At 39.1% G+C, this 72,089-nt stretch overlaps 3 protein-coding genes, 1 pseudogene and 1 gene segment (V, D, J or C); 4 read left to right on the forward strand and 1 right to left on the reverse strand.

Annotated features, from left to right (window-relative positions):
- Positions 1-9,435: 9,435 nt before the first annotated feature.
- LOC120313838 lies at positions 9,436-13,829 on the forward strand (annotated as a pseudogene).
- An 8,926-nt stretch (positions 13,830-22,755) lies between these two features.
- LOC120313839 (cationic trypsin-3-like) lies at positions 22,756-26,620 on the reverse strand. The gene is made up of 5 exons (XM_039356184.1): positions 26,527-26,620; positions 24,966-25,131; positions 24,384-24,637; positions 23,886-24,022; positions 22,756-23,017 (listed from the first exon to the last, which is right to left on the reverse strand). The coding sequence occupies exons 1-5, from the start codon at positions 26,579-26,581 to the stop codon at positions 22,868-22,870; spliced, it is 762 nt and encodes a 253-aa protein (XP_039212118.1). The 5' UTR covers positions 26,582-26,620; the 3' UTR covers positions 22,756-22,867.
- A 5,602-nt stretch (positions 26,621-32,222) lies between these two features.
- On the forward strand, positions 32,223-34,056 carry LOC120313841. The segment is given in 2 exon segments: positions 32,223-32,390; positions 32,778-34,056. Coding segments are annotated over 2 exon segments (366 nt in total).
- Positions 34,057-45,546: 11,490 nt separating this feature from the next.
- Positions 45,547-52,123, forward strand: LOC120313832 (cationic trypsin-3-like). The gene is made up of 5 exons (XM_039356179.1): positions 45,547-45,687; positions 46,878-47,040; positions 49,027-49,280; positions 50,412-50,548; positions 51,886-52,123. The coding sequence occupies exons 1-5, from the start codon at positions 45,648-45,650 to the stop codon at positions 52,033-52,035; spliced, it is 744 nt and encodes a 247-aa protein (XP_039212113.1). The 5' UTR covers positions 45,547-45,647; the 3' UTR covers positions 52,036-52,123.
- A 17,110-nt stretch (positions 52,124-69,233) lies between these two features.
- Positions 69,234-72,089, forward strand: part of LOC120313831 (anionic trypsin-like) — a 7,152-nt gene continuing 4,296 nt past the window's right edge. Inside the window, exons 1-2 of the mRNA XM_039356178.1 lie at positions 69,234-69,392; positions 70,705-70,870. Coding sequence (XP_039212112.1) covers positions 69,353-69,392; positions 70,705-70,870 — 206 coding nt within the window. The 5' untranslated portion in view covers positions 69,234-69,352. The remainder of the gene's footprint in view (positions 69,393-70,704; positions 70,871-72,089) is intronic.

Genomic DNA, 72,089 nt, shown 5'->3' on the forward strand with positions numbered 1-72,089 from the left:
ATAATTTTTTGGAAGCCAGGCTTATACAAATCCAATATCTAATCCAATCTAATCCAATCTAATCCGATCTAATCCGATCCAATCCAATCCAATCCAATCTAATCTAATCTAATCTAATCTAATCTAATCTAATCTAATCTAATCTTGATTGCCAGTCTGCTTCAAAGAGCTGGCTATGACCCACATCTATGCAATGAGAGGTAATATTAGGGCTGCCTTGTCTAAAATGATCCTATCCATCTTCTAATCTAGGGAAGATCTCTTTAAGGTCTCCCCAAATGGGAACCCAACAAGAAAACAAAAGTTGTGGTCATTCAACAATCTATGTGATCCTTGCTTAATTACGGTAACCACAGACTGCCAGAACTGCCGTCAAAAAGTAGCATGGTCACGTGATATGATATTTACAACCTTATTGCTTACTGAGAGAAATTCCAGTCCCAATTAACACTGTTAAGCAAGAATGGCCTCTATTTCAGTATTAAATTAGATTACATTTCTAGCTGGCTTTAGTGTCTTGAGGTATATCTGCATTTAATATTTAAGGCTTCCCTGTCCTGTACTCAAGCTGGGTTCACTCTACACCAGTTTAATAAACTCCTGTCGACACAGAGATATTTCGGTCAAAATTTACAAGGTGTCCAGTCTGAATTGCAGGCTACAACATCTTTCTATTGGACAATTCCCTGCTTCTTTGCCCTCCCACCTTTCTCTTTTAGGAAAGCAATGACCAATCACTTTCTTTCCTGTTCATTTTTCTTTTCATTTTATCTTTTCCTTTTTATTTCTTTTATGTTTCTATGTGAGTAAATATACAGAAATAGTGTGTGTGTGTGTGTTTGTGTATCTATGTGTACATACACGTACAGATTCAAACATCAAGCATGAACATACACACGTGTGTGTGTGTATAGAACGAAGAAAGATATTGATAATCAAGAAAACAAACTGATAGATCATTATACAAATCAAACCAACATTTTCACTAGAGGCATAATTGGCCAGGCTCAAATTATCCTACTTCGAACACATTGTGTAAAGAGTGGAGTACCAGAGTGGGAAAGACTGCTTTAAACTCCTGCTATTGTATCAATGTTCCAAATAACATTTTTTTTAATGAAAATTTTATAAACTTACCTCCCCCCCCACCCCCATGACCCTCCCCCCTCCTTCCCAGAGCTGAATACAGGGTTAAAAAAAACAAAAAAACATACAAATTAAATGAACATCAATCAACTATACATACATCCAAAAAATTAAAAGTACTTTAACTCCAATACATAAAAACAACAAATCCAACCCTAGCCACATTAAACTATAAATTATTCAAAGGCTAAATAGTACTTTCTAATCCCATATTTATTCTGTACAAAATTTACCCATCTTTTCCACACAGAATTATATCTCTCTTGTGAATGGTCTTTCAGATAAGCCGAAATTTTTGCCATTTCTGATAAATAAGAAACTTTAAGAAACCATTCCTCTAGAGTAGGCAAGGAATCTTTCTTCCAATATTGGTTCCAAATAACATTTTACCATCTGTTGGAAACTTCGCATTCATAACAGTCAAAATTTTATTAGTTTGCATAGTGATTTATAAGAGTGAAACACAATCAGGTTTTCTCTTTTCCCCCCTTTAAATATTACGGTGATCGAGAAAGGTTTTTACTGCTCTATGTTCCTGTGATTTGGATGCTGTATAACTGAAGCAGTTTGGCTTATATGTCTTTGTGGCACGGACAGAGGCTGACTCAGCGCTGTAAAGTTCATGCGCAGCTGTGAAACCTACAGCTCTCACTGTGCCTGAGAAACAGCACAGAAATATACTGCTGGCTTTGCAGCCTCATCTGGAGGAATCCTGAGAGAAGAATGGGTCACATCTGTTGAAGATCCCAATTTCCATTTGAAGTTCCAATTTTCCTCTGTTTCCTTGTATGGAATAGCCGAAGAGTTGTAATTCTGTCTTTCCACTATTAAGCTCCTGCCGATACCATGGTTGACGAAATAGCTGCTGTCATCATGTTCACAAGCGATGATGTCCATCTGGGTCCCTGCTTGGATGATTTTGAAGCATTCCTTCTGGGTCACAGTGACTCCGTGGCAAAGACCTATGAAGACTGCAAGGGAGAGCAAGATCCATCCCAGGGGAGAGGCTTAATACACACAGTCACACTTGAAACCTAAAAGTGCTGTTTTCTGTAAATGTATCTTTCTCTTTCAGAATAAGATTTACTCTCCTTGTCTCACTAATGTTTCCTATAAAATCCTGCTCACATATCACCAGAAAAAGGCTTAGAAATTGCATAATGAGGGACAGGGGTGTGGGAAAGCTACTGTATGAGCTTTATGTCTTTTCAATAGCATTTTGTTTTCCCTTTTCCAAATTAAACGCATCTCCACAACAACAGCAAGAGGACGAGCCAAGCTTTCTATGGTCTTCCCATTCTTTTTCTCCCGGTCTCATTATTTTTAACATACATGTTATTAGGATCCAATCTGGGTTGGTCACACATATGATACATGAAATCATATGAGCGCCTGAAACACAAGAGACACAAGACTGATCTTCTCTTGGCCACATCAGATGAATTAAGGCCGCTCACTGTTCCTCAACCCAGCCACTCTCATGAGCTAATTCTACAGATCTATTAGAGGAGGTTCTGAAGGGCGGCACTCTTGGTACCTGGATAGGGTAGACATTTCCACTTTTTATTTTCACCTTTCCATATTAAAGAGAATGCTCAACACAGCTGAAAACAACATAAAGGCAGAAATAAACTCAAAGACAATATGCTGAAAGGCCAACAGTAGTGAAATCATTATACTAATAAATTAAGGCATAATATATCAAGTATAATTTATAATTCTATATTAATCCTATTTAAGACAGAGGACAATAATCAGACATCAAAAGCTGGATCACTTCTATTCTAGCTGAGGTTTCCCAACTCATTTAGACAAACCTCCTAATTCTCACTTCTTGATGAGTTTGTTTCCTCAGCTTTTTCTTGCTACAAAACTTCGTTCTTTTTCTTCCTGACATCATTCTCTCTGTGTGTGTTTTTAATTTTGGGAATAGCTAAAATCATCTATCCACTTGAGAAAAAGAATCCCTACCTGCCCATAACTGCACATTAAGTACTTCCCACTGCATTTCTCCTCCTGCAAGAAAAGTCACAGCTTGACAGCTGAATCCTGGCTCAGAAGAAGCTGCCTAGAACACCGCTTTGATGGGAGAAGGGCTTCTCAGCCTCTCTAAACAAGCAGGAAGTGAAGGGTGGGGGGACTTCCAATACCAGTTATGGAACTGACTTAGTAGCAATATTAATGGCAGATTATGACAGATATTATTAGCAATAATAGTGGTTTTTTTTCAATTCTTCCTTTTCATTTTTTGTACAATCACATGTGTGTTAATAGTACGGCGTCACAGTTTTCAGACATTGCAGAGTACATTCTGTGTTAGGCTGGCTCTTAGGTGCAAAGCTGCTCTTCGTTATTTATTTTCGGAAGGGATTTTGAACAGTCAAAGATTGTTATTTCCTTACCGAAAAATTCTCCGGTGATAGCATTAGACCATTTCTAGTAATCAGGAGAATTAAAAGGACAAACCTTAAATCTGAGATTTACTTTTTCTCTTTTGTATTAGATGTAATAGACAAGGAAACTGATTCCACACTGAATTAAACACAAATGTTCCAGTATAGTTGATTTTTTTCAGTTGTAAAACTGATTTAATCAGAGATATGACCAAAATCAGCTGTTAGGTTAGTATCAGTTTTGTGGTCTCTACTGATAGACACATTTCCAGTCTCTGTTTTCAGCAGAAATTTTATGACCATATTTGTTATGTCCCGAGCCTTGCAAACGGCTCGGGCGTTTGCAGGCAGTCCCGGGCAGGTGCAAAGCTGCCCGGGACTAGACAGGCTGTCGCCAGCGCCGTGTGCATGCGCGGGTGCTGGCGCGGGAAAAGTATCACATTTACCCGGGAAGCGTCTATATAAGAAGCTGGAAGGTTTTGGGAGCTGCTGAAGCCATCTACTTGTAAGCTGAACGCAGAATAAAAGAAACTGAGAACTTCAACTGCTTCTCGTGTCTGCTTCCCGCCAAGGACTCAACACTGGCGACGAAGGTGGGATGCCTTACACCGCCTGGAAAGGAAGAAGTGTAAGCTTACCCAAGTGAGTCCTGAGCGGCGGACCGGCGTCGACTCGGCAGCTACCCGCCAATCCAGTGCGCATTCGGGGGTAGGCTGGCTGATAGACCCATCTTCTGAAGATGGCGAAAATCGGAAGGCTTTCTGAATTCGACGTCTCACATCCAGAGCGGTGGGAGTCATACGTAGCCAGGGTGGAGAACTACTTCAAGGCAAACCAAGTGAGGGAAGAGAGCTTGAAGGCTGCCACCCTGCTTTGTGTTTGCGGTCAAGACGCCTTCGACATCGCAGAAAACCTTGCAGCACCTGTTCCAGTAGAGTCTGTCAGCTACGCAGATCTGAAGAAGCTACTGAAGGAGCACTTCCACCCCAAGATGTCCATCATCGCATGGTGCCACACCTTCGAGCAGAGGGATCAACGGCCCGGTGAGTCGGCCAAAGAATTCATCGCCGCATTACGGAAGGCCGCCAAGCACTGCGAGTTCAAAGACCTCGAAGAACGAGTGAGGGACCGATTCGTGTGCGGGTTAAGGCATCGAGATCTACAACAGAGACTTTTCGCTAAAGAAGAATTGTCCTACCAAGATGCCTTAAGGGAAGTCACCACAGAAGAAGCAGCAGGCGGCGCTGGCAAGAACATGCGGCCGATCAGAAACAGTCCAGAGGTTACATCCGTGCACCAGGAAGACGCCCAAAGAAACTCCGAGGAGGATCCGGACGAGGAAGTCGACCGTCTCCACCCCACGACGGAAGAAAAACAGAAGGGAAGCTCTTCAGCTCCGCTCAAGTGCATCGGCTGTGGAGGTCGCCACAGGAGAACCGACTGCAAGTTCCGCTCCGCTACCTGCCGGGCATGCGGCAAACAAGGACACATTGCAGCTGTGTGTCTGGGCCGACGAAAGGTACAACCTCAGGAAGAACTGCGCCTGAAAGGTACCAGATTCCCCAGCCAGAATAGGGTAGGTTTTTTGCGCTTCGCGAAGAAGCATCCTTAGGACAGGCACACACAAGCCCATTAAGAAAAAGCTGTCACTCAAGGTGAAGCTACAAGGGGTTCCATTATCTATGGAACTAGACACAGGGTCTGCCTTTTCAATTATCTCCTTGCATACATTTAGGAAGATTTGTTCCGGTAGTGGAACTCAGGCCAAGTTAAGGCCTTCTGACATTGTGTTAACAGATTTTCAAAATTCAAGAGTGTGTGTTAAGGGGGAGGCCACCCTTAACGTGCAATACAAGAGTTTTGAAGGTCCACTAGACTTATTAGTAGTAGGGGGTGAACGAACGAGTCTCATAGGACTCGATTGGTTTGAGGCCCTGGGGATACACGTCACAGGACTCAACAGTTTACAAACATCGACCTACAGGAAATCTGCAAAGAATTTGCAGATGTTTTCAGCCCCCAGCTGGGCACATTCAAAGGACCCCCTGTGTCCTTAAAGCTAGACCCCACTGTCACTCCCATTAGAATTAAAGCAAGAAGGGTCCCTTTTGCTTTAAAGAGTAAAATTGACACTGAGTTAGACAAACTGATTCAACAGGGAATCCTAGAACGATTCCAGTCCTTGGGAGACCCCCATTGTCACGCCTCTAAAGGCAAATGGGGACATTCGCATTTGTGCTGACTACAAATGCACTCTGAATAAGGCATTGCAGCAACATGCCTATCCTGTTCCTGTGGTCAGTCATATTCTGGCCTCCCTCAAGGGGGGGGCGCGTTTTTGCAAAGCTTGACCTAGCTCAAGCGTATCAACAGCTGCCTGTTGATGATGATGCTGCTATAGCTCAGACTATTGTGACCCACAGGGGAGCCTTTAAGGTAAAAAGGCTGCAGTTTGGAGTGAATGTCGCTCCTGGAATTTTCCAAAGCGTAATGGAAAACACACTACGGGGTATACCAGGGGTTTGCCCCTACTTTGATGATGTCTTAATTGCAGGAGACTCCACACACATTCTAGCTGAAAGGCTAAGGGCTGTTCTGTTAAGATTCAGGAAATCAGGCCTCAAGCTCAAAAAAGACAAATGCAAGATTGGGGTGCCTTCTACTGAATTTCTGGGGTTCAAAATTGATACTGCTGGGATTCACCCTGCTGAATCCAAACTAACAGCTATTTTAGAAGCACCTAGGCCAAAGTCCAAGGCCGAACTTCAGGCCTTCCTGGGCCTCCTGAATTTCTACAATTCTTTTCTTTCACATAAAGCTAGTGTAGCTGAGCCTCTTCACAGGCTACTAGACAAACAAGCAGTGTGGCAGTGGTCACAAACACATGAGGCTTGCTTTAACAAAGTCAAGGCTTTGCTCACTTCTAAAGTGTACTTGCACATTTCAACGAATCTCTTCCTGTGTGCATCGCATGTGATGCGTCCCCTTACGGGGTAGGAGCTGTCCTGAGCCACCTCAGGTCTGATGGAACTCAGATTACTGTTGCATATTACTCCAGAACATTGTCTTCCGCTGAGCGCAACTACGCTCAGATAGACAGGGAGGCTCTGGCTGTTGTTGCTGGAATTAAAAAATTCCACGATTTTCTATATGGCAGGCATTTCACGGTCTTTACTGACCCTAAGCCTCTGCTGGGACTGTTTACCACACGTAAGCAGACTCCCCAAATCATTTTCCCTAGAATGCTTAGGTGGTCTATTTTTCTGTCTGCATATGATTTTTCTTTACTCCACAAGCCTGGGAAAGAAATGGGCCATGCTGATGGCCTCAGTAGATTGCCTCTGCCAGTAGTAGAAGCTGACCCTGCGCCAGCTGTCAACATTCTATCAATCCAAGCCTTGCCCGAGCTCCCTCTTAGTGCCAGGGATGTTACCGCTGAAACGGGTACAGATCACACACTTTCACGTGTCCGTTCCTGGGTTTTGTCTGGTTGGCCTGAGCACTGCCCTAGTCCTGAGTTTCAGAGTTTCTGGTCCAAAAGGAACGAGCTGTCCCTTTCTCAGGGTTGTCTGCTTGGGGAAACAGAGTTGTCATTCCCACCTCAATGAGGACTAGGGTCTTAGAATCCCTCCACGAGGGTCATCCTGGCATTGTTCGTATGAAGGCTCTTGCACGCAGCCACTTGTGGTGGCCTGTTTTAGATAAGGATATTGAGGCTAAGGTGCATGCATGCCACCTGTGCAAACGATCTCGCCCAGAGATGCCCCAAGCTCCCGTGCATAAATGGGAGGAAACGCAGTCCCCATGGTCTAGGGTGCACATTGACTACGCTGGGCCCTTTCAGGGCCAGTTCTTCTTGGTCCTTGTTGACAGCCATTCAAAATGGCTTGAGGTTGGACCTGTCTCTTCCACCACCACTGCAAAGACTATTCAGGTACTGAGGGGGATTTTTGCTGCACACGGGCTTCCAGATGTCATCGTGTCTGACAACGGCCCTCAATTCACTTCCTCCGAATTCCAAGCTTTCTTACAGGCTAACATGATTCGTCATGCCACGTCTGCACCCTTCCACCCATCCACCAACGGTAGGGCTGAACGTATGGTGCGCATCACAAAGGACGCCTTGAAAAGACTCACCTACGGGGACTGGCATCACAGGTTGGCTGACTTTCTCCTTTCTTATCGCACCACACCGTCCACTTCTACAGGGAGAAGCCCAGCTGAACTTCGCTGGGGGCGTCAACTTACTACTAAACTTGACCGGTTGCATCCGGACAGACTGCCTTCATCTACCTCACATCCTAGGGCACCGAGACAACTACTTGTGGGTGCCCCGGTTTGGGCTCGCAATTACGGGCCTGGTCATACCTGGGTCCCCGCTTCTATTTCCAGGGTCACAGGTCCTCTCTCCTACGAGGTAGCCCTGGACAATGGTCGTGTCCTGCGTCGGCACATCGACCAACTCCGCTCTAGGCGGGACTTTTCAGATGAGACTCCTGGGTCTTTTCCAGGGGGGGAGGGGGACCCTTTGGGGCAAAGGGAAGGGCACGAGCTGCTGCCCACCTCCACTGATGGAGCCACAAACGGCCCATCCCAGGGTTCCGCGAGAGCTCCGAACAAGAATTCCATGAGCCTACCTAACTACCAGGCATCCACGCCTACTCCAGCCAGGGAGTCACCCCAGGGGCATACTCACTTTCCACACACACCACACAGCACTCCAGTCACGGAGGATACCCGGGGGCATCCCAACAAATCATTCCCCGCAAGAGAGCTGGCACACAATCCCCAAGGTTGGCCTGACCTTACCCCAAATTCTACAGGGGGTCAAACATACAGGGAGGTGGTCGAGGAACCAAGTCCCGACTACAACACCTCTAGCCCAAATCAGGGAGTAACTGAGTTTTGGGAAGGTACAGAAACCCACACAAGCCCGGACACAGAACGGGTTCAGGGAATGGACAGCCTCCTGACAGGTCTTGGACGGACCTAGGAGGTTCAACAGAGACGCCCAGCAGTGGCTATCACTTCAAGGGGCCCGAGGGTCTACAGCTAGGCAGGTCAACCAGGTCACAAAGTGACAGAAGCCCTGGCCTGATGAGCCCGGTGGGCGAGCAAGCAGGCCAGGCAGCGGGGCACAGTCCTTGGAAGGCACCAAGGCAAAATAAGGAGAACAGGCTCACATCTCCCTCCAGTCAGGGAACTCATGCTAGTAACCCAGAGCTGAGAAGGTCACAGAGAGCAAAGAAGTCTCCTAATTACTTAGAGGATTACATAACATTGATGGCTAAACAAAAGCCAGGTAACGATAGGAGCACTGAGAAGCAGAACACTGCATAAAATAATGATTATATGTTGGTAGTAGTTTTAGCCCGGGGGAAAGGGGTGTTATGTCCCGAGCCTTGCAAACGGCTCGGGCGTTTGCAGGCAGTCCCGGGCAGGTACAAAGCTGCCCGGGACCAGACAGGCTGTCGCCAGCGCCGTGCGCATGTGCGGGTGCTGGCGCGGGAAAAGTATCACATTTACCCGGGAAGCGTCTATATAAGAAGCTGGGAGGTTTTGGGAGCTGCTGAAGCCATCTACTTGTAAGCTGAACGCAGAATAAAAGAAACTGAGAACTTCAACTGCTTCTCGTGTCTGCTTCCCGCCAAGGACTCAACAATATTCAATACACTTTTTCACCCACATTCAGATCTCCATCGTTTATGCAGTGTCATCCAACAAGACCCAGGAACCTTTGAAATGATAACGATAACATTGCCATAAAGTTGTTCCACTTCGTAGAAATAATATTTATTTACCTGCAAGGAAGTCAAGAATAGAATCTATAACATTTAGAATGATAAATTTAGATTCCATAGGATTGATCTAAGAATAGCAGAATTAAATGGTTCGATACGGTAAGGGGGAAACTCATGTGAATTCCCTCTTTCTGCTCCACCTGTTATTAGTTGAGTTCCAAGTAGCAAAGTTTGTATTTTCCATTGCATATTTTTCCTTTCGGTTGAGTCTTTGGAGCAAAGATAATACTGGTCCCACAACATAAATAGGTGTAGCAACTCCTCTGGTCTTCCCCATTGATAGAGGAAGGCAATAGGAAGTTCATTTGGCTGCTAGCATTCTTGGGAGCAACTGGTAAGTCAATCATTTCCTCAGAACAAGAACTGAGAAGTCTTATCTTCAGATTGATAAGAGACCTTGTAGATTTTCAAATAGAATTTAAACAGCAAACTAGCCTGAGAAATTTTTCCTTACAATTCAGGACTGAATTTGTAAAGATGGGACTCCTAACCCACCAAGATTAAATTATAGATTTTTTTCCCAGGGATTTCTAGTGGTCCATATATTGAAAAGCTGTCAAAGTTCAGAAACACTGGATTACAGTATTATATTAGACAAATATCATTAATTTTGTCTTTGTGAATGAAATAGCCAAGGAAAGTTGGTGTTTCAGCAGAAGCTGCTAAATTAGTCTACACAGTGTGTGGGCTAGCATAATTTATTTCCAATAATAACACCAAGTGAAAAATATATTGTACACAAGAATAGCTGAGTACAGGCAAGCTCTTCTTTGAGGCAATGGCGAGAGACAAACCATAGGCTCTTTAAAACTAAACCCAACCACTCAAGTATTCTTAAAGATTATCCATAACTTGAAACTCAGAAATGTGTATCAATTCCATGCTCTTGCAGGAGATAAATGATTCCATACAGGAGGAGAGGATTCAAAGGATCTTTGACTGAGGGATGTGCAGTACTTTGAATGTGAAGGCAAAAAGGTGCTATAGAATGTACAAGGGGGCTTGTGAACAGCAGCTGTCCATAACTCCTGAAAACACATACACCTTTTCCTAGGATTGCAGATTATCTAATTGTACAATGGGGGGGGGGGATGAGTATTTCTAAGGAGATAGAGATATGCTGTATCTATACACTCCCATACTCCAAAGCAGGCTTTGCCTTTGGATCAAAAGCACTACATAATACAAACCTGCAGCCCACTGTATCCCATTATAGAACAGTGGGAATCATTCAATAGAAAAAGTAACAGAAGAACATTTTGGCAAGAGAAGGAAACCAATTGCATAAGAAATAAGGGTAGTGACTCAGTTGCCATGAAGACAGGTGCCATTGCTCTCCCTTCTTTCAACCTGATTTTGTTGCCCTCTTCATGATGATAACCATCTTAATGGAGAAAAATTTGGTTCATTACTACTTATTCTTTATTGCATTTTATGAATATATGGCCTGTTTGCAAGAAGTTCATGTTTCTTAAAAGAAGTGAAAATGTGTAAGTGTGTGAGGCATTGAAACTGTATGTTAGGAGGCACCTCACAGATGAATGAAGAATGGCAAAATTCAAGGGTACCTTTTATTTATAATAAAATAAAAAGAGAGTGATCTGTACAAAACAAGTATTCTCTTTTGGTTGGGACATAGAGAAAGAATAAATGAGGATAAATCTGCAAATCAAATATAGGAAGAAGGAGTGATCAGGTAGAAATGGAAGACATTCGTGGTTGGATAGAATTTATGAAATCTCAAAATAAGAAGTTAGAAGAAAAAAAGCATAATGGCAAACTGTTGCACAAATATGGTGGACATTGGGATGGTTTAGTAGTTAAGAGAGGTATAGTGAATGTAATTGTATCTACATTTAGATAGATTTCCTTTTCTATTATTTCCTACATCCTTGTCTCTTTCCTCCCTTCCATCCTCCCTCCCTCCTCATATGATTTCCTACTAGTTGATTGGCCATCCATGGCTTGCCTGAATGGGTTGAAGATCCCATCATATGGACCCTTCTAAGTATAACAAATATTTTGTGAATCCCTTCTGCTAAAATTGGAAAACATTTGATTCCTCTTTCACCCACGATGAAACTTTCTCTATTTTCACTATTCAGTTGCCTTCCCCATCGAAGATGAAGATGACGATAAGATTGTGGGCGGCTACACCTGCCAAAAGCATTCTGTTCCCTATCAGGTCTCCCTGAATGTCGGGCAACATATGTGTGGTGGCTCCATCCTAAACAACCAATGGATTGTTTCAGCTGCTCACTGCTCTAGGTCGTAAGTAATAATGTGTTCTTATTACATCACCGTTGCACTGAAATATTTACTTGCATTAGTAAATCTAATAAAGGATACACAAACATGCTTCTATTTGTACATACACAAATATTTGTAGAAGTGTTCATTGCCTACTCAGTAGCGGAAACCAACATGCAATTGCTTCCATCTTTTTCAGGATTCAACCACTCTGGACAAACTGGATGCTCTTGTGAGCATCAATATTAGTAGGCCTGGCTTACTGCAAGTTAAAGGGGGGGGGGGTTGGATGAAAATGGATATGACCAAAGTCTTTGTGTCTTGTTTTGCTTCAGCCGCATCCAAGTGAGACTTGGGGAACACAGTTTGACCAAAGATGATGGCTCCAAGCAGTACATTGATGCAGTCAAAATCATTCTCCATCCCAAATACAACCCCTGAACTTTGGACAATAACATCATGCTCATCAAACTATCCAAACCAGCCACTCTCATTTCCCGTGTTTCAGCAATCCGTCTACCAAGCAGCTGTCCATCCACTGGAGTAGAATGTTTAGTCTCTGGGTGGGGCAACACCCTCAGCAGTGGCAGTGAGTCTCTTTCATGTTCATTGATCAAGGTTGACTCAGCCTTCCATCCTTCCGAGGTAGGTAAACTGAGGACCCAGATTGTTGGGGGCAATGTAAATATATACATACATTGCTTACTGGTGTACACCGCTTAGAGAGTGCTTGCACTTAAAGCGGTATATAAGTCTCATAAATAAATAAATAAATAAATAAGATAGGGTCAAGATGTGATTATGTGCAGTTGGGTTTATTGAGCAAAGCTAACAATTACAGAGGGTAAATTGCTAATACAAATTTATTTCTGGCATTCATTTCTCTCCAAAGTCCATTATAAATGTCACAACGTCATGTGAAACAATATACAGGTAGTCCTCACCTTATAACCGTCCATTTAGTGGTCATTCAAAGTTATAACACTGAAATAACACTTTCAACCATAGCAGCATCCCTGTGTTCATGTATTCAAAATTTGGATGCTTGGCAACCTGCATGTTTTTATGATAGTTGCAGTGTTGCAAGATAGAAAATAAGGCAAAATTTACTTAACAACTGTCTTGCTTAGCAACAGAAACTTTTGCCTCAGTTGTGGTCATAGGTTGAGGACTACCTGTACTCCAGGCAGAACTTGCCTTAAGTCCAGGTTTTGGTCAACTGGAACATTTTTTCCACTGAAGGAAAGGGTCATTGGCATCCTTTGGGCAACTATATTATTATAGAGGTTTGTAAGAGGTTCTTCTTTTCTATTATTGCTCTGTAGAAAATATCTAGTGCATGTCTAATATTTACTTATGAAAATGAACACAGCCTTTCTGATCTTTCCCACAGTACACTATCCAGACCTCGTACAATGCCTGGATGTCCCTGTACTTTCCCAGAGTGAGGGCATTGGGTCTTATAAAGGGAAAATCACCAACAATATGTTTTGTGCAGGATACCTGGAAGGCGGAAAAGACTCTTGTCAGGTAAATCTTTCTTCCACTATTAGCATATATTTCAGATGGTGCTCAAAAATCTCCTGTTGTATAAGTTAAATTCATAGCTGGCTGGTGTTTAAGCCTGAGGATATAATAGAGAAGTGGGTAGTTGGGGAGAGATCCCTATATTCCCAAGTTGTTTCTACAACCTCTCTGGTCTTTCCCTGCTTCTAATGAATAAACAAAAAACAACAATCACTTGACCTCCAGTTCTTATTATGTTATGAACCACACGCTGAGTCTGGCTTCTCTTTTAGAAAGCTAACACCTAATATAGAGTGGTATTAAAGTAATTTCACTTGGAAGATCTTTTACTTTCTGAAATATGTTCATTTCCTCCACCCACCAGAGCATGCAAATTATAGATAATGCAAGTTATCTTTGCTCACTTACTATCCTGCTTGCTGAATACATGTTCATCATTTCTTTTTCAGTCTGACTCTGGTGGTTCGGTTGTCTGCAATGGGGAACTCCAAGGAATTGTCTCTTGGGGCAGAGGATGTGCTCTGAAAGGCTTCCCTGGTGTCTACACTAAAGTTTGCAACTACATTTCTTGGATTCAAAAAACCATCAGTTCCAACTGATCTGCACTTCCTGTCTGGAAAGCTCCCTTTTTGACATCTCCAGCTGACATTTTATAGGCTGAGAAAAGAATGACTACATCTGCAAAAATAAAAATTAAGTTGTAGCGTGGCAAGCCTGGTGATTGGTGTCTTTCTCTGGTGGAGGGGAAAGGTCTTGGTCATTAAACAATATGAATTTTTATCCTTTTGAATGATCATACTCAAAGATGGGAAAATGATAAGAGAATCTATGAACAATTAGAAAGAGTCAGATGGAAGTCTGCTAGGATATACAAAACATATAAGCTAGACTGCAATACTGAAAAAAAAAGTCACAGAAAAAGGTAGCAACAGCCATTTCTCTACTGTTGTAAAACAAAGGATCTAAAAAGGTTTTAGAAATCATCAGGAAAGCAGCTTGAGTCCCAGAAGACTTCTGGTTGATGAGATGTCAACTAGTATGATCTCATTTCCCAATCCCAACCATGAGGAGAATCACTGTGTTGCTAGGCAATATTTAAAGTTGAAGGAATAGACACAGGCCTGAATGCAGAGGAGAAAGCTGTGTGAGTATTTATGTAGGAATTAAGTGATTGGGAAAACAGAATAACAACAACAACAACAACAACAACACAACAACAACAACAACAACAACAATAATAATAATAATAATAATAATAATAATAATAATAATAATAATAATACCCCCAGTGAGGCACTACCTTGACGTGGTTGTGGGGCTTGTGTACTCTGAGGAATATGAGAGCTATGCCAGAGGTTCAACCATACTGGACAGGTCTCATCAGAGGAGTCAGACAAAGAGTGTCTCTCCCATTAAATATATGGTGAGACATAAATTTCAGAATGCCATACTGGCTTGGATGTCGCCCGGGTTAACAAGATCCACGGTAGATGTTGGAGTTCCTGGATATCTGGTGAAAAATGGGTTACAGGCCTCAGGACTGTTGGCTGATCAACCAGGACCAGCAGCTACAGAACTACTGGAAGAAAAGGTTTTTACCCGATAGTGATTGAAAAGAAAGAAATAATGATCTGTTACTACAGATCAAGTCCAACAAGAAGAAGATACCTAAAACGAATGCACCAGTTCTGGAAAGAACAACATCCAGAATCAGAAATAACAGAACAGAGACTAGCAGATTAATGCCGATTTATAATACGAAATAAAGTATTCACAGAAACAGGATTGGACGAACTGCAAACATTTATTCAGGGCAAATAAATCAAAGCCTTGCCAGAAGTAATTCAGAATGTAGAGGCAAACCAGGGGGAGTTGGTAGTCTGTAATGTTTGATTCATATAAATTTTCTTTATACGAAGTTGCCATTGTCAATTTATAGTTTCTTTTCCAAAGATTTTGCCATTTCTCTAATTCTATATTGTATCCAAAATTTTTTGCCCATATTATCATAGTTTCTTTCACTTGTTCATCTTCCATTTTCAAATTCAATAAAAAGTTATACAATTTCTTAATCAGTTTTTCAAGGGCAATGTCATATAAAGAAAATTTATATAAAATGTTTTATAGATGGCACTGACCACCTTCCAGAAAAGCAAAAATGTTTAAAAATATGTCTAGTAAATGTTGGAAATGTAATCAAAATCCTGGTACATATTATCACCTGTGGTGGGCATGTATTAAAGCCAAAAAAAAAAAAAAATGGAGAAAAATACATACCTGGTTAGAAAAAATGTTAGGGAAACACGTAGACTTTAAACCTGAGCTTTTTTTATTAGGTATAATTCCAGAAAAATTTGATAAACAAAGTGTATATTTAACATTACATGTGTTAATAGCAGTGAGGATTGTATTTGCTCAGCACTGGAAAAATGAAGAAACACCATTGGACGGAGAGATAAGAAAATACTGGACTGTGCTGAAATGGACAGACTTACATTGAGGATTAAAGAAAAAGAAGGTACAGAATATTTTCAAACATGGGACTTATTTTATCAATGGCTGGAAAAATGGGATAGAGAGTAAGAACTTAACTTGTATTACTAAGCAAAATAAATCAACCCAGACAACATGTTGTTCATTAAGCACTAATGAAACGTAATAATAGAAAATTAATAAAATATTATTATAAAAAAAGTAGACAAACAGAACTATAGTTCATCGGCTACTCCATACAAGAAAACACTCTATGGATGGAAATCAAACACTACACCATAGACAGATTACATGTGACCCATGCTTCTCTCAGGATTCCTCCAGATGAGACTGCAAAGCCAGCAGTATATCTCTGTGCTGTTTCTCAGATACAGTGAGAGCTCCAGAGTTCACAGCTGCCCATGAACTTTACAGTGCTGCAGTCAGCCTCCATCCGTGACACAAAGACATATAAGTTGAACCATTTCAGTTATATGGGATCTGAATCACAGGAACATAGGGCACTACAAACTGCCAAATCTGCCAAAAATAAATTTGTGTTTCTCTCTTATAAATCACCATGCAACCTGATAGAATTTTGACTCTTACAAATGAGAATTTACAAACAGATGGTAGAATGTTATTTGGAACATATATATAATAGCAATGAGATCATAATCATAATCACAATCACAATCATAACAACAACAACAACAGAGTTGGAAGGGACCTTGGAAGTCTTCTAGTCCAACCCCCTGCTCAGGCAGGAAACCCTATAGTATACTATTTCAGACAAAAGGCTGTCCTGTCTCTTCTTATAAACTTTCAGTGTTGGAGCATTCAGAACTTCTGGGGGTAGATTGTTCTACTGATTAATTGTTCTAACTGTCAGGAAAGTTCTCCTTAGTTCTAGGTTGCTTCTCTCTTTGATTAGTTTCCATCCATTGCGTCTTGTCTTCCATTTGGTGCTTTGGAGAATACAAAAATGTAGTAGATTGTGGTCTACTTTATCAAATGTCTTACTGAAGTCCAAGTACATTATATCCATAATATCCCTCTGATCCACTACTTATGTCACCTGGTCCAAGAATGCAATAAGATTTGTCTGGCATGATCTGTTTTTGACAAACCCATGTTGGGCTTTTGCTAATGACTTTGTTTGCCTGTAGGTGTTCACTGATTTGTTGCTTGTTAATCTTTTCAAGAATCTTCCCAAGTATTGAGGTCAGGCTGATAGGCCTGTAGTTTCCTGGATCCATTTTTTTCCTTTTTTGAAGATGGGAACTTCATCAGCTCTTTTCCAGTCCTCTGTAATTCCCCAGTGCGCCAGGATCTTTGAAAGATATAGTTCAGTGGTTTTCAGATCACATCTGCCAGTTCCTTCAGAACCTTGGGGTGTAATCCATCTGGTCCTGGTGATTTGAACTCGTCTAGAGTGGACAGGTGCTCACTTACCATTTTCTTGCCTATTTTAACTTGTGTTTTTAATCTGTTTTTATGGCACTGTTTTTGATAGGTGGGACTGTTTTTTCCCTTTTTGTGTAAAAACGGATGCAAAAAACAAGTTAAGTAGTTCTGCTTTCTCCCTATTGTTTATCACCTCCTTGCCACTTTCTCCCACTAATGGACCAATCATTTCCTTAACCTTTTTCTTGTTTTTTTACATGTTGAAAGAAGCTTTTTTTTGTTATTTTTGATTTTTGTCACAAGCCTTAGCTCATTTTGAGCCTTAGCTTTCCTCACTTCATCTTTGCAGGCTCGGGCTGTTTGCTGATATTCTGCCTTAGTTATGTGCCCCTCTTTCCACTTTTTATACTTGTCCTTTTTATCTTTCAATTTATCAGAGAGTTCTTTATGCAGTCATGCTGGTTTCTTCTGAGAACTGTTATTTTTCTTCTTTATTGGCATTGTGCTAGACTGGGCTTTTATAATCTCACTTTTCAAAATTTCCCAAGCTTCTTGAGTTGTTTTCCTTTGAGGATTCTCATCCATGGAATCCTTCCCAAGCTCTCTCTAAGTTTATTGAAATTAGCTCTCTTAAAGTCCAAGAGTCCAAGTAATCCATAAAGTCCCCTTTATGGATTACTGCCTTGTCGTGGTGAAGGGGCTTGCGTAACTCAATGAAGCTATAAGCTATGCCGTGCAGGGCCACCCAAGACGGACAGGTCATAGCAGAGAGTTCTGACAAAATGTGATCCACTGGAGAAGAAAATGGCAAACCACTCCAGTATCTTTGCCATGAAAACCCCATGGACAGTACTAAAAGGCAAAAAGATATGACGCTGGAAGATGAGCCCCTCAGGTCGGAAGGTGTCCAATATGCTACTGGGGAAGAGCAGAGGGCTAATACTAGTAGCACCAGAAAGAATGAAGCGACTGGGTCAAAGCCGAAAGGACGCTCAGCTGTGGATATATCTGGTGGTGAAAGAAAAGTCTGATGCTGTAAAGATTTTTTCTCCATAGGAACCTGGGATGTAAGATCCATGAATCAAGGCAAGCTAGACGTAGTCAGAAAAGAGATGACAAGACTGAACATCGACATCTTAGGAATCAGCAAACTAAAATGGACAGGAATGGGTGAATTTAACTCAGATGACCATCAGGTATACTGCTGTGGGCAAGAATCCCTCAGAAGAAATGGAGTAGCCTTCATAGTCAATAAAAGAATAGGAAAAGCAATACTGGGATACAATCCCCAAAATGACAGAATGGTCTCAATTCGAATCCAAGGCAAACCATTCAATATCACAATAGTCCAAATCTATGCCCCAACCACTGGTGCTGAAGAGGATGAAATTGACCGGTTCTATGAAGCCCTACAGCACCTTATAGAATTAACACCAAAAAATGATGTCCTTATCATCATAGGGGATTGGAATGCTAAGGTAGGAAGCCAGAAGATAACCAGAATAACAGGCAAGTTTGGCCTTGGAGTACAAAATGAAGCAGGGCACAAGCTAATAGAATTTTGTCAAGAGAATACGATGGTCATAACAAACACTCTTTTCCAATAACCCAAGAGACGGCTCTACACATGGACATCACCAGACGGTCAACATAGAAATCAGATTGACTATGTGCTCTGCAGCCAAAGATGGAGAAGCTCTATACAGTCAGTAAAAACAAGACAAGGAGCTGACTGTGGCTCAGATCATGAGCTTCTTGTTGCAAAATTTAGGCTTAAATTGAAAAAAGTAGGGAAAAGCACTAGGCCACTCAGGTATGAACTAAATCATATCCCTGATGAATATACAGTAGAGGTGACAAATAGATTTAAGGAATTAGATCTGATAGACAGAGTGCCTGAAGAACTCTGGATGGAAGTTCGCAACATTGTACAAGAGGTAGCAACTAAAACCATCCCAAAGAAAAAGAAATGCAAGAAAGCAAAATGGCTGTCTGAGGAAGCTTTGCAAATGGCTGAGGAAAGAAGGGAAGCGAAAGGCAAAGGAGAAAGAGAAAGATACACCCAATTGAATGCAGAATTCCAGAGAGTAGCTAGAAGAGATAAGAATGCCTTCTTAAATGAACAGTGCAAAGAAATAGAAGAAAACAACAGAATAGGGAGGACCAGAGATCTCTTCAAGAAAATTGGAGATATGAAGGGAACGTTTCATGCAAAGATGGGCATGATAAAGGACCAAAATGGCAGGGATCTAACAGAGGCAGAAGAGATTAAGAAGAGATGGCAAAACTACACAGAAGAACTATACAAGAAGGAGCTTAACATCCCAGATAACCACAATGAGATGGTCACTGACCTCGAACCAGACATCCTAGAATGTGAAGTGAAATGGGCCTTTGAAAATCTGAGCAACAACAAAGCTAGTGAAGGTGACAGTATTCCAGCTGAGTTATTCAAAATCTTAAAAGACGATGCAGTAAAAGTGCTACACTCAATTTGCCAGCAAATTTGGAAAACTCAACAGTGGCCACAGGATTGGAAAAGGTCAGTTTACATTCCAATTCCAAAGAAAGGCAATGCCAAAGAATGTTCAAACTATCGCACCATTGCACTCATTTCACATGCTAGTAAAGTTATGCTTAAAATCCTACAAGCTAGACTCCATCAGTATGTGGATCGAGAACTACCAGAAGTACAGGCAGGATTTCGAAGAGGCAGAGGAACTAGAGATCAAATTGCCAACATACGCTGGATCATGGAGAAAGCTAGGGAGTTCCAGAAAAACATCTACTTCTGCTTCATTGACTATGCAAAAGCCTTTGATTGTGTGGATCACAACACATTGTGGCAAGTTCTTAAAGAGATGGGAGTACCAGACCATCTCATTTGTCTCTTGAGAAACCTATATGCGGGTCAAGAAGCAACAGTGGGAACTGGACACGGAACCAATGATTGGTTCAAAATTGGAAAAGGAGTTCGGCAAGGCTGTATACTGTCGCCCTGCCTATTTAACTTATATGCAGAGCACATCATGAGAAAGGCAGGGCTAGATGAATCAAAAGTTGGAATTAAGATTGCCGGGAGAAATATCAAAACCTAAGATATGCAGATGATACCACTCTAATGGCAGAAAGTGAAGAGGAACTAAAGAGCCTCTTGATGCGGGTAAAGAAGGAGAGTGCAAAAGTAGGCTTGAAACTCAACATTAAGAAAACCAAAATCATGGCATCCGGCCCTCTCAATTCCTGGCAAATAGATGGGGAAAAAATGGAGGTAGTGACAGATTTTATTTTTCTGGGCTCCAAGATCACCTCAGATGGGGACTGCAGCCAAGAAATTAAAAGACGCTTGCTCCTGGGGAGGAAAGCTATGGCAAATCTAGACAGCATACTAAAAAGCAGAGACATCACCCTGCCAACAAAAGTGTGTATAGTCCAGGCCATGGTTTTCTCAGTTGCAATGTATGGCTGTGAAAGTTGGACCATAAGAAAGGCTGAGCACCAAAGAATTGTGGCCTTTGAACTATGGTGCTGGAGAAGACTCCTGCGAGTCCCTTGGACCGCAAGGCGTTCCAACCGGTCAATCCTAGAGGAGATCAACCCTGACTGCTCTTTAGAAGGCCAGATCCTGAAGTTGAAACTCAAATACTTTGGCCACCTGATGAGAAGGAAGAACTCACTGGAGAAGGGCCTAATGCTGGGAAAGATTGAAGGCAATAGAAGAACGGGACGACAGAGAATGAGATGGCTGGATGGAGTCACTGAAACAGTAGGTGTGAACTTAAATGGACTCCAGAAGATGGTAGAGGACAGGAAGACCTGGAGGAACATTGTCCATGGGGTCGCGATGGGTCGGACACGACTTCGCAATTAACAGCAAAGTCCAAGACTCTAGCTTGACTATGTTCTATTGCTTGTGTTTGCATACGGTTGAATTCTAATATTGCATGATCACTCCCCTGCCCAAGGTTCCTGTGGCTTAAACACCTTCTATCATTTCATCTCTGTTAGTGAGAATTAAGTCCAATATGGCTTTCCCCCTAGTTCCCTTCCCTACTTTTGGGGAAACAAAGTTGTCTGCTTGGTTTGTCAGGAATCTGCACTTGGTGCAGAGTTTGTTTCCCAGTTAATGTCAGGGAAATTAAAGTCCCCCATTATTATTGTGATATGCTTCCTACATACCTTAGTTAACTGACTAGCAAAAAGTTCATCTATTTCCTCTATTTCATTGGGTGGCCTATATAGTATATACTTATGGCAATGTCATTTTCCTCCCTTTTATATTGATCCAAATGCATTCAAGACAGTTTTCATCATTGTTGTGCTCTATTTCTGTAGAGATGTAGTTACTTCTTATATAGAGAGCAACTCCATCTCCTCTTTTATTTGGTCTGTTTCTTTTAAATAATTTAAATCCCTCTAGCTGTATGTTCCATTTATGGATTTCATCTCACCAAGTTTTCATAATGGTAACAATATCATATCTGCCCTCATTTACCTGAATTTGTAATTCACCCTGTTTATTGCTCATACTCTGTGTGTTGGTATATAAACATTTGAGTCTTTTATGAATTCTTCTTCTTCTTCTTGTGCCATATCCGTTATCGGATGTTGGCGATCCTGTTTTTATCAGCAGCCGCATGAAAAAGTGCTGCTGAGTTTTGTCCAAACCAGTCCCTTAGATTTTGAAGCCATGCTGTTCTTCTTCTGCTTGGAACTTGTTTGCCTTCACTCTTTCCCTGGAGGATTAAATGGAGTATGCCATATTTTTCTGACTGACCCTACATAACTTGTGTGGTGCCTGAGTTCCCCTTTTTCCTTACCAAGAGTTTAAAGCACTCTTCTCCACACCCTCCAGATGTGTTTCATTGCTTCCAGTCAAGAAGGTGATTGACCATGTAGGCTGAAAGGCTGCCCAAAAAAAGTTACAATTCTGGGGTCCAACAATATGACATTGTTTAATGGAAGCATCCCAAAATCTGCCCCCTCATAGATGTGTAGGATGAGCAAAGATGGTGGAACATATGAACACTATGTGTATTAAACCTAATTACATTAGTTGGATTGATTATGTGACATCAAGTTGTTTTCAACTCCCACCGATAGCTTGTTTAGAATTCCAGAGAAAAATTGTCATTGCAAAATCAAAGGAGCAGCCCAGGATGAATCAATTGTCTTCTCCAATCCTCTCCTTGCTCAGTAGTGTATTATGCAGATATCTGTGAACCATGCAGATTATTTTCTTCTCCAGTGATTTGCATGCACAAATGCCAAGGTGACATGACACCATATCTTGTACATGACTCAATTGTTTTTTAAGATGCACACCTTCATCCTGAACAGGACCCTAACTTTGTGAACACAAATACTGTTTGGTTGCTTCATCTCCAGAATGGGACCCTGTCCCAAGACACTAAAACCTCTTAGAACTGTAATCTAATTCTGAAATACAAGCAGTTCTTAGTTCACAATGGTAACAGGGACTTGAATTTCTGTCTCTAAGCAATCCAGTTATAAAGTGCAACATCACGTGACAATACCATTTGCATTCTTTTGTGATTTTTTTTCAGAATCGCATTCTAGCAGACACCTCTTGTAATTCCTACCAGACTTCCATCTCAGTATTGATTCATCCTACGTCTTCCTAGCTTCTATCATCATTTCACTAATTTTGAGTGTGATCATTGAAAAGAATTAAAACTCATTTAGTTTAATGATCAAGACCTTTCCCCTCCACCAAAGAAAGATACCAATCACCAAGCTTGTCATTGCACAGCTTAGTTTTTATTTTTGCAGATATAATCTGTCTCTTCTCCGTCTGTGAAGTATTAGCTATGGTTGTGAAAAGAGAGCTTTCCAGACAGGAAGTGCAGATCAGTTGGAACTGATGGTTCTCTGAATCCAGGAAACATAGTTGCAAACTTTAGTGTAGACACCAGGCTTGCCTTTCAGAGCACATCCTATGCCCCAAGAGACAATTCCTTGGAGTGCCCCATTGCAGACAACTGGGCCACCAGAGTCTCCCTGGAAAAGAAACAATGAACATATATTCAATAAGCAGGATACTGAATGAGGAAAGATAATTTGCATTATTTCAGACTCTGGTGGGTGGAGGCAAGGAAGAGATAGCAGAAGTAAAAAAGTATTCCAATGGAATTGTGTCAAGCTATGACGATTCTTGTCCTCAGGACTACCATATTGCTTCTAGCTTGCCTACAGTTGCAAGGGGGAAGGGGGAAGGTTTGTTTCTATCAGCATGAGAGCCAAGGTAGCTGGAGAGATGTTTTGTCAAAGAGAGACTTTCTTCTCATAACAAATGCTTGAAGATTAATTGGACAATGTATCTGAGCTGTCAGAGAAGCGAGGGAAAGTTTTTACTCTTTTAATTATCTTTTTTCTGCCATATTGCCAGAGCTGGCTTCCTATCTACCGTGCCAGTTTGCTATGCCTAATAAAGTTTAACATTAGGAGATCACAATGTCTCCAGTGTGTTTACTTCATGGGGCTTTTCAGCTGGAACTTTGACAAATTGATTTAATACTCTTCTATATTAGATGTCATAATTGTTTTCAGGATGGGATGGAGTAGTACTATGTCTATCTGGTAACAGCTTCCTAAAAGAAAAGGCAGATCCAACTTATGGTTCGAAATCTAATAAGAACCAGAGATGATGTGATTGATATTGTTTGTTTATTCATTAGAAGCAGGGAAAGACCAGAAAGGTCGCAGAAACAACTTGTGAATATAGGGATCTCTCCCCAACTCCCAGTGCTCTATTATTTTCTTAGGCTTAAACACCAGCCAGCTATGAATTTAATTTATACAGTGGGACCTGCTGTGAACGCCATCTAAAATATACAATACAAAATGCAGGAAAAGAAAAAAGATTTACCTGACAAGAGTCTTTTCCACCTTCCAGGTATCCTGCACAAAACATATTGTTGGTGATTTTCCCTGGATAAGCCCTACTGCATTGACTCTGAGAAAGTATAGGGGCAGTCAGACACTGTAGGAGGTCTGGATAGCTTGCTGTGGGAAAGATCAAAGAAGCAATATTCATTTCTGGAAGTAGATATTAGACATGCCCTAGAATGTTTGAACAGCATAATTACAGAACTGAAGCTTCTCCATAAAACCTCTGTAAAACTATTGCCCTAAGGATGCCAATCATCCTTTGCTTCGTTGCAAAAATCTTCCAGTTGACCAAATCCTGGACTTAAGGCAAGTTCTGAGTATCTTATTGGGATGCATTGTTTTACATGAGATGATCCAATTTATAATGGAATTTGTCAGGAAATGAAAGCCAAGAATCAATATCTATTAACCTCTCTCCTTAATTTTGTTCAATACATTCAACTGAACATGATCAAAGAACATGAAGAAGACTTACAGCCACTGCTGAGAGTGTTGCCCCATCCAGAGATTAAACATTTTGCTCCACTGGCTGCACAGCTGTTTGGTAGACTGACTGCTGAAACACGGGAATTGAGACTGGCTGGTTTGGATAGTTTGATGAGCATGATGTCATTGTCCATGGTTTGGGAGTTGTAGCTGGGATGACGAATGACTTTCACTGAATCAATATACTGCTCAGAACCATCATTTTTGGTCAAACTGTGTTCCCCAAGTCTCACTTGGATTCGGCTGAATCAAAACAAGAAACAGAGATTTTGGTCATGCCTTTTTTCATCCAACCTCTTTTAATATGCCATAAGTAAAAGCCCGGCCCACTAATATTGCCACTCACAAGAGCATCCTGCTGCCCATAATGGCTAAATCCAGGAAAAGATGGACACAATTGCAGGTTGGCTTCCAGTACTGGGTAAGCAGTAAACACTTCTATACATTTGTGCACACCCATACCTACATATAGAAGCATGTGTATATATTCTTTATTAAATTTATTAATACAAGTAAATATTTCAGCACAATGGTGATGACCAAGTTAAAATTAGAACAAATGATTACTTACGATTTATAGCAGTGAGCAGCTGAAACAATCCATTGGTTCTTTATGATGGAGCCACCACAGAAATGGTATCCGGAATTCAGGGAGGCCTGATAGGGGACAGAATGCTTTTGGCAGGTGTAGCCGCCCACAATCTTATCATCATCTTCATCATCGATGGGAAAGGCAACTGGATAATGAAAATATTTAAATATTTAGATTTCATAGTGGGCGAAACAGGAAACAAATATCCCCCAATTTTTAGAAGAAGAAATTAATGAAAATTGTGGTATACTCTGAAGAGTCCATATGATGGGATCTTCATCCCATTCGAGCGAGCCACAGATGGCCAGTTAGCCAGTAGGAAGTCATATGAGGAGGGAGGGCAGAAGGGAGGAAGGAAAGAGGGATGTAGGAAATAACAGAAAAGGAAATTATCTAAAAGTAATTTACATTCACTCTATCTTTCTTAACTATGAAACCATTCTGACCTCTGCCACAGGGGCCAGAAATGCCACTATTCGTGGCAGTTGAGTTCCTGCCTTTATGTTTTGGCCCATAGGTTTCTACCTCCTGTTAAAAATGTCTTTTCTTCCCCCCCCTTTTTTGAGCAATTTTCACTCTTCTATGAAGAGATATTGATGAACTACTATAGAATGCAAGTTTGGGATATGTTTTGGTATGTGGGGAAATTCGCATGTAGCAGATCTCCATGTCCTCAGTGATTCTGCAGTTTTTCCCAGAATTGTACACTTAGGTGATCTGCAATCCTAGGAAAAGATGTATCTGGCTTTGGGAGTTATAGACAGATGCTATCCATGTACATTCTGAAGCAGCTTTTTGCCTTCAGGTTCATTGTTTACTTTCTCATGCTCCTGCACATAATTTTCCTCAAACATTGAGTAAGACAAAGTTAAATGAACCCTGAACCAAGTTCCCTTTGAATAGTTTCTATTATTGGACCATTTGTATCATGCAAGTGTATGGAATAGATAATGATTCTGTTTCAAGGAATGAGTAGAATATTTGAGGGACTGGGGATCCTTTGTCTAAGATTTGTTGCCTTAAAAAGTTGCTCTAAGCTTTTCCTGTCTACAACTTTTTCTTCACTTACTATATCTGGGAATAAGTTACCTCAGGCCAGACACTAGGTAGTATAATTTGGTGGCTTCAGCTGAAACACCAAGAAAGCATAAAGAAGGTTCCTTAGTTACATCATTGATAAAGATACCTGGTTTAAAATTAATAATCTGTGACTAATATTTAGTCTAGTATTTCACATCTTTGGCAGCTTTTAAGATGTACGGACTTCAACCTCCACAATTCCCCAGCTAGCATGCTGGATTGGAAATTCTGGGAGTTGAAGTCCATACATGTTATAGTTTCCAAAGTTTAGAAACACTTCTATAGATTAATTTTGGTGGCTTGGGAGTCCCACCTTTACAAATTCAGCCCTAAACTAATAAAAAGCCCTTAGGCTCACTAGCCTGCTAGCTTAAATTCTACTTGAAAATATACAGTTGTCTCTTTCCATTTCCAAGGTGAGACTTCTCAGGATCTTCTCTGGAAGGTATTATGGACTTACCAGCTGCTCCCAAGAGTGCTAACAGCCAAATGAACTTCATGTTGCCTTCTATCATCAGATAGGCAGACCAGAGGAGCTGTTGCACATATTTATATTGTGGGACCAATATTATCTTTACTCCAAGGACTTAATCAAAAGGAAAAATACACAATGGAAAATTTGTTACTTGGATCTCAACAATAACAGGTGGCAAGGAAAGATGGAGTTCACACAAGTTTCCTCTTTACCAACAATTTAATACTGCCATTCTTAGACAAATACTGTTGAAATACATTTATCATGTATTATTTATGTATTATAATAAAGGTTCTATCCTTAGCTGCCTTGCAGTAAGTAAATGTCTTTTCAATGAAAGTGGAAAAAATTTGTGGAGATGTTATTGCTATCTGCCATAAGATATACATGTTATGTTTATTTTATGCACAAAAGCATCCCATCTTTTTTTTTAAAAAAAAATATCCAGACATGCATTTTTTTAATGGTGAGGGCTGTCCTTGGACTTTAAATGGTATACTGAGTTCAAATAGCAACAAGTTAATGAGGCCAAGACAAGAACTCAACTTGATTTAATTTAAATAAAAATGAAGTGGGTTCAGTGAATATGATTACTTTAAGCTCCAGCTGACTTGCAAAAATGAAAAAATCTACTCTCCAAGAACATTCTATGAATAGATGCTATTAGGCTTCAGTGTATTAAAAAAAACCCTCAATACTTAAAAATAGTCTCTTTGAGAAATCGGAATTCAATGTATTTGGCTTAAGGTTTTATTTATATATGCAGACTTATATATAGTTTATAAGCCACATGGTCCTAATGACTCTGAATGGTTTATAATTAAAAGTAAGAAAAGAATAAGAAATCACAAATAACCTGAAGATGAATTTATAACTTTTAAAAAATCCTCCAAATGATGGGTTGAGCCATCATCCTGCCTAAAGCCCAGGAGAACCATTTGATCTTTGGTAGGTTTCCGAATGTAATTGGGGTAGAAGGCATGAAGATCTCTGGGACATTATCATTTCAAAGCTTCCTGGGTTGTATTGGATGACACTGCACAATCAATGGGGACCAGAATGTGGGTGAAACAGTATATTGAAAATGTTCATATAATTTCAGTTAATAACAGAAACTGAAGTGCCAAGAAACTAAGATTAACCAAATTGCTGATTTTGGTCATATTTCTGGTTAAATGAGTGTAGATAATTTACAGTGATGGTATAATGCTAACATAGAAGAATTTTTCATTCAGAAAACAATTTTTTGAACCTTCAAAATCCATTCTGAAAAGAAATAAGGGAGAGCAATTTTGCACTAAAAAGTCTGTCAAAACAGAATATAGTATATCTTACAACAGTGGTGGTGAACCTATGGCACGCATGCCAGAGGCGGCACTTAGAGCCCTCTCTGTGGGCATGCGTGTCATCACCCCAGCCCCACCTCCCCCCTTGGCCCCTCCTCACCAGCATCCCCCCTGGAGGAGCGTTGCCCCCGAGCGTGGCCCACATGGAGCAGTGCAGCCAAGGACATGGCAGCTGGACAGCGGGGACAAGACTCCGCCCTCGTGCCCCATTGCAAGCAGATGATGCTGTGGGGTGCGGGCAGAAGGCGTGACTGCCATGGCGCTGCTGGGCTGCCTGGGTGATCTGCGGTGGGCCATGGAGGTGGTGGGTGGCTGGGTGGGGTGGGGTGGGGCGGAGGCTGGGGCAGAATGGTGGTGGGCAGGGGCAGGGCCAGTTTTTGAGCACTCGGTCTCTAAAGGTTTCGCCATCACTGCCCTACAAGGTCTAAAATTGAATGCAGTAGTACTGTTAACATATGAAACTAAACTAAAACAGAACCAAGCTTGTGAGAAAAGGTCTTCTCCAAAGTGGCCTGCCTGTTGGGATATTTTTTTCCACTTGGGAGAGTCAGGCTCTAGAGATGTCCTGATCTACCTTTATCTCCAACAATCTTGGTGCTGCTTCTTCTCTTCTGGTATCACATCCATTCCCCAGCAGCAGAAACAAAAATGGCCAGAGAGGCAGGGCCTGGAAAGGACAGAATATGCCCACAGTTGCAAAAACTAGCCCTTAGGACCTGGACAGATGCCGACCCTCTCAAGTCTCCACCACAGTTATCACTGAAGTAGCACATTTGATGATAAGCATGGCTACACTTAAATATTTGCCACAGAAGATGGTCAGCCAATCAGTGTGTGTACTTTCTGGTCAAAAGTTCAGCAAAGAAAACTGTCAGCCAAGCGGTACTCATTTGCAATCATTTAAAAATGGCTAGCAGTAAATTACCTCATTCCACTAGGTGCAAAAACTTCACAGAAGTTGCTAATGTTCTGCCTCTCATCTGATCCATGCATTTCATTTTCCCTTCTCATATGCTCCGTGCAAAAAAACCCATAGACAAGTTGAAAGGAAATTCTGCTAGAAGTTAATAACTAATACACAATATTATGCATATACTATGCATGCCATAAACGCCCTTAAAATATCTGCAGTCCATGGTTATACATTTCTGTTACTCTCCAGCTTCCTGTAACCTGTAAAGCTGGCATATCAGCAATTTTGCATTTGAGCATCTTTCTAGTTATGATGCTAGAACAGAAGCTAGGAGCAGGGGGCAGCATAAGGCAAGAATTTCTTTCAAGGATGCCCAAACATTCCTCAAAGTACAAGTCTATGATAGGTTGCTGTTTTTAAAGTGGCATTTGTTGTTTTAAAATAGCATTTCTTTTCCCTCCCAAGAATAAAATAGCATGGCACAAAGACCAGTCGTGACTTCTGCAGATTCCCAGTAATATTGTCATGGGATCAGTTGAGGTGGTGTGAATCAGATCACTTTGCTATATGGAAACTTCTTCGGAAATTATCACTGCAATCTTTTGTTATCTAGTAGGCCAGTGTCTCCCAAACTTGACAATTTTAAGGCATGAGGACTTCAACTCCCAGAATTCCACAGCCAGCAACGCTGGCTGTGGAATTCTGGGAGTTGAAGTCCACATGCCTTAAAATTGTCAAGTTTGGGAAACACTGTAGTAGGCTATTCCAAGGCTACACCTTATCTCAGAACTCTATTTCTGCACATAGAGAGAAAGCTGATAGCAGACAGGGAGATTCTCCTTTCAATACATCCTACCACCCTTTATGTTTAAGATGCTCTGTTTATACATTAGACTGAGAAAGCTAGCAAGCTGATGTTAGTGCTTGGAGAGACGAGATTCACAGAATCCAATACTTTCCCTCCTCGGATATCCTTTCTTCTCCAAACGGGCCTCTATATCGCTCAGAATCTCTCATTGATGCAATAAGGCAGTGTTTCCCAAACTTGACAATTTTAAGGCATGTGGACTTCAACTCCCAGAATTCCACAGCCAGCATTGCTGGCTGTGGAATTCTGGGAGTTGAAGTCCTCATGCCTTAAAATTGTCAAAGTTTGGGAAACACTGCAATAAGGAAGGAGGAAATATTTAAACAACCAAAATAGGGAAGTTATTTTCTCTCTCCTCCCCATCCCATTTCTCATTTTGAAACCCACTGCAGGAGCACATGACATTTTGGGGATCCTCAGAAACTCTGGAATTGGATTTTTCGGCACGAACATATCCATTAACCAATATTCATGTCGTCAAATAAAACCACATGAACAATGGTTGATTTAAGCAGAAGGAAATTGGGTATCTTCAGAGAAATTTTAAGGTTTGATATCACTTAATATATGTTATGTATTAATATTTTCTGAGATTAATCACTTAATCTTGATTTACAGTATGTTGCTTTATGATGTCATAAAGGAATGCCTTATTAGAGTTAAAGAATGCAATTCATCATGGAAGCACTTTCCCTTCCTTTTTGGAATGCACCAATGCTAAAACCAGCCAACCATGGAATCAAGTCCTTCAACAAAGGCAAAAAATCTGGTTGGTCTGCAGACAAATAAATTAGCAAAATAACACGGCTTATCTTGGGAGGATACACAATAGAGACAGCAACGTCTGCTTAGAAACATCTGCAAAATGAGATCAAGATCTCCCTGGTTCCTTTGTATATTTTTTGAATCAGCATTTCAAGGATACTCTCAGTTCTTCCTGTGAAAACATTCTTTACATGAGCTGCAGAATTTGGCTCTGGGTTAGAAAGAGTAAGTTGTTCTTATATTATATTGGGGTTTAATGGTGTTTTCAAGGGAAATCCATGGATGAGAGGTGTGGATCAATAATCTTTCTCTCACTTGCTCCATAGATTCAATTGTTTTGCACTGACTGGTTTGGTTAGGCTGATAATCCAGCAGGGAATATGGGTAGGAATGATATAGGGAGGACATATCCAACAGGGAGTCAGCAAAATGAAAATGGTATTTACGAGAGTAAACTGACAGCATATTTTATAAATATTATATTATTTATTTATTACTTTTCTATGCTACTCATCTCACATGCAAAGCAATTTTTTGCCTATTCATCTTCACAGAGATCACGTTTTCTTTGTTTATGTACAGATCTGTTTCTCAATCTCAGCAACTTTATTTATTTATAAAATTTATAGGTCACCCGTCTTACCTCAATATATCTTTAAGATGCATGGACTTCAACTCCCAGATATCCCATCCAACCTGTGAATCCTGTGTAGGACAGAGTTCCCCCAATAATGGACAAGCAAGAGAAATGGGAGCCAACTCAAAGAAATACCCCAACTTTCACAAATGTCCCAGCATTCTGTTCTTATTAAATATTTTTCTGCAGTTTAAAGAAGTCCCATCACGATATAGGACTCGGCCTACCAAATATGCACAAATGTATACACTTTTATTAGATTAGATTAGATTAAGTTATCTATTTAAACATTTCCTGAAAACCAACAGGTATGTCTTAATAAAACTCAATCACTCAAGGGACGCACACAGACACACACTTTCAAATCACTGTTGATTCCTTGGGACTGCCTGAACTAGTCCCTGCAGTTTTCTTGGCAAGTTTGCAGTAGTAGTTTGCCATTACTTCCTTCCTAAGCGAGACAGACTAGCCCAAGATCACCCAGATAGTTTTGTGCCCAAGGCAGGACTAGAACTCACAGACACCCGGTTTCTAGCCTGGTGCTACTATACCAAAGTGGCACTCAGTAGACAATTATCAAGACATACTGATTCAGAATAGGCAATCCACAGATCTGCCAAAGTCCACTTTGTCTATTTTTGAAACCCTTTATTCTCTGCAAAAAGAGTTCTGTGTGTGAGATTTTGTGTTTGGGTGGACAAATATGCACACATGTATGCTTCTTTTGTGATGATTGTAAGAATTTCTCTAAATTTTATAAAGAGAAACAGACCTAATCTTTTAAACTCTATGAGATTGAAGATAGAAGGGGAAAATAATTAATTTAATTATTACTCGAGCTCATAATTGGAAAGTGGCTGAATAGCTGGAAGCTCACTTGTCTGCAAGCACAAAGGGCATTTGAAATATACTTAAGAAAAGCATTGAGCCTAAGCTTTTCAATTACAACTCCAAAACCCAGCAAATAAAAATTAAAAAGTTAAATACCAGTGAATTACTGGAACAATCAGAGCAGAAAACTCTGGCCTTTTGCCTTATGATAAATGATTTAACCACATTTGACTGACAATGTTCTTTTTAACTTGATGAATTAATTCACCCATTTGATTGTACAGTTTGAATAAGACAATTTCTTTGTCTTTGCAGGACCCCAGCATTGTTTCTTCATTGGCTAGACAGGCTCAGAAGCCACTCCTCCTGCTAATGAAGTGCTCAAAGGAGCTTCCTGTGTTTCAAGATTCAAGGGCAGAGTCATCCCGTGACATCCTCTTGCAATGGAAGTTATCTGGTGGGAGACCCTTGGCTTGAAGCTGTTGGCAGGTAAGAGTGCCTTTCTTAGGATAGTTAGCTGTACTCTGGGATATCCATAGCTCTAAAATAGATGAAAAGGCATTAGGAGCATACAACACTAATGTTATGACAGATTTTTTAAGTTAACGAGAGGAATATCTCAAGTAAGATACATCCAGCAGAGTGAAAGAAATAATCAGTGACTCAGGCAGACTTCCCCACAAATCTCCCTTAACATTTGTAAGCCTTTCTCTGGTGGTATATGAGAAAATGCTTAATATAAAAAAATTGTGAGAAAGAAGAGGCTGTTTCTCCCAAAGGGACAATACATTTGAAGCAAATCAGCCCCTTTGGATTTGAGGGATGACCATGTGCGTTGAGCAAGCCTCCTAAGGTGGATCTTGTTTTCTCCTCCAGTCTATGCAGGTCTTTGCCATGCTATTATAGTGACCCAGAAGGAACGCTTCAAAATCATCCCAGAGGGGATCCAGACAAATATCACCTGCAATTATGATGATAGCAGCTACATCATACTCTTTTGGTATCGGCAGGACAGCAACGCTGGAGAGAAGCAGTTCCAGCTTATTGGATACTCCATTGCTGAAAGTGATATGAGAAGGGAAATCTTGACATATGAGATCACTAGAAGAGCAGTGACTCATTCTTCCCTTATCATCCCTCCGGAAGAGGCTGCAAAGCCCGCAGTATACTTCTGTGCAGTTAGTGAGGCACAGTGAGAACTCCAGGTCACCCAGCTACACACAAACTACCTAGCGCTGTTTTGTTGCCGGTCTGTGTCACATAGATTGCAGCCATGTGCACAGATCCATCCACACAGGATTGAAGCGAAACACTGTTTGCCTCTGAATTGTGATTTTATTCATTGATTTCTCTGCTCGTATTTTCAATTATTACACATTTCCCTTTTTGAGAAGTTAACCATTTATTTATTTCTTAATTTGCAAAATGTCAATGCTGTCCCAGTCATAGCACATTAAGTGGATAGAAGAAGGCCCACAAATACATCTAATACTATTTATGATCAAATGAGGGCCATTGGTAGTCTTCCACAATTCCAAACTGGAATGAGAGCTTTCCAAGCCAGAGCTTTAGAAGTGAGTTGCAATCTTGCAAAAGATATAGCAATAGCAATAGCGTTTAGACCGTTTAGACCGCATCATAGTGCTTCACAGCACTCTCTGGGCAGTTTACAATGCGGAAGTGCTATATTTGCATATTGGCCCCAACAATTTGTGTCCTCATTTTACTGATTTTGGAAGGATGGAAGGCTGAACTTTGAGCTATTCTGTGAATTGACCAGAAACACAAACAAACAAGCAAACAGATTTCTAATTGTTATGCCATACCTAACGAAAGCAGGGACTTTGTATTATCTGTCATTCAAAAGATTTAATAATAAACATTTGGATTTCTTTCTGTGCCTAGAGAGACCACTATGGCAGTGTTCAGAAAAGCTTGATTAAGGTTGGGACCACTGTCAGCGTTTAGGTGGCATAGCTTGGACCTCCTTCAAGCCACTCATTCTTTTGCTTTAAAATCCCGTCTTAAGCAAGCAAAGAATATGTGTATGTAGTGGCAATATATTTTTTTCTGATCAGTCCCAAGAATACATGGTGCTTTTGCCAAGGAAAAGGTCAGTATGTTCCTGGGGCATTTAGAGATGCCTCTGCTCACTGTTCCCTATCTGCCTCAAGTAACTGTTGAAGAACTTTCTGTTTGAAGGAAATAAGGGTGGGGATTGCTTATTCTTGCTTCACAGTCCTTGGCAATTTCCATTTACAAATCATGAGATTCTTAGTTCAAACCATTGCTTTCCCAATAAACATTAGTTGGATTCATTATAAGCTTTTTTAATGTGTTTGAGTCAGTTTTGATTCCTGGTTAGTCTCTACAGTTTTCTTGGCAAGGGTTTTTGGAAGTGGTTTAACATTGCTGCCTTCCTAGGGCTGAGAGAAAATGACGGGCCTAAAGTCACCCAGCTGGCTTTGTACTTAAGATGGGACTAGAACTCATAGTATCCTGGATTCTAGCCTGAGGCCTTAACTACTATACTAAACTGGTTTCCCCCCTTTCCTAAACTGAGTTATATTTTTTACAGCTCACTGTTGTGTGAACCCAGCCAATGCACTGAGTTTATGGTTTAGTTGTTGTATATAATCAACTATTGGGATTAATTCAAGAAACAAAGGTTTAAACTAATCACATATATCAGTTTATCTAAATAAACGTATTTCCCATGATAATTAAACTCTAGTAACAATTGGAATAGTGGCAGCTGATTTTGAACAAGGCTGGTGGCCCAGAGGACAGAGTCATACTGTAATACCGTAGTTGGAATCAGGGGTTGCAGTAGGCAGAGGCAACCAGCTCTAGGTAGTGTGTCATCTTTCTCTTGTATTCAATACATTTAAGCAAAATACATTAGCACTCCATATTATCTAAGACCTTTTCCCCGCTAGTGGCTGATAGCATTTTCTAGAGTCATCGTGTGAAAATAAGAGTAAGAATGAAGCTCCAGTAACAACTATGTAGTTACATCTGTTTAAGTCACTGGAAAAATCGTCAGTATGACTGAAGAATAGTGTCAAAACATTCCGAAAATAAAATATGAACCAAAAACACAAATATATTTATTAGGGTTGGAATGGTGAAACATGACAGTATGCATTCACAGCAGAAATTCAGGCAAGAATGGATTCCTTCTCATAGCAAGGCAAGCTAAGACCGTTGGCTTAAAGAGAGATGGCCTCAGGGGGGAGATCTAATCAAACTTTCAGATTATTTAGAAAAGGAAAGCCTGCTCCTGCTATCTCAGTAAGATTTTCTTCAACGTTGTCAGAAGTACGACATGACTGCTCAGCTAACAAGATGGGTAGCTGCTTTTCTTTGGGTCGCAAGTATTAATTCCAAGTGGAGGGATTTGAGCTAAGGACTAAATAACAGAGTGGAAAAATGAATTTCCTAGGGTAGCAACTTTTTGCACAGGACATGACAGCATTAGCTTTTCAGATTCAGTAGGAAACAAAATGGTCTCTTAGTTACCTCCTTGATGTTTTGATCTAACACTTGGACCTGATGGAGTAACCAGAACATTGCATTCATTTTCCTTAGATTGGGGCATAGAGATTTCCACCATTAAGCACAAAATACATTAGTTTAATTTTAAAAGATGGTGGTCCAATCCATTCTTAGTTTCATCTTTGTTGTTTGCTTTATATGGGAGAAAGTCATGTTCAGGTGTATGTATGCTTAAACATGCATCCCTAGTTTATACCCAATCCTATCAAAACAAATGGAAAAAATTATATTCCTGAATTAACTAACTTTTAGTAAATCCAAATGTTAGAGCTAACTGCTTTATTTCCTCCCTGTACAAAAATAGATGCCAAAGATCTACATAACTGAAACTAAAAATTTGGATCAGCTGGATTGTATAGCCTGCTGATTCCATAAAAGACTGCAGATTCTCATCTGAAAAATTATGCTAGAGCTTATTTTTTTTAACGTACATTTTCTTCTAGGATGCTCAGATGCCAACATTATCCAACCACAGAGCATGATGCTGGAAGAAGGTCAAGATGCTAGACTGGAATGCAGACAAGACTATGGACATCTTAATATGCTTTGGTTTTGGCAGCGTAAACAGCATCAGGATCTTCAGCTCCTCTATAATTTCTATAATGGTAACATCGTGCAGAAAAACTCATCTTTGCACCGTCGAAATGCTGACCAGCCTATTCTGGATCTCTGTGTTTTGAGTATATCAGTTGTGAAGCCAGAGGATTCAGCAGTTTATTTCTGTGCAAGCAGTGAAACCACAGCACATCAAAATGCCATCTCTTCCTTCAAAAATCTTCTCCATTTGTTTTTAAACTGTGAATCTCGTGTAGTTACAAAGATACCTTGGTCTTCTCAACCAGGCTCAGCTATGTACTGATATCAACTAAACTTATAAATTGAACTCAAGCAGTTTGAAGGCTGGATGGATGATACTAAGGGACTGGAGATCCAATAATGGGCAGGTGGTCATTACTTACATAGCCAAATTGAATTTTGTTATGATGTCACTGAGGAAAAGCAAACTGAGTTCGGAGATGTATCATGAGAGCAATTGGGAATAAGATTGCTCCCAAGATTGCTAAGAAATGTCCTTCTTCCCTGAGATAGTTAAGGGGAATAAAAGACAAGGTAGTTGTACGTTAAGTAGGGTACCATGTCTCTGGAGGCAGAAATCCAGGCAATCTAGATGGCTGCAAAGAGAAAGGGAAGCTACTGTAACTCTCTGCTGCCATCTCGTAGACATATTGTAAATAAGGATGGAGTTCTATACCTCTAAGGCAGTGTTTCCCAAACTTGACAATTTTAAGGCATGTGGACTTCAACTCCCAGAATTCCACAGCCAGCATTGCTGGCTGTGGAATTCTGGGAGTTGAAGTCCACATGCCTTAAAATTGTCAAGTTTGGGAAACACTGCTCTAAGGGAAGATCATTTCCGTTATATGTTCATGCAGTATTATAGTTAAAGAAAGTTGCCATTGTTTCTAAACAACTAGTCCCCTGATTGGACTGAAGCAGACTATAATAACTCCTCCTACTGCAGACACCACAGTAAGAGAATACAGAAGAAAGGAAATAAAACCAGGATAAGAATGGTTAAGAGTCTAATTTTGGAGTAAGCCATTTATCACCAGCTTATAAGAAATTATGCCACTTCTGATCAAATAAATTCACTTTTGCCATATTACTTTCCCAATAATTTCTGGAGACCTTCTAGTAGCTGCCTCACACTCCTTCATATTCAGCTTCTTGTTAGAGACCACACCCAAGTCCTTTTCATATGTCTCCTTGAAGATGTCTCCTACGTTTCTTCTTCTTCTTCAGTGTAATACCTTGTATTTCTTTCTGTTAAAGGACCTCTTGTTTCTCTCAATCCATCTATTCAGATTAGACTGCAATTTCATTCTGTTAGCCTAGTGTTGGCAGACCTCCCAGTTTTGTGACATCTACAAATCAAATCAAAGCAGGCCATCAGTCCCATATCCAGGCCATTAAGAAAAATGTTGAATAATCCTGGCCTCAAGTCTGATCCCCTATTCCCCAACATAATGTAGAGACATTAGTGCTGCTTATCTGAGTGGAATTAAGTCAGCTGATTGTGAATCCACATTATTATAGTGCCTTCCAAATCACATTTTTTTAACAGTGTGATCATCTGGAAGATTATGGAAGTGGAAACTTCTCAGTACAATCAGAGACCCAATGTGACAGCTGTAAAGAATTACCTAGCCTCACTTAAGTTCAGGTGAAGGGCGAAGGATCTCTCTGGGATCCATTTCAATCACAGATCCAGATGGAGATGGGTACTCGGTTTATGTTGTTTCAGCTAAAAGGAGGCAAGGAAGGAAAGTGGAAGTTAAGAATGAAGTAGATGCCTAACCCCACCTTGACCCAGTTGTTTTGCCCTGCACTCCATCACTGACTGCAGAATCTTCCCTGCAGATCACAGACTCTTTTGGAAGTGATTCATGCATCTTAACCTGTCAGCTGCTAAAACTCCACTTAAGCCCTGCCTGAGGGACAGACTGGAGTTTGGTCTCCAGTAATATTGCTTTCATATTGTCATAACTATAGGCACCCACTTAAAAGCTTGGGAGAAAAAAAATACCTGGATCAGATTAGTGTTAATTGTAGGGGTGATGATTTATTATGAAGTGTTGTTTTCTTTGTATATATTTGCATTTTTTGCACCAGCTTTATATATTAGACCTAAAGGTGCTTTTTCACGATATTTCATTTAAGATAGTCAATAGATTTAATCAATATAAAGTTTTCTTCTTGTTCTTCATATTGTCATACAGTGTAGGCATCCACTTAAATGCATGGAACGCACGGAAAAAAGCAAATAAACACAACCCTTAAGGATCCAAGATAAAATTTGTGGCTGTCTTTCTCTTGGAAATTGGTTAAGTCTTTATATTTTTATAGGTTGCAATCCTAGGAGAAATATTATTAAATTAAGAGGGGCTCACATATGAGCAGACACAGTCATATTATACTACTAAATGGTCTACAATGAAATATATTTTACAGGCTGTTCTGAACGAACATTTCTGCCCCTGCCAGTCTTCTCAAATACCAAAATCAGCCAATTGTGGAGTCTGGTGGTACGGCAAGGACACGTTGCCAGGTTGCTGGAGTGCAAGCAAAAAGAAAAAGAAAAAAAAGAGCATAATATGCCCGGCAGCAGCAGCAGCATGAAGGGCAGACTTTGCAGCTCCTCCATTATTTTTCATATGAAAAATTAAGCCTATTGAAGAGCCACAGAATGAGTTCTGCAATTTGAACTCCTTCCTTCCACCACCACCCTTCAAGTAAGACATGTATTTTGTGCAAGCAATGAAAGTATAGTCCCCTAGAGCAGTGTTTCTCAGCCTTGACAATTTTAAGGCATGTGGACTTCAACTCCCAGAATTCCACAGCCAGCATGCCTTAAAATTGTCAAGGTTGAGAAACACTGCCCTAGAGGGAACTTCATCGTTTGACAAAAATATGCCATGACCTTTTTGTCTCAGGCCTGGGTAGCAATTGAGAATAATAAGCATTTCAAAATCATGTGATTCGATTATGATCCCATGGAAAGGCAAGTCAGTATTGTAAAAATGCTATTACATCTCCAGAAAGCACAATAAAAGAAGTCTCTTTCATAATATCAGTGGGATCTCCAACACTCAGAGGAGATTATTGGGAATCCAAGAAACGAATGGTATCTGGGTGCAGAGGTTGCATCCGTTTTCATGACTTTCCCACTCAGTAAAAATCCATCTTTGGTTCAACCAGCTTTATTATGGAAGCCATAGAGATCACTTCAAACCACTACCACCCTGTAGAAAGTGGTCCTTTGTATTGTTTCTGGCCAAGACATCTCCTGTACAGTGCTGTGGAATCCTCTGCAGAGATGTGGTGAAGATTTAGAAGAGTTGCAAAAATCATGTCAAGGACAGGAAAGTCTGCTCACCACAATTACAAATATGTACTTTCTGCTCTTGAAAATAGCATAGGGCTATCACTCTTAAATTTATGCCAAGATCCTGGGAAGAGAAAAGCTGACACAACTACGGAATTTGGCAAGATAACAGCTGCAGGCAGGTATTTAGAAAAGAAGTCTCATTAGCCAATTCCTCTCATAGATCACACAATAACCACTGGCAGAAATACCACAAAGTTTCTCCTGATCTTCTTTTGTCTTCATGCAGCTCATGGGTCTTCTAATGTTGCTTACTCTTGTTCTCTTTCTCAGTTCTTTATTGTTTTTTTTACAGGATTTATTAGGGAGAACAAACCAAATGTTTTGAATTCTGTGGATAATTGCAAATGTCAGCTTTGGTGGCCACCATATGATTTCAAGTAACTGGTGATGTTTTCTCAGATCATTATTCACTTCTCACATCGTGACCAGAAGTGTTTCTGAGATCTGAGGTTCTTTAATAAGAGACATCCAGAGCTCGAACTAAGAATGTTAGTGTTGCCAAATATCTATTTTACCCTGAACTGTAGTCTCAGGGATTTGTCTCTGGATTTGTAGTATTCCTATTTATTCGAAAAACAGAAATTCTAGCTGAACAAGGAAAATAGTTTTCATCTTATCGTCCTTCTGATAGTTTACAGAAATAATTCAGAGCTAACTTCCCCATTCCACCATCTCACTGGCTTCTTTTAGCTATGCTGCTGGGAATTCTGGCTGTTGCTTAACATACTGTATTTGAAGAAGAGCAGTTTAGCAAGAGTAATTTTAATACAACCATTGATTGCTTTTTCGCTCTTTGCACATTTTCATTCTGAGTCTTAGTCTGCTTTTCAGAATTCTGATCAATTTATATTGAGTATCCTTATTACTATGTTTTAAAGGAAGAAATGCTTTAATCTTTTTGTAAAAATCCTTCCCTCTATCAAAAGGTTGAAACTAAATAGGAAAGACATGAATTCAAACTGTGCTCAATCCCGAACTTGCATGGTTGGGCAAGACACAACCTCAGCCCAACCTCTTTTTAATAGGTTTGTAGTTTGAGGTCAACCATAAGAAGAATTTACACACTGAACTGAACAATAATCTGCTTCTCCAATTGGAGTCAACATAACCAATATTCTCTTCCCAAGAAAAACTACTGGTCTTTTGCCATTTTTATCAGATGTGGGTTGCTCAGACCCAAAGATCCTGCTTTTCAGTTATGGTGAGGGTGACCTGGAACAGACTTTTCCTAGATCAACTCTCTTTGGTAGCCTTCTATTGACTAGTTAAATGGAATTTCTAGAGAATATTTTTCCATTAAATGGATGATGACAAGTGTATTTATTGTTTAATTGTTTAGGTTGCTTTCCCCCTCTTATTTTATGTTTTTATTCATTAACAAGGATATTTTAATTATCATTGTGCTTGATTTTTTTTGTCATTGTTACTTACTTTTGGGAGACTTTGGAAATTATAGTGGTGTGAAACCAAACCAAACCATTTCAACCAGTCAATAAATGCTTGAAACTAATCAAGGAGAGAAGCAACTTAGAACTAAGGAGAAATTTCCTGACAGTTAGAACAATTAACTTTCTCTAGAAGCAGTGAATGCTCCAACACTGGAAGTTTTAAAGAAGAGACTGGACAGCCATTTGTCCGAAATGATATAGGGCTTCCTGCCTGAGCAGGAGGTTGGACTAGATGGCCTCCAAGGTCACTTCCAACTTTATTATTATTATTATTATTATCATTATTATATGACTCTTTTTTTAAAAAAAGAAGTTGATCATTTTCTTGTTTTGAATTATGGGTTATGGCAAGTTAGTAACACTTGTATTTAGATTTTCAATTCTAGTAGATAGACTTGTTTTTTCAAGAGTGTCATGGTACTTATGAAAATACTAACATTAGACTGTCTGGTTTTGTGAATCCAAATTTATTTAATTCACAATATATAGAATACAGTAAAACAGGAACAAAATAAAAATGTATTTTGGAGTATGTTGCTGTTATCACTTTATTCAGCTTTTGAATTAATAGACCATAATAATACATTTACTAGTATGAAATACATTCTTTCATTTCTGAAAATGTGTTTTGAACTTTTAAAATGTATCAATAGAGTAAGTTGTCTATGCAAGCATTTAAAACATTTTCTATCACTTACCTAATTTTCTTGAGATATATACCTTCTTTTAAATCAGTAACTTAGGAGTATTGAGTTGAAAGACAAACATATAAATTTAAAGTGAACAGCAGCAATAAAAATTCTTATCACAAAGTATATTATGAGTATTAAATATTGATTAGGCATATGTTTGCATTTCAGAATGAGTTAAAGATGGAATCATATATGGTCCATTCAGATTTTTGTTCATTTGTTTTCAAATTAAAAGAGGGTCTATGAGTAGGTAATTAATTTATTATGCTATCATTTTCTTACATTGTCATGTGGAAGCTTATTGTCATGTTGGGAGTAATCTGACATTGTTCTTACAATTACCAACCACAGGCTTGGCGTGAATTGGTGTGTGCAGACACTAAGACTGCCAGATTGATTCTTGACTTCCCCAAGCTAGCACTCTTCAGATGTGCTTGACTACAATTTCCATCATCCTCTGTCTACATAATCAAATAAGTAATCAACTGCCATGTTTCATATGGATTAATCATAATCTGAAAGAGTATTATTGTACAGTATTGCATTGTAGATACACTTGGGTGTCAAGCTGTTAGAATTTTGTCAGGTACTACAACAGAATATTATTCATAATAGTATGATAAGACATTCTGTTACATGACTAAAAAGATGTGTTACAAAGTAATAATGCAGGTAAGTACATTATTAACTATACGAGTTGTGTTGTGCATATGTTCATAAGTACAGGAGAAAAAAGTTACAGCTCCAGATACCGGTTCCTTAGCATGAGTTAGAGGACCTTCAGATTTTATGCATGCCAGAGTTGCTTGCTCCACCAAGAATTGCTGGGAAAGAAACATCTGGAATCGACAGAGGTAGGAGATATCACCTTTTAGGTTATAGATAAGCTAATGTGAAAATTCAGGACCCATATCTGGAAAAGTCCATATCAGGGACAGATCAAGAGGGAGAATCTTAATTACTTTATTGTCAACAAAAGGCCTTGGAGCTGCTTCAAGGAAAGGGGTAAAAACAGGACATTTTGTTCACAATTAATGGCCTATAGCTCTTCATGGGATAGGTGGACATGTTCTCATGTGATACTTTTGCAGAATAACAGAATAACAGAGATGGAAGGGGGCTTGGAAGTCTTCTAGTCCAGTGTTTCTCAACCTTGACAATTTTAAGGCATGTGGACTTCAACTCCCAGAATTCCACAGCCAGCATTTCTCAAGGTTGAGAAACACTGTTCTAGTCCAACCCCCTGCTCAAGCAGGAAACCCTATAACATTTCAGACAAATTCTTCTTAAAAACCTCCAGTATTGGAACACCCACAAGAAACCAAACAACAAGAAATGTGAACAAGAAACCACAACAAATGGAGATTGCCCTAAATGAATGAATGTGTTTTGGGATTGGTGGCTTTACCACATAAATGAGCTAGAAAGAGGGATGAGCAGTCCAGCAGCTCTTGTGTTAAGTAGTGTATTTTCAAAAGATTTCAAAAGAATCTTTCCAACTGGAAGAATAGATTTTAAAATAATTGGGTCAGTGCAGTAAAAGCAAACACAAAGTGTAGCATAGTGGAACAGCAATAACAAAACCCAAAGTTCACAATCACACTAATGATAATTATCTCCATCAAATTTTAATCTGTGGCAAAGATTAAAAAAAGTTGAATTCATTGCTGGTAATTATTAAAAATGAGATTAAAATAAAATTGTCAGCACTGTAATGTCTATACACACTGTAAATCTATATTGTCACATAAATGATATACACTGTCTATCTGCTATGCTTCACTTCAAAAAGGATATTTTACAGTTGAAAAAGACAAAAAATACATAGAGAATAGCTCCTTTATGAAAAAAGATACATCTTTGTGAGATTTTTTTTTCAATTTGGAAATAAGGTGGGTTATAGGTGGCATGAATATTGAAAAATAAGATATGGCATCAATACTGAAAATAAAAACAGATTCTTCTCACAGAAAAGTATAACTCTGTGTCATCACCTCCAGCTAAATCCAAGGAAATGCATGCTCAAAATATATGAAAAGTATTTTTGTATTTACACAGCACATTAAGCTATTGGGTTGGATAGCACCAAATGAAATGATGGTCTTCCAGCTTATCTAGATTTCAAAAGAGATTGAAGTTATGTAGGCTAGTGGCTGTATTAGCTCTCCCTACATATTCTCCCTACATATTCTATCGGACAACATTATACTGCCATTCAAGCAAGTTGAAAAAGAAACTCTCTTCAAATCTCCTGGATCAACACCAAGAAATTTAATATCAATGGGAGGAACATGCAGGGAGGTCTTGGAAGGGACCAGCATGATAGCAGATTCCTGTACTTGAGCGTTCAGGAATTTTAGGCAAACACATGGATTTAATTTCATCCCAGTTTACATTTTTCTGCAAATCTGTGCAAAGCTCTGATTGAGTACTTTACTTTAATGAAGGCTCATCATACAAAACACCCCTCAGTGCTAATTTGGGAAACAATGACCACACACATTGTACTTTTTAAAACAAAGCAACTATATTGTTTTGTTTGGCATCACTTTGAAGTCTCATTCAACATTTCCAGGGATCTCAACCAACTCTTTCATCAGCTACTGGAAATATTAGAGGAAGTTTACAATGCTTGGGCAATTCATATGCAGAAGCCTCTTCCGGCCATAAATATTGTAAATCCAAACAAGAACATTTTAGTAAAAGAAGATTCGTCTAAGTCCAAGATATCTATCGATCTAGATAAGACACTGTGCTGTGCCATCAGTCATCTGTGAGTCCAGAATGGTGGTCTATAGTGAAAAATGTTCTTACATGAGGTTTTAGATGACAGGAATGTTCACATGAGTCAAAACTCTGATGGCACGCGGTTTAAGGTCTCATGGAAGTTTCTGTGTGTATAGCTGAAGACAATTCTGGTTGCACACTGAATTTTGCAGCTTGGACCAAGAGCACAGCACAGTTTGGGGAGAGGTTAAATTTCATGACTTTCCACATTTGTCCACATTTAACACAAGTAATAAATACATCAAGACCTGTAACCATGGAAATAACATATTTGAATAAAGAGGGTTTTTTGTCTGATCCACAGTCTTTGCTCCAGTAACTAATAGGAGTTAAAATACCAAACATTGACACTTATTGTGATAAACACTCTTGCTTTCACTACTCTGCAATGCATCACTCAAACCTCAAACTACTGTTCTGTAAGTTGTGCAGCTGGCCATGCCACCTTCTGTCTCAATGACTCCATCACATCTTTGGGGAAGATCAGAAAACTTTATGGGGTATGGTATGGTATGGTATGTCATTATCAAACCTATGGAAATCCAGAAAGATACCTCTTCTTTAGGTGGTGTTATGGTGCTGGTACTGATGGAGAAGATACTGTGATGTTGCTAATTGAACAGTACTTTCACATCATGCAATCAAATCTTTTGAGTGAGACTTTTAGTGAGATGATCTCCCCAAAACCAAGATGAACTAGGCAAATTGGGATAACTGCCAGTATGCTCTCTGGATCAGGACCACAGTAGACCAAACTATTAAAAGATCTCTATCCTGCTGTATTTGATGTAGAGTAGAGAAAAAAAGCTATGGTTCTTGTTTATTTCTCCAGAGTAGCATAATGTGACATAAGTATGGGAAAATTTTCTGTGACCTGTTAAATTTCGCCCCAGCTAAGAAAAGAGCTGAGCTTTGGCAGCCATGTCTTCGCCATGTTTCGTTGAAAGGCCTTTGATGTGGACAGGAGTGGCTCAAGCTTTGCAAAACCCCAAAATCTTAGAACATTCAGAAACATCCAAGTAGGTAGGCAGATAGGCTCAATGGAAGACCCAGCACACAGGTCAAATGGTCCGTGAGTATCTGCCTAATGCTTTCCTTTAGATTTAAGACACCTGGAACAATGCTATCACATATAGCACATCATGAAAATGTCTAATACATGATTAATTGGTAATTATGCTTATGCAAGACTTGGGAAGTAGGGAGCTGTTGGGGCCTTGAGCCAAAAAGATAAGATCCCAAGAAGGGTATAAATGGGTAAATATTCCTTCAGGACATCCCACTCTAATTTACAAAATTACCAACAGACAGAATGAAAGTCCTGTGGATCTTTGCCTTCCTCGGAACAGCATGTGAGTTTTAAAACAGATACTTGATTCTTCTAGTCTGTGAAGTTGGAGGGTACGGTGGGCACAGCCGTTTTTTTCTCTCCATCTTCCTCACCGGAGAGCACTAAATGAGTGGGTCCTTTAGGGCTCAAATATTAATTTACTCTTTAAAGGACATCTAGCTTTAAAGTATCCTCCCTTTTCCCATTAGATCTTTTGAATAGAAGGTTTACTGAATTTCCAGGCAGTTCTGGTTATCTTCTACTTTATTAAGTGAAGGCTGATGGATATCCTTTGGATTCAACCACCTTAATCAGTTGAATGCCTAAGTCAGACCACCATTTTCTCCATGGGTAGTTCATTTATTTGTATATTTCTACTATTCTCTCAGAAGCATTTAGAGCCCTGCAATTTTCTAAGATGTACTAAGCCCTAATGAATACATGTTTTGCTGTGAGAAGAGTAAAGAAACCTCTCTCAACACAAGGAAGCCTTTGTGAGACTCTTTTGGACAGAATTTAAGTGAAATTCCTTGTATGGCTGACTTGAAAGAGAATCCTAGATTTCCTTTGTACTTGACTTAAAGCTAAATCTATTAACAGTAGAAACACATACACACACATGCCCAAAACCTTTCTTCTCTCTTCTGAAGATTTACCTGAGTGTAAAACTGGTTTTACCATTTGATTTTGGTATTGTTTTTGGTAACAATTCTCATTGTTCCTTCTTTGCTGTTTCCCTCAAAATACATAGAATACAAACATATTCGAAGCTGGCTTGATGCCTAGAACTATTCTCTCTGATATCCAGCTTTCTATATGTACTTATATGTTTATATATGAGTACTAATTATTTATGTGTGTATAATTTTATGTATGAAACATATAGATTGCTCCAATCTCCCACAACTTGCAGAGATGTTACGCATACCTGCATACATCATATGAATCTGAGAAAACCAAAACCGCAGCTCATAATCACCTTTTGGGGAACTTATATACATTTATTAGGAATGTTGAAATAATTCAACCATTCAGTAGTCCATTATTAAGTAATCTCAGTTGAGGTTAACATGCTTCAAATTACAGAGGAGTAGTGGTCTTCTCTATAAATAGCACCCATTGCTTCATGGTGTCAATAGGAACATATACGCCAGTTGGCTTTCTACATAGTAGTGTTGTATTTGTTCATTTTGATGTTCCTGTTCTTATTAGTTGCTGCTCCCTTTGAGGATGATGATGACAAGATTGTTGGAGGATACACCTGCCAGAAAAATACTATCCCTTATCAGGTTTCACTGAATTCTGGCTATCATTTCTGTGGCGGTTCCCTCATCAATGAACAATGGGTTGTTTCAGCTGCCCATTGTTATAAATCGTGAGTAAAGAGTATTTTTATGATGATCTTAAAGCAATTTCTGATAAAGCCGATCTCTACACATGGAAGTTAAAAATGCACCAATAATAAATCAATGTCATATTCATTCAGTAAAATCGTGCGTGCTTGTGATTCCATCTTTGTTTATTCCTAGTCTGGTGTTTTATTATTAAAAATCAATCCCAAAGCCAAAAAAATGTCTATGATATCAAGGTAATCTTACAGGACTATAACTGTCCACTCAATTATATAGATTATGATAGTGGCACGGAAATATCTTAAATAAATCAATTACACTAACTTACATAGAGTGCAAATCTAATGATAATGATCTGTAAGGGTTCCTTACATCACTTGCTAAGCTAACTCATTACCTGAAAGTCATAGGTTTCTTCAGAATTAGCTTGTCGTGGAATTGATTCAAGGGGCATATTTTTTTTGTACCCGGATCCAGCGTGTGAGAGTAGAAACCTATTCCGGATCTCAAAGGTCAGGCAACTGATCCAAAGATGAAATGCAACAAGCAGAAAATGTTATTTTGATTAGAAGGCAAAATGTCTGTTTCTAATAATTACTGTATAACAGTTGAGGCTGAGCCAGACGTTTTATTCTATCTGCCAAAAGTCAGGAATAGTCTTATGCTATTTTGTTTTGCACCTTAAGAGGGCTTTGAAGCTTCAGTATGCATTATTTATGCTTAGAGCATAAAACCTGAACCTAACCCTGAAAATGAAAGTTTCCTACCTTGTTTCTCCTGCATTTTGTCTTATGAGAAAACACTACTTTATGCTTAAGGGCAAAGTTTAACTTCCAACTCCACCACTAAGGATATGGGAATTAATAAGATTGTCTATGAAGATTCTCAGTCATCCAGGTCACGGTTGTCCCAAAATGCTTTTTCAAGAGGCAACTGGACTTTTTGTTTTTCTTTGAAGACCTTTCGCTTCTCTTCCAAGAAGCTTCTTCAGGTCTGACTGGCTGGTGGGGGAATGGAAGGATTTATATTCCTTGCAGACAGTTGGTCATTTGCATTCTTTTAGAGAGTCATTGAGGCCACTTGGAGGTTTATCTGTGTCCTCAGGGTCCCCTGAGTGGTGCAAATGGGTGTGGAGTCTTCTTGGAACTGCTGGAAGGACTGTGATCCTTCCATTCACCACCCTCCAGTCAGATCTGAAGAAACTTCTTGGATGAGAAGCGAAACGTCTTCAACAAAAACAAGAAAAAGTACCTTCAGGACAATTAATAAAATTGTTATTTTATTGTTGCGAACTGCCCAAAGTTGTTGAGAGCTAGTACATCTTAGATTCTTAGGAAGAATGTTATGCTATGACATTAAAGAATTGTCTGCCATGACTTCACATTGTTGTGAATAGATAATAAGTATTTACTTATTCTTTCCAACTTCTGTATCTTTACAATGGTAGGAGGCCTTGTATGCATATTTCACTAATTTATGCAACAGTTATATATAATGTCTAAACAGCTTTAAAAAGATCACCTTACTTTTTTGACCTTTGCATTTTCTTATATTGGGCTTTTTAAAATGTAAATTCCTTCACAGGTACATTTTTTAAAACATTCTTTTAACATTTTGTTTGTATGCAAAATTCAAGGATAATTTTTGGGGGATGCTTTGGGGGAAAGCATAGAATTTGATGAAGCAAACATCAAACTTTCTTAGTTAATACCAGAATTTGTATTGTTGTGGAGATGAGTGAAAATAGATTCTCTAAATTCATATTCAACCCTAATCAGGCTAGAATTGTTTTAACCTCTGACTTTGATATTATTTATGATTGTTTATGATTTATGATATTAATCATGAATATATGCAAAGTTCCCATGTTAGACTGGACTCTCTACTAAAACTATGATGGTTGATCTGATTGCTTGTTCTTTAACATAAGGTATTCAAAGCTTTTTTCTTACCTTGAGATCAGACATTGCTTTGTACAACCAATATAATGCTGCAATATTAACTTTCAGCCGCATGGATGTGAGACTTGGAGAGTACAATATTGAAGAAAATGAAGAGAGCGAGCAGGTTAAAAAACCTGCAAAAATAATTGTTCATCAAGACTACAACTCTTGGCTTCTGGATAATGATATCATGCTCATCAAGCTGGAATCACCTGTCACTATTGATGCAAGTGTCTCACCTATCCCTTTGAGTAATGGATGCCCAGCAGTTGGTACTAACTGCTTGATCTCAGGATGGGGCAATACTCTCAGCAATGGTGGTGAGTATTAGCGAGAATTGGCTAACTTATTCTGAGTCCCAGGTACATGACTGAAGAACTGTAATCGTTACTACCAGCTTGTCAGTTCTACAATGTAGACCAGACTAAGAAACCATTGCCATGTCAGTCAAGACTGATTTTTCAAATGGCTCCCACCATTTGTATTTCAAAGATATGGCTATTTCCCCAGGACTTTGGTGGGGATGATTGATGCTCCCTTTTCTTCCTTTTCCTTGTTCTTATCCAGATTTGTTTTCTCTGTCATTTTTGTTTTGTGTTTCTTGTATTGTTTCTTGTTCTTAATTTGTAAACTACCTGGGAGTCAGGCTTTTTAGTAACAAGAACAACACCTCCCTATCCCAGGTCCTTTGGAAGGACTCAACCGGTGGATAAAAATGCCAAATCCATCCTAAGCATCAGGCTGACTGTATGACAAACCATAATAATAATAATACAATCTTGCAAACCTGAATGTGCTTCCCCTTCCCTCATTTTATCTGCATGTGAGCTATGAAGGGGATTATATGAGACATTTTTTTCAAATTATTTTCTTGACCTCTGCTCAAGTCCCTCTTATCTGGCTATTGCCTTGGTAGAGCTTTGCCTCTTATCCTTCAAGGCCATTTCCTAAGCCCTCTTCATCACCAAATGCAAGCAACACTTCCTAAATCTAGAAGTGTGTTTCTTAATTGCTGTTGAATTGCTAACTGTTCTAAGTATTCACAGGGATAGAGACATTCAGGGGAAACTTGAATCTATCATGAAATTCCAGGTTTAAACTCTAGCATTAAGAAGAAAATGATTCTTGGACTGAACCTTGAACAAATGTAAGCCTACAAATGCTGGTTTGGATGGTTTTAGAGCACTGAAGATGAATGTGCATCAAATTCCCCCTTTTTTTCTTGAGGCACTTTTCTTATCTGAGTTAGTTACCTCACCTCAGATATCATATGCCATAAAATTATCTAGCCAGCTAGTTGCTTTTACTTGTTTTGAATTACAGGGTTGCTACTGATCATTTAAACAGAGTCTTGGGGCATCTTTTAAGACTAACAAATGTTAATATGAAGCATATATTTTTACGAGCTGCTGCTCATTTCCTTATTTTTCCCCTTTCTCTTTTTTTCCTAGTAAACTACCCTGCTCTTCTGCAGTGCCTGAATGCCCCAATCCTAAGTGATGAGGAATGCAATGCTGCTTACCCAGGACAAATCACCCCAAATATGGTCTGTGTTGGATACCTAGAGGGTGGCAAAGACTCTTGCCAGGTGAGGACACTTGCTTTCTGATCCTCTGAAATGATATGCATTCAGGATTAATGAATCCTTTTAGCATTTCAACAAAAAATAGGTTAGCAAAGCAGAAATAAAACTAGGCAGAAAACAGGAAAGAAAAAAAGGATATTAAAATAAAAAATAGGATGAAAAATGCTTTAAACATTAAAGCATTCAAAATGTTTTAAACAGTAAGTGAAATACTGACCACAAGGAGTAAAACTGCTCAGATTTTCTACTATGTTAATGAAAAGCCTGTTCATATGTAAACCACTTTTGAAACCGCTTTTCAGATCAGGGTGTAGAGCAAGACCTTTCCTTTGGTGTAAGATAATATTTTTAATTGCGGACCACACACAACAAAAGCTGAGTTGTTCAAATATCAACAGATGTTGGGTTACGGCTAAAGTATATAAATTTAAAAATACATGTACATTTTTAACATTCATTTCTCCTCTAATCAACATTGCGGTGCAATTGTGCATTGTGGTGAATCCATGTGATGCAATTGTTGAACACTCTAAACACGAATCAAAGCCCTGCCTGGTAAATGCCCAAACAAATCTTTTGCAGAAATTTGAGCATCTTAAGAATATAGAGTACAAAGATAACTTTCTTTAAAACTCTAACCCATTCCAGCTCTTTGTTCCACACTTCTTGCCAGTTTTCCATTTCTGTTTTACTGTCATTTTTCAATTGTAGAGGAAAAGTTAACTGAAGACTATGGAATCTCTAAAATCTTTTGCAATAATATGAACAATTTTGGAATCTGGAACACTGCTAATATGTTTGGGCCATAACATATAAAGATATTTTAATTGAATATATTATGATTCTGCATTTTTAGTCAGTCCAAATTTGTTTTGCAACCCATTAAATTTAAATTAATAATAATTTAATCCAAAATATTGATACCATTATTTACTCGGGAACCCTGAAAGAAAGTTTTACTAGGAATTTTCAGGCTGGAATTGGATTGATTTGTTTATTTGTTTGGAGGGCTATTTGTGGGGCACTGTAGACATTGTACGCTGAAGTGATAGGAAGGGGAATCTGGCTGTTTTTCTTATATTTTGATTTAAGCTGAAGAAAAATATGGAAGATTATAAAGATCACTCTTGCTTTGAAGAAAGCCTCTATAAACTCCCATTTTTTTATGAAGCTTGGAGGAATCTAGCTGGGACCAAAAAAGTGCTTTGGGTAATTGTTCAACAAGTTCTGAAGTTACTTTTTAGTGTAGACTTAAAAGAATTGAGTTACAAATTTTCATTTTATTTATAGCCAACTGGAATATCAAACCTTTCTTCTTTTCAACTCCTTTTGTCTTTTAGGGAGATTCTGGTGGCCCTGTGGTTTGTAATGGAAGGCTCGAGGGCATTGTCTCCTGGGGTATAGGTTGTGCTCTGCCTGGCTATCCAGGAGTCTACACCAAAGTTTGCAGATACATCAACTGGATCCATAATACCATTGCTGCTAACTGAAACAGATGCTATCCTCTTGTTCCAACCTCTTCATGTGATTCATCTTAATGGAGAATGAAACGAAATAAATAGAGCCTGATTAACACACTCTCTGTTTAATGTTTTTATTTTAATAATGGTCATATAGATCGAGCAGCGTATTAAGCAGCAGACAGATGAAGAGAAAGAGGCCTATCCAGTGGTGGGATTCAAATATGTGAACAACCGTTTCTCTGTGTGGATACCACTTCTGGAAGTCCATTCTGAGCCTGGGCAACAAAAAATTAGCTACCGGTTCTGCCGAATTGGTGTGAACCAGCTGAATCCCACCACTGGGTCTACCTTTCTGCCAATTTAACAATAACCAATTGGAGAGACACAATGGGATATATGAGCATTGATCTGAACAAAAGAATTGTCTTCTTTTCCTTTCTTTTCTATTTACTATATTTTTTCCTTTGGATGCATTTCTTATTAGATATATACAATCTTTTAACAAAAAACTATTCAAAAAAATAAAATCAGAAACCGGGAAAAACTCACTTTTCAGAGTTGGAACATACTACTGTCATCAAGATGTTTTTGTCATTTCAGCTGTTCTGTCTGCAAAGATTTCTCCAATAGTTATGTTACAAGGCAATATACTATAAAGGAGTTTAAGTAAACATAGTGATAGAAGAAAAGGAAAGGTCTTAAAAATTTAATATTGAAAAAGAAATTTAAAATTGAATTTGCTGCAGTGGAAACTTACTGCCTGGACAAACAAGTTTATCAAAAACTATAATGGCTGGGAAACAGGAAAGGATAGCATAAAGGCAGGATGGAAGATAAATATGTAGGCAAAAATTAGCTGGGTCTTAGAGTGGGAAAGGAAGAAGACAAGCTATAAAAACATCTGTAAGAGGAAATGTCTAGCCTGGAAAACTTAACTAAACTGAAAAACAGGAAAGAACCTATTGTTCTAAGGGACCCAGAACTCAAAACCAATAATTGAATATGTCTATTATTTTATATTATTAATGTACATGTGATGTATGATTTAGTATGTAGCAGAAAACAGGTAGGAGGTGGTCGTAAAGAGTGTAACCTCATAGTACAGTGATGACGAACCTTTTAGAGTCCGAGTGCCCAAACTGCAACCCAAAACCCACTTATGCATCGTTGGGTGCTGTGTGTGTGTGTGTGTGTGTGTGTGTGTGTGTGTGTGTGTGTGGCCCATTGGCTGGGTGTGGCCCATTGGGGGGGGTGGCCCATTGGGTGGGTGTGGCAGTGGTGGTAATGGCAGACTGGATAGGACTAAAAAGTTCAATCAATCAATTTCAACTTTCCAAGATTTTTTTTTTCCGCAAGTTGAAATTGACTGATTTGATTGACCTTTTTTTTTTTTTTTTGCACACTGCGGTGGAGGCCTAAGGTGAAAAGGTTTTATAAAACCCAGCTGAAGGCCTAGGACTGGGGTGACAGTGCGCATGCCCACAGAGAGGGCTCTGCGTGCCATCTCTGGCACCCATGCCATAGGTTCGCCACCACTGTCATAGTACCTCAGCTAATGGGGAAAGAGGAGGGATGTGGCAGCTGGGACAAGGCTGTATAAAGAAAGGAATATTTTGGGTTGAAACTTTGGAGAGAACCAAGCTTTGATAGCTTCTCTCCCCGCTTATTGCAATAAACGACACAAAAGGCCTTCACTGTGTCTTGGCTGGTTATTGGTCAGGTGAGCTTGCCTCTGATCTTGAAGGAAAGTGGCCAGGAGCACATAACAATAGGAAATGAGACATCTCAGAAAATCAGGTCAACAAATTCTCTCTAATTTACTACATTTCTGAACCCATAGGGATAGTTTTATTTATTTTCTATTTGAGGGATTCTATAATCAGTTTCTAATGGTGTTATTTTAGGGGCTTTCTTCTAATTGCTAATTTTATGGCAGTGTTCTTTGCTGGTTCCTGCATAGTCCATTTTCAATTATAATTAACTCTAAGAATGCCCTTTTATAGTTAACTTTTCTAAAACCTGTCAATTAGTTTATTAATTATATAAATCTAAAGAGATACCCATCTTACAACTGTGATTGTGGGCAGCATATGGAGAATAAAACAAATGAAATTGAATGAAAAAAATAATAATGAACACAACTCTAATCATGACAAAAGATGATTGGCTGACTTGAACTTCAGACCTAGTGCCTGAGGGAACAACCCAGTGTTTAAGGACTTCCATAATGTTAGCAAATTTGGGATCCCATGAATCTCAAAGACAGCTGCTACAACAGAAAGAGCACACTTTCAGGGTCCCATAAATGGCATTGTTTAATAGATGTGACCCAAAGTATGCCATCCCATTGGATCAAGGAGACAGGCAGAAGTAAGTGGAGAGAGAGAGATGGTTCTGCAATTAACTTGGATCCATGCTAAAATTCTGCATGTGGTATATATGGAATGCCCAAGATTCTTGTTTCTCTCTTTTTTTTCTTTCCAAAGTCCTTGGCAATGCTAGTGGCCTTCCCAACATGAGCACACAAGGAGACCAAATCACACAAAATTTCATTTTGAAAAGCAAAGAATATCTGTAACAAAATGCACAGGGCAGGAGCATTGGACCATGGATGATATAGACAGACTGAAAGAGAAATTCGTGACCTGGTTCAGTTTTTCTCCAAAGACAAACTATCATATCCAGAAATAGTGATTATAGTTCTAGATACCTGGTTGTATAAGAAAGACTTCAAATAGAGTCTATCCCAAAAGACAACTTTATTTATCTTACTTATTTATCCAATTTAAAAACCACCTTCACAGAGAGGCTTTGGGCACTGTACAATAAAATATTAAAAACATAAAAACAGTATATAAAACATCAAAGAAGCAAGTGATGTTAAAAATTAATTAAAGGATGGGGGAGAATTTTCAGGGCACTAATCAGTCCCATGTCTGTGGGCTCCTTTCTGCATCCCAAACAAGGCCAGAGAATTTTCACATCTTTCTTGAAGGGCATGAGATTGGGGTCTATCTCTGGGGGGGGGGGAGAATGTACCAGAGGCAGTGGTGGGATTCAGCCAGTTTGCACCAGTTTGGCAGAACCGGTAGCTAATTTTTGGTTGGCCAGGCCCAGAATGGACTTCTGGAAACCGGATCCACACAGAGAACCGGTTGTTCACATATTTGAATCCCATTGTTGCCCACAGGGCAATGGCAGAGAAGGCTCTCTTCCTGGATTCTCCAGTCAAAATTCCTTGATTGATAATCTCTGCAACATACCTTCCCTGCTTAACCAGGTGGGGTGAATGATGTAATAGGACAAAGATAACCTAGACAAAAATGCATGGCTCTAAATCATTAAATTAGCATGCACAGCTGATGGAAAGAACAAACAAACCTTTTTGTGATAGCAGTGAACCTAAGACTGTAATTTAGGACAATTAAATTAATCAATGCAGTGAACATAAGACTATAACTTAGGACAATTAAATTAATCGATGCAAAAAATATATTGAAGGAATGCACCCTGCTGAAAAGATCAAACATTCCTCTAATTAAATTTAACCAGCAGAATCGAAAACAAATCTGCTCTCCATGCTGGACAGACATCAGGAGGGATTCCAAAGTTTATCAAAATCCATATATGTATTTGTTGCAATAGAGCATCTCATTTATCTCCAGTGTTAATATGACAAGACAGTGTCATAATAAATGTAAAAGCAGGAAGTTTCAATGTACACTATAATGAAGGTATATCTCCTACTGGAACTAGATCACTGAGATTCAAGATGGATTCTATAACTAATATTGCAATATATAAAAACTGTTGATTCATAGTCCTGATCCACTGGGTGCAGGAATATTGGCTAGCTTCAAAAATTAATTGTGCAAGGGCAAACATAATATTCTAGGTTTGCTGCAGAGATATTATTTACATATTGTTTCTTGTCTCTTCAGCTAAAAAGAATTGAATGCAGCTGAGGAGCTCTGGGAAATGGAACCTGTGTTATTACCATTTGTTATCAACAGTTTCTCCAGGCTTATAACCTCATAATAGAATATTTTACATTTTCATATTTATTCTAGCTCCATCTTTAGCAAAAACCATGGATTTGAGATTTGCAAAATAGACTTATTTTGTGTGTCCACAGGAAGATTCTAGGAAGCCCATGTTTCCAAGTGTATATATCCTAAATATTTTGGTATTTATTTATTTATGAGACTTATATACCGCTTTAAGTGCAAGCACTCTCTAAGCGGTGTACACCAGTAAGCAATGTATATATATATTTACATTGCCCCCAACAATCTGGGTCCTCATTTTACCTACCTCGGAAGGATGGAAGGCTGAGTCAACCTTGAGCCGGTGAGATTTGAACCGCTGACCTGCTGAACACAGTCAGCTAAAGTGGCCTGCAGTACTGCACTCTAACTGCTGCGCCACCTCGGCTCTGTTATGAGAGTATGAACTGAATGTTATCCATACTTGATTTGCTATAGCAGGGGTGTCAAACCTGCAAGTCATGTGATGTGTCGCTATGTATCGCAACTTTTTTTCCATTGCCAGCAATGGGGTGGGCGCTGTTTTAGCATGACGCATCCGGCCCACAGGCTGGCAGTTTGACACCCCTGTGCTATAGTCTGCAACTAGAATGAATGGATCAATATAGAAATAATTTCAGTCAATTGGAATAACTATTAGCTACCTAATTTTTTTGAGACATTTCCCTTTTTTCCAATATAAATCAGCACTATTGAATTTAATGACAAATATATAGTTTGCTGCTGTTCAGAGGAGCAATAGAAGGCTTTTTACATAGTATATTCTGTCTCGTATTCATTCATTAGGCATATGCATGCACTTCAGAATGAGTTAAAAATGGAATCAAATGAGAGTCTTTCAGATCAATGTTCAATTGTTTCAAAATAAAGAGATTGAAATGAATAGTTTTTCATCTGCATCATAAATTGCATTCTGCCCATCTTTTATTTATATAGGCAATCGGCAGCTTATTATGACACTGACAGCAGCATCATATTAATTCAAGATTATTTATTTTCATGATTGACAACCATTTTTGAAATATGGCACAATTGGTGTATCAAATCATAAATAGTTAAGTTGAGTCAATCTTCCAAAAGTTAGTTCTGTTTAGATGTGTTGAACCATACCATCATTTTCAATCTATGTGATCTCTGGAGAAGTAATCCACTGACATTGATTTATATGAATTAATCATGATGTGTAAGACCATTAATACTATGAGAAACTGCTAGAGATATCAAAATATTATAAATTTGTCAGGCACTGAACAGAGTTCAGAATATCCAGCGTATATACCAGTGATGGCGAACCTTTTAGAGACCAAGTGCCCAAAGTGGAACCCAAAACCCACTTATGCATTGTTGGGTGCCGGGTGGGTGTGGCCCATTGGGTGGGTGTGGCCCATTGGGTGGGTGTGGCCCATTGGGTGAGTGTGGCCCATTGGGTGGGTGTGGCTGAGGTGGTAATGGCAGACTGGGTGGGACTAAAAAGTTCAATCAATCAATTCCAACTGTGTAAGATTTTTTTTTCCCCATGAGTAGTTGAAATTGACTGATTGATTGAACCTTTTTTTTTTGCACACGGCGGTGGAGGCCTAAAGCGAAAAGGTTTTATAAAACCCAGCTGAAGGCCTAGGACTGGGGCGACAGCGCGCATGCCCACAGAGGGGGCTCTGAGTGCTGCCTGTGGCACCCATGCCATAGGTTCGCCACCACTGGTATATGCTCTAAAAAGCTATTGTGTCTAGAACCTTTAAGTGGGCAAAACATAGGGCAAAACTTTGCCAAGAAAGGTACTGCAAATGGGCTAATCTACAGATTTCCAGGACCATTATTCCCGAAGGAATGAAATTTGGGGAAGTTAGAGGTGCTTCAATTGTTTCAGTGCTGCAGGGCTGATGCTGTGGTCACGTGATACTAATTTTCAGTATTCCATGAAAATTTCTCAGCCGCTTGCACAATCCCTCATCCATCCCTCACACAGTAGCACTCACAGCAGCACCCAGTTACCTGCCTGCTGGGAAGGGAAGGGAAGGGAAGGGAAGGGAAGAAAAAAGGAAGAAAGGAGCAGGTAGGAAGGGGGGGAGGGAAGACAGAAAGAAGAGAGAAGGAAGGAAGGAAGGAAGGAAGGAAGGAAGGAAGGAAGGAAGGAAGGAAGGAAGGAGCAGAGGGAAGGAAGAGGGAGGCAGGGAGGCAGGGAGGGAGGCAGGCAGGTAGGCAGGAAGGAAGGAAGATTTCTGATGCTCCTTGTCAGATTCTCACAAGGAAACTCAAACTTTATATGATTAAAATATGGGTTGGAAAATTTAGGTAATTACACTATGATCCATATTATAGGTTGCATATGTATAAGTGCATACTTATGAATTTGATTTATATAGCTGCACATGTTAAGTACAAGTCAATAATCTAGAGTTTTACAATAGTTCTGTAATATATGTATTGATGCATGCACATGTATAGGAGGGGGAAAAAGTTGCAGTTCCAGATACAGGTTCATTGGATTGTGTTAAAGAAGCTTGGGAAGTTATGCACTCCAACAATAAATAACCCTTTATTAAAGTTAAAACTTATATATTTTTAGAAGCAGTTAATACTTTTTCTTGTTTTGAATTTTGGGTTATGGCAAGCTTGCAACACTTGAAAATCCTGCTTTGTCAACCCAAATTTACTTAATTCCCAGTAGATTTAATGCATTGAAACCCAGACAAAACAAATTAGACTATACTACAAATACAAGGACAAATACAAAAAATGGAAAGAGGGGCACATAACTAAGGCCAATTATCAGCAGACAGGCAGAACATGCAAAGATAAAGTCAGGAAAGCAAAGGCTCAGAACGAATAAAGACTTGCAACAGAAATCAAGGATAATTAAAAAAAAATCTTCCAACATATTAACAAGGAAAAAGTCAAGGAAACTGTAGGTCCATTAAAGAGAGAAGATGGCAAGGAAATAATAGGTAACAGAGAGAAAGCAGAGCTGCTTAACTCATTCTTTGCATCAGTCTTCACACAAAAAGAAACTATAGCCCAACATATCAAAAAAAAAAACCCCACTGCAAATGACAAACTAGAAACAAAAATTAAAAAATAAGCAAGAAAATGGTAAGAGAACACCTATCCAACCTTGACGAATATAAATCACTGAGACCCCACAGATTACATCTCAGAGTTCTGAAAGAACTGGCAGATGTTATCTCAGAACCATTGCACCATATCTTTCAAAAATCCTTGAGCACCGGGGAATTATCTGAGGATTGGAAAAGGGCTGATGTAGTTCCCATCTTCAAGAAAGGAAAAAAAATGGACCCAGGAAACTACAGACCAATCAGTTTAACATCAACACCTGGGAAGATCCTAGAAAAGATAATCAAAAAACAGATCTGCGAACAACTAGAAGCAAACAAAGTTATAACTAGTAGCCAGCATGGGTTTGTTAAAAACAGATCATGTTTTTAACAAACCCATCAATCTTATTTCATTCTTTGATAAATTGACTAAACTAGTAGACCAGCAAAATGCTGTGGACATAGTATACTTAGATTTCAGTAAGGCATTTGATAAAGTAGACCACAACCTATTTCTTGGTAAGTTAGAAAAAGGTGGAATAGATAACATCACCACCAGATGGATCTATAGCTGGCTGACAAACTATACTCAATGAGTATTCACTGGAGATTTTTAAGAAAAGGCTAGACAGTCATTTGAGATGGTATAGATTCTCCTGTTTGAGCAGGAGGCTGGACTAGAAGACCTTCAAGGTCCCTTCCAGTTCTATTCTATTCTATTCTATTCTATTCTATTCTATTCTATTCTATTCTATTCTATTCTATTCTATTGCAATATGATACAATTATCAATTTAGTTCAGCTTTTGAACTAATGGATCATAATAATATGCTAACTAGTATGAAATACATTATTTTATTTCTGAAAATGTTTGTTGTTATCTTTGAACTTTGTATCAAAAGACTAACTTGTCTACCCAAGCCTTTAAAACTTACCTAATTTTTTTTGCGGATACATACCTTGTTTGAAATCAATAATTTTGAATTACTGAGATGAAAGACAAACATATAGTTTTATAATGAGCAGCGGCAATAAAAATTCTTATCACAGAGTATATTATGACTATTAAACAATGATTAAGCATGTGTTAATATTTCGGAATGAATGAAAGATGGAATCATATGTGGCCTATTCAAATTTTTGTTCCTTTATTTTCAAATTAAAAGAGTGACTATGAATAGGGATCTAATTTTTCATGCTGTCTATCATTTTCTTACATTGTCAGTGTATCAGCAATAGCAATGCATTAGTTTACCAATTTTTTTCCACATTTACCAACCACAGGCTTGAAAAATGGCTCTATTGGTAAGTGTAGATACTAAGCCTTCTAGGCTGATTCTGGTTAACTTCCCCAAGCTAGTGCTCTTCAGATGTGTTGGATTACAACTTCCATAATTCTCAGTCTACCTGATACTTGGAGAAATAATGTACAAAGGCAATTAGGAAATAAAACTCCGTTTGGTTATCAATGACAGACACTCGCAGATACAGAACCTGTATTATACACATTAGAAAACTACAAAATTCCATTACTTTTCAACATAATCCCCATTCAAGTTGAGGCAATTGTCATAATGTCTTACAAGGTTTGAAATTCCTTCTGCAAAAAAAGTATCCCACCCGGGAATGAAGCCACCCTGTATCAGCATCATGAAGTACATTGTCATCATTGAAGCAGTGCGATGCAAGCCACTCTTTAATTTAAAAAAACTGGTTCATTTTCAGTTGATCTAGCGGATGAGTCAACTGCAACACAACCTTCTCCTTTCACTCCTCACTGCTTACTGAACTACTGTGCACAGTGCCATAGGATGGGCGTTGCTATCCCTGACTATTTCTCGCACATGCTAAAATGGAGGTTTATTTCCAAATTGCCCTCATACTTCATAGATTAATCAAGATCTGAAAGACTATTACTGTTGCAGACCTGCCTGGTTATCAAACTGCTGCAAGTCTATTAGGCACAAGAGTCCCCAAGCCCCCAGTCCATGACCCAGTGCCGGGCTGCAGCCTGTTCTGAACTGGGCCACAGAAATGACGAGTGAGTATGTGCTTGTGCACACGAAGCCATATTTGTGAAAGTTGTGCACGCACACATGAAACCATACCCTCTTCCCCCTCCACCCCTGCTGCCTCTGCTGGGCCACCAAGCCAGAAAGGTTAGGAATGCTGCTCTACCAGAACATCCTTTATTTATTCTTCTATTTTTATTTTATTTAAAAAAGTTAAAATACAAAACTCCCAAAAATTAAAAAAATAAAGAAAAAACATAAAACAAACAACCCCCCCAACATATGTACACATATTGTCTTACCTAATTGAATAGTGAAATACATTACTACAATATTGGTTTTCCACCTCTGGCAAAACAGACCCCCCACATTTTTAAACTACTAAATCTATTTTCAAATTATTGACCTGTCATCTATGTACTATATTAATGACAAAATAGCTAACAAGAAGAGCAATAATAATAAACAATGACAAGATTAAATTTCAAAACCCTCTGTTAACAAACTGTTATTATAATCAATTTGTAGAAAATTCACCACAGCATCTTATCTATCCCAAATCACCCCAAGACTTAATAGTAATTTGTCCTGGATCAAATATCCACATTTGTTTCTTAAAACCATCTCTTATCAATTGTTGTCTAATTAAATATAATAAATTCAATCTCTACAATTAATCTTCCCAACAAAATCCAGATGAAAGTGGTTTCCAATTAAGTGTAATAAATCAATTCCCCAAGCTTCTTCAGTTCTCCTAGGAAAAACCAATTTATCACTTCTCCATTCAGTCAGGCTTCTGCTATTGTAAAAGAATGCAGGCTTGAACTTCGGAGAGGTGTATGCACTCAGCTCAGTTAGTTCTACCTCTGTACAGTCCCCATCTCTTTCCAAAGCAGATTTCCAATCACATTCCTTTTGTGAATCTAATTTATAGAGAGCTACATGCATCTAAATATTTTCCACAGCCATTATTATTTCATCAATTTTTTAAAAAATGCTTTCAACTACAAATTGCATGTTACCAAAAGGTCTTTTACCAGATATCAACCATCCTTGGTTGTCTGTAATCTAACACATTGTTGTTCTGTGTAATGTAGCCAGGAAAGAAAGAATGCTGAAGCAAAAAGGAGCAGGAAGATATTTTCTGGATATTTTGATTCAAGATTAAAAGAAAAAAAATAGACTCCAAATATTTTGCAAATTTAAAACATGCAAAAACCTTGTGGTGAGAGTCCAATATTAATGTAAATCTAATGAAAGCACTTTCACCATCCAAGAGCATGCCATGTTTCCTTACTGGGAAAGTGAAAGTTATTCAAAACAATAACATAAATAAAAAGGAAAAAGAAAAGGTACAGCTAGAGTCCAGCAGGGAGTTAAAATAAATCAACATTCAACCAACTGGTCAACTTTTAAAGATAAAAAGCAGAGTAAACCAAAAAATTCAAAAAGTGAAGTTAAAACCGAGGCATGCTTATGAAAATGAACTGTTGAGAGAAAGATGGATGACTAGTGACTTTCTGACCACTCCCAAAGGGAACTGGAATCTTCAAGACTCCCCTTCTCAGGTGGATCTACCAATGTCCAAAAGGTATCTTGGGTCATTCCTAAGTACTCCCAATCAAATCCAGGGAGCAGCACTGCCACAGAACCAGTTTTGGCAACAAAATCAACAGATCATGGACAAGAGACAAAAAAAAAAAACAAACCCCTTACTGTTCTGTAGCTATCTTAGAGGGGAGTCCCCAAAACATCCTTCAAAATAATATGAGGAGATATTCTGTTACATGATTGAAAAGATGGGTTGCAAAGCATGTATATCCCATATAGTTTGTATTAGCAATATTCTATAAATGTACAAGAGTCCTGCCATGCATATGTTCATTCACATACATGTACAGGAGAAAAAAGTTTCTTAGCATATGTTAGGAGAAAAAAGTTTCCTAGCTTGTGTTAGAGGACCTTGAGAGCTTATGTGTTCCAAAGTTGCTGGCTATGCCAACAATCTCTGGGAAAGAAACTTCTGGAACTGACAGGCAGGAGACATCATCTTTTACGTTATATATAAGGCAATGTGAAAATTCAGGACCCATATCTGGAAATATTCTGTCACATCAAGGACAGATCAAGAGGGGTGACAATTACTTTATTGGCAGCAAAAGGCCTTGAAGCTGCTTCAGGGGAAAGAAGTAAAAACAAGACATTTCGTTCACACATAATGGAAAAAAAATTTTTCTATTGCTTCTGAATTAAGTTCCATGCTGTGTAGCGTCTCACTGAAGTTACTTTGATTTTTAGGAATTCTGTTTTTTTTAAATTTTTTTTTTCCAATTAATTTAACATCTCAAGTCATGACAGCCAACAATGTTTAAAGATTTTTTAAACTATATCTGAAGTAAGAATAGCAATACCAATAGCACTTAGACTTATATACCACCCTATAGTGTTTTACAACACTCTCTGGACAGTTTATAATGTCAGCATATTGCCCCCAACAATTTGGGCCCTATTATACCAATCTCAGAAGGATGGAAGGCTGAATCAACCTTGAACCTCATCAGGATTGAACTCTAGGCTATGAGCAGAGTTTGCCTGCAGTACTGCATTCTAACAACTGCACATAAGGGCTCTTAGAAATGTTGACTTTATTGAATGGTTGAACAACAGGGATCTCAGGGATGTTCTGAAGGATGATAAAAAAAATTCCAAATAAGTTCCAACAGTCCTTTCACTCTGCTTTCCTTATGGAGATTGTAGCACAAATGTTTATGCTTGGATGATTTCTTTTTCAGAGTAATTCAAAGAACTGAGTAAACGTAATAGGCAAAAGGTGAAATTATTGCATCAAGTTCTTGGCCTATTTTCTTTCCCAGCTTTTTTATGGTGGGGATTTTTGTGTTAACCATGGTCTTTGAGTGAATCAACAAAGAAACTCTTTAACTGTTGGAGAAGAATATCTTGGTGTCCAGAATGGAAATTACTCTCACTGAATTCTGTAGGCATCTTATTAACAAATTAAATCATCAAATCAATACAATACCTACTTACATTTCTTTAAGAAGTTCAAATTTAAATTGTTATCCCTCTCACAAAAATATATTTTTCTTTAAATCATCATTTGAAATCAAGAGCTCCATAAAATCAGTAACAGTAGCAGAGTTGGAAGGGATCTTGGAGGTCATCTAGTCCTGCTCTCACCTATACTATTTCTGATAGATGGCTGTCCAGTTTCTTCTTAAAAGCCTCCAGTGTTGGGGCATCCATAATTTCTGGAGGCAGGTTGTTCCACTGGTTAATTGTTCCCACTGTTAGGAACTTTCTCCTTAGTTCTAGATTGCTTCTCTCCTTGGTTTACTTTTATGCATAAATATAGGATTAAAACTGGATACAAAAATCAGCTTTCTGTTTTTGATAGATTAGAGGAAGTTTATTTAAGAATAAAAAAAATATAGAAAGAAGAGGAAGGGACAATTAGGATTAGACTCACTCTCCTTTTAGTTTTTTTTTTTTTTTATAGTTTCCACCAATCATTCAATGGATATTCTTGGATTTTTCTAAAAATATGAATAAGCTGCAAGATCACTAAGTTTATTATAAATTACACATTCTGAAAAAATAATACAACTAATTTATTTTTATAAAACATAAAAATAAAAACTAACAAAAACAAATAGTCAAAGAGAAAAATAGGTAGAAAAGAAAGATAGTGAAAGAGATGAAACAGAAAAACCAAAAGATAAAAATGATGGAAAGAAACAAAAGTGTAAAAGAAAAAAAAAGGGTAATACAGAAGACATTAAATTCCATCCTTACTTTGGCATTAAACTACAGCTTCCATTTCTAATCAATGAATTTTACTAGTCATCAAATCCATATGTCACAATTTTATTTTTTTCTTTTCTTGTAAATAGTACACGAAAGTCTTCCAATTATTAAATTTTGCCAAAGTCTTTTCTGCAATGAGGGCTGTAATTTTTTCCATCTCTATCTCTCTACACTAAATACACTAAATACATGTCTCTGTCTATCCTCTTTTCTAACCATTTTTCCATTGTAGATATCTAGGATCATTCCAGTGTGGGGCAAATTGGATTCTTGCTGCTGTTATCATGTACAAAAATAACATACCATGTAATTTCTCTGAGGTTTGGTCCATTCTCCATAACAAAGTAGTTTCTGGTCTAAACTGTGTATTTTCAAAAGAAATTGAATTAATACATATTTCAGCCCAACATTGGAAATTTTGACATTTTCAAAAGGATTTTTCCAGACTAGATGAATGGACTTTAAACTGACAGGAACAATTCATAGAAAGCAAGTGAAAACTGATACATATCTGAATTCAAATCAATCTAAACTGGATATACATCTATCTATATATAAATAAAAATGTAAATGTTCATTTGTTCAAAATCTTAAAACTCCGAAAGTTCTTCACCGATTGCTTTGAAATTTTGACACAACGTTGCTTTCGAATATGCACGTGTTTTTATATACATATATTATATAGATGTCACACCTGTGACAGGTAAAACATGCTTTTTTGAAAAACAGCACCATCTGTTGGATGTAAAAGCAACACATGCTACGATTTCAGACAATCTCTATATCTGCACAGACAATGGAACAACCAAAAATATTATATACCCACAAGCATTGTGAAATTAAACATATGTGCGCTTTCTCTTTTCTTTCTTTTCCATTTAACTAGGCTGAGCCACAGCAACGCGTGGCTGGGAACAGCTAGTACTAAATAAAATTGCTTTTGTCTCACCTTAGCTCATAAGTGAAACTGGCTTAAGCAGGTCTTGTAAGTGCTCCAGTTTTAAAGTAATATTCTCCAGGTTGCATTTCCCCAGCTGGTTGAACAGTTGTTCAGTGAGTTGATATGGAGTGACATTTAATGACAACCAGTTGTCCCACTTTTCTTACAGTTTCCCCAGCCTTCCCAACAGCAGCAATCAAGGAAGGGAGGCTGATGGGTTTTGAAAGAACCTGCTTGTTTGATTTACTACAGAAGCTCCCCTGTTTAAACAGGTGCTTTCTTCTGTGACGGTATCCAAAGTACTGCAAGTGAGGCACATGAGCCACCTGATTCAACTTGCCATTGGTCCAAGGCTCAGGGTTGGACTAGAAGACCTCCAAGATCCCTTCCAACTCTGTTATTCTATTCTATCTCTACATTACCATCCCTGTTTGGTAGATGGATTCCTGCTGGTTGGAGAAAGCAGGAGAGCAGCAACAGCGGGTGGTTTAACCTATCACTTTGCTTAACACTCCCACACAAGTGAAATCATTGCGCTACCATTTGGTCAGCAGTCAAATCAGTGGCAGGTGAGGGATTGCCAATGGAGACAATAAATTTTATACTGGGATAGTTGTCCACCAAGACTGAAGAAAGGCTGGTAGCTTAACAATAAGATTAAAAGCTAAAAGCATATCTGGATAATAATATGGTTAATAAAAAAGCCTAACTTCTGTTCTGCGGTAGTTTTTAAATATTGATGATGTTACCTACTTACCTAGCACTGGTGATGTTACCTAATCAGGGTAATGAAACTTCTGCAAAAAAAAAAAAAAAAACAAGCAAGCTCAGAGAGCACCAAGGACCCCTCATTTCAAATATTTTTTTCAATTAGTTTTTAAACAGTTAAAAATGGTATGCCTAAACAAGTCCACTGACTTGGACACTCAAACACTTTTGCAATTAAAACAGTATCCAACACTAAAAACCAAACAATCTAACCCAGTGGTGGCGAACCAATGGCACGTGTGCCAGAGATGGCACTCAGAGACCTCTCTGTGGACACACACACATGCAAGCCATTGCCCCAGCCCCATCTCCCCCTCCTCACCAGCAGTCCCCCTGGAGGAGAGTTACCCCCGAGCATGGCCCGCAAGGAGCAGTATAGCCAAGGACATGGCAGCCTGTCAGGGGGGTCAAGACTCTGCCCTCATACCTTGTCACATGCAGTTGATGCTGCGGAGCGCAGGCAGAGGGTGTGGCTGCTGGGCCACCTGGGTGATCTGCAGCGGGGCGTGGAGGCGACGAGTGGCCCTGTGGGTGGGTATGGTGGGGGACAGGGTGGGGTGTGGGGGGCAGGGCACATGGCAGGGTGGGGTAGGGGGCAGGGCAGGGCAGGTTTAGGGCACTCGGTCTCTAAAAGGTTCGCCTTCACTGACCTAACCCTTTATGATGTTTTAATGATTAAATATTTGTTCTGTACCAATATTTTTCTGCATGTATACCTGCGCTACAACTTTCTCTGTCTACCCGGAAGAGAAAGAGAACAGCAGAAAAAGGGATGGAAGGAACCAAGAAAATCAGCAAATAATTTCTGGAAATCCACAAGGGATTCTTGCAAATATAGGATGGAGTGAGCTACCTATGCTATCCATGGTAGTATCCTGTTCTTCTTATAAGGCAGCCAGCTGTTTCCTTCTCCTGCTATCCCTTTTCTAATCCTAATAAAACTCTTGATCTAGGGTATTATCTAGCCCAGGGGTGTCAAACTGCTGGCCTGTGGGCCGGTTTCATCATACTGGAGCCACGCCCACCCAATTGCCAGCAATGGCAAAAAGCTCCGATATGTTGTGTGATGTCACATGATGTTGTGAGTTTGACATCTCTGATCTAGCCCCTGGTTTGTTCTGTATTCTCCAGTATCAGAATTGGTTATGCTGACCATGGTGTTTTGTCTCGTGTTTTTTTGTTTTGCAGAAGTAGTCTTTCCTTCACTGTTCTTGTAAGGAGCTAGTGCAGGGGTGTCTAGCCTCAGCAACTTTAAAACTTGTGGACTTCAGATCCCAGAATTCTCCAGTGAAACTCTTTTCTTTTCTAAATCATCTACTGATATAATTTCCAGTGAACTGGCCTTTTCGGGAGGTACCTGTTCACAGCTGCCAGCATGGTGCATATGAAATCTGAGTCTGCTGTGTGAATGGAGCTAATAATTTAGCATGACAGTTGGGCAATCTTTATTCTCACACAGGCTGCTCTTTAAACAGAAGTTACCGTGTGAAGAAAAGAATACAGTATTTGTAAAGTTTTCTGTCTCGAGGGCCAGTTTCATAGAATTACACTTACAATAAAAAAAAATCACAATTTTGTTCCACTGCCCATCCTTTTCCCCCCAACTCTACTTTTTTCTATTTTACCCTGCTATCCCCATCCAGGTGTACTAACCCAAGGTCACCCAAGCTCAGTGAGTCCTAAATTCTCTTAGTGGGAATTAAGATACTGAAAGCTGACAATCATTGTGGTAAAGAAACACTTCACTATTCTGCAATCCATCACGCAAGCCTCAGACTACATCAGGTCTTTGGGCATCCACATCCTATCAGTTGTGCTGATGGCCATGCCTACACTTCCTCCCAATGACTCCATCACAGATGAGGGTAAGACCAGGAAACTTTGGGGGCAGACAAGCTCCTTAACAGACATATGGCAAGCCAGAAGAATCCTATGAATCATGGGTGGATGACAACCCTTTTAAAGATGGCTGTAATGGTGTTGTTGTAGATGGAGAAGACACTAATTGAACAGAACTTTCACAATATCCAGTTTTTTTTTCTGGGAGGTGATTCTAGGTAGGACAACCAACCCCAAACCAAGGTGGACCTGTCCAACTGGGATAACTGCCGGTATGCTTCCTAGATCAGGAAAAACAACTAAAGCAAACTGTTAAAAGTCTCTTCCATGCTGTATTTAATGTAGAGTAAACAAACAACAACAAAAAGCAATGGTTCTTCCATATATCTTCAGTGTAATGTGTATTCTGATGTAAGTATGGAATTTTTTTTCCTGTAATCTGTAGAGTCTGGCCCAAGCTGAGAAGAGATCTGAGCTTTGGCAGCCATGTCTTTGCCCTCTGCCTCTGAAAGACTTTCTAGAGGTAACTATGGCTCAGATCTTGCAAAACAAAGATCTTTGAAAGGTTTCATAGCCATTCAAGAAGGCAGAAAGAATATCAAGGCAAAGCACGCAAGCCGAATGGCAGTGAAGCATCTGCTTGTTTTTTCCATTGCTTCAAGTGCTTTCCTTTAGAGTTAAGCCACGTGGAATAATACTATCACCATAAGCACCTGGGGAGCTGTGTAATTGTGCAAGACCCTGGGAAGTGTGGAGCTGGTGGGCCTTGGATGGAAGAGATAAAATACCCAAGAAGGGTATAAAGAGGGAGAGAGCCCTTTGGAAAGTTCCACTCAGATTCGTATAACACCAAGATACAAAATGAAAGTCCTGTGGATCTTTGCCTTCCTTGGAGCAGCAGGTGAGTTTAAAACATGTATTTGACTTTGTACCGTCTTTTATGTTGGAATGTACATATGCAGCAAAACAGTAAAATGAAAGAGGTACTGTTTCAAACCTGAGGCATGAGACTTTCCCCCAATTCTTTGTTATTTTTGCCCACTTTTCTAACTTGTATCATGACTTATGTAGCAAGAAAGACAAAGAAATCTCCCTTGAGACACAAAATGGTCTTTGTGAAATTCTTTTGCATTCACTTTAAATTAAATTGCTTGGATGTCTGATTTAAGAGAGAACCCTAGATTTGCTTAGTACAGGTAGTCCTCGACGTCCAACCATTCATTTAGTGACCGTTCAAAGTTACAATGGCACTGAAAAAAGTGACTTATAACCATTTTTCACACTTACGATGGTAGCAGCATCCCCCTGGTCACAGGATCAAAATTCAGGTGCTTGGCAACTCACATGTATTTATGACAGTTGCACTGTCCCAGGGTCACGGGTTCACGATTTGGGTAAAATCTACTGGCAATCTATGTAGATATACTTAGGTATAAATCTGTCTTCTAATTCCTCTTAGGATTTACTTGAGAATAAATCAAATTTTATATTTTGATTTTGGTATTATCGGGGTGGGGTTTCTATATGTGTGTTGCCTCCCCCGGTTTTCCTCAGGGCGTTTATATTTCTATCTCCGTTCCTCTTTTCTTTAGCAAATATAGTGGGCCTTACCATTTATTTGAAGTGAGAACAGAGTTTCATTGTGAGAATGGGGTTAAGATCAGATGCAACTTCAGAATCCATTTTGTGTGTTTGTGTGTGCATACGGGGATACCTTTTTCTTAACTCCTGGCAATTGCTTGAAGAAGTCCCTTCAGTTTTGTCAGCAAGATTTTTGAGAAATGACCATTGCAGCATCCCCATGGTCACATGATCAGAATTCAGACTCTTGGCAACTGGCATGTTTTCATGATAGTTGCAGTGTCCTGGGGTCATGTGATCAGCTTTTGCGAACTTCTGACAAGCAAGATCAATGGAGAAGCCAGATTCACTTAACAACTATGTTACTAACTTAACAAACGCAGTGATCACTTAACAACTGTGGCAAGAAAGGTTGTAAAATGGGCCAAAATTCACTTAACAACTGTTTTGCTTAGCAACAGAAATTTCGGGCTCAGCTGTGGCTGAAAGTGGAGGTCTACCTGTACAAACTGCTATGATATGTACAAAAACAGTGGAGTTGTGCTTCCCCTCAGTTTGTGGCCTCTGTGTCTTCAGACATGTACTCTATTTGGCGTGCTAGTTCTACATGTTGATGTTCTTTTTCTTATTAGTTGCTGCCACCTTGAGTGAGGACGATGATGATAAGATTGTTGGAGGATATACCTGTCGGAGAAATTCTGTCCCTTATCAGGTTTCACTACATATTGGTTACCACATCTGTGGCGGTTCCCTTATCCATGACCAATGGGTCGTTTCAGCTGCTCATTGCTTCAAATCGTGAGTAAAGGATATATTATTATAAAAGCAACTTTCAATTAAAAAAAAGATGTCTTTAAGCCATGGAAGCTAAAACTGTGCTAATAATATATCCCAAAGATACTTTTTCATGAGGCAACTGGACTTTCTTGTTTTTCTTTGAAGACGTTTTACTTCTCATCCAAGAAGCTTCTTCAGCTCTGACTAGATGGTGGGTCAGAGCTGAAGAAGCTTCTTGGATGAAAAGAAAAACATCTTCAAAGAAAAACAAGAAAGTCCAGTTGCCTTGTGAAAAAGCACCTTTGGGATAACTATGACCTGGATGACTGAGCATCTCCATAAACATTAATAATACATCTTTACATAGAAAAAAAATCTTGCCCAGTTTTGATCCTACTTTTATTTATTTTTAGCCTGTTTTTTTCCATTGTTAAAAACAGTGCTAAAGCAGAGAAAATGCCTTACCTCTGATATCAAAATAATTGCCTATCCTATGATAGCTACACTAAGATGGTAATATGTAAATGACTTAAATGAATCAATGACAGTTAAGTGGAAAAGTAATAAAAAGATTGCATAAAAAGCACTTTGAAGACAGGTTTTCTTCCATTACACATATCAATTTGCTGATCTTATTCATTATCTGAAAGTCACATCTCAGGACTATTAATTCAAAGATCACATTTTTTTTACCAGATGGCCGCATGCATGTCTGCATAGCAGATTGTGACGCAAGAGTCCTGTTCAGATTTTTCAAAGACAATGAAATGATCTAGGATTAAAATGTAGCAAGCAGCAAGTTCTCTTTGGTTAGTAACATTCTGAAGCTTTCCACCATCTATCAAAGAAATATTTATTCTGTTTTGTTGTACCTTAAGAGGGCTTTGGGGCCTAAGTATAGTAATTCCTGATGTTTGGTACAATGTTAGAAACAAGTAGTTATTCCTAAATCGACATTTTATGTTTTTAAAGCTAGACCTATGCTTCAGACTTAGAGTTAGACTTAAACTAAATCTAACTTTAAACCTAAGATTCCTATTTTGAGATCTTACATTTCATTAATAATTATTTAATATTATGGTAAAACATTATTAAATCTTATACTGTGGTTGTTTACAAGTTTTAAAAACCCAATTTCCCTATGATTAAGAGTTTAGAAAACAATAAAAAATTGTACCTACTTTATTATCCACATTACTAGGGCAATATTCTAGTCTGGATGAAGTTCCATCAATATTTA

Source organism: Crotalus tigris, unplaced genomic scaffold (assembly GCF_016545835.1).
Source record: "Crotalus tigris isolate CLP2741 ecotype Arizona unplaced genomic scaffold, ASM1654583v1 scf7180000018790.500841, whole genome shotgun sequence".
In the NCBI taxonomy this organism is placed as follows: Eukaryota; Metazoa; Chordata; class Lepidosauria; order Squamata; family Viperidae; genus Crotalus; species Crotalus tigris.

Coding starts and splice junctions, on each gene's coding strand:
- LOC120313839 (XM_039356184.1), bottom strand. CDS start 26,581: ATGATAGAAGGCAACATGAAGTTCATTTGGCTGTTAGCACTCTTGGGA. Junction 25,132..26,526: donor AGCACTCTTGGGAGCAGCTG/GTAAGTCCATAA, acceptor TTCATTATCCAG/TTGCCTTTCCCATCGATGAT. Junction 24,638..24,965: donor GCTGCTCACTGCTATAAATC/GTAAGTAATCAT, acceptor GTTTTGATTCAG/CCGAATCCAAGTGAGACTTG.
- LOC120313832 (XM_039356179.1), top strand. CDS start 45,648: ATGAAAGTCCTGTGGATCTTTGCCTTCCTCGGAACAGCAT. Junction 47,041..49,026: donor GCTGCCCATTGTTATAAATC/GTGAGTAAAGAG, acceptor ATTAACTTTCAG/CCGCATGGATGTGAGACTTG. Junction 50,549..51,885: donor GTGGCAAAGACTCTTGCCAG/GTGAGGACACTT, acceptor TTTGTCTTTTAG/GGAGATTCTGGTGGCCCTGT.